Genomic DNA, 72,089 nt, shown 5'->3' on the forward strand with positions numbered 1-72,089 from the left:
GAAGAAAATAAAGTAAATATAAAATGTAAAAATACTCAACTGTAAATAGTTACCGCATATGATTATCTTGGAAGTATAATTACCAATGATGGGAAAATAAACCTCGAAATAACAAACAGTATTAAAAAATCAAACAAACTGTACTACGCACTAGCGCCAGTTCTGAGGAAAAAAAAATTGTCCCACGAAACAAAAATTTAAATGTAAAATACGATTGTGATACCAACAATACTGGACTTTGCAGAAAAAGCATAATAGTAGGATAAATGCAATTGAGATGAGACATCTAGAGCTATAGCCGGAAAGACCAAATAGGATAGACTAAGAAATGAGGCAATAAAAGGTATAACTAAACAGGAACCGATAATGAATAAAATAATAAAGAGACAATTAAACTGGTATGTACATCTAATGAGAATGCAATCTAGTAGACTAACAAGGAAGATTCATGAAACAAGGAATATTACAAAAAAAGGCAGACCGAGGAAAAAATGGATAGAGCAAATAGCAGAAGCAGGAAAAATGAAACAGAAAATGCTAGCAGAAATGAAACTATTAGCACAAGACACAAAAAATGGAAGATATGGCTGAATATGTAGCTAAACTAAAACCAAATCCAACACCAAAAAAGGTATAAGAAAGGGGACAAAGAAATAAAGGATTATTCATTTTTTATTTTTATCTACATAGACTATGTAGAACTGGTCAAGCAGCCAGGGCAGTGCCACTTCAAATGTGCGCCTGTAAAGTTGTTATTTATTATAAAAAGTATCAAATATAATTATTATGATGTGGGAAATTACAAATGTATTTACAGAGAGGGAAGAACATAGGGGAATGCGGGTAGGACAGACGCATACCTATAGACTGCATAATTTGGTGTAGTTTTTTCATAATACACATAATTAAATTTCGTTTAATAAATTAATGAATATATAGACAAGGCGGGTTCGTTGGAAAAAGTATTACCATGACATTTTTGTGCATAATCACATTCGTGAGACACCCCAGAATAAGTTACAAGAAGTCGCCCACGCGAAAAGTAGTTCAATTTTTTTTTAATTTTTTTAGTCAAATTGCAAAAGTCAATATTTTCGGCCCGGACAAATTTTTTTTAGACTTTTCGGACCATTAGGGACAAAAAAGGTTTCTTGTAAATTTTCTTTAAAGTCGATCGTGTTCGAGTTATAAGCAATTTAAAATTTGAAAAACGCGAAAATGGCTATTTTTAAGACTTAATAACTCGGAAAATTATTATTATGAAAGTCAGAATGTGACTGAATCAAATTTAAAGCCTCCCCTACATGATCCTGAAGAAATTTGTGTCATTAATTTATTACTAAGCTGTTGTTTTTATTTATTAATAATGAGCGGTAAGATCGTATTGACGCGGCTGCAAATAATGTGAGTGCGAGTGAGATGCGCTATTGGACTGCCTGAATGGCATCACTTTCGCACTCATCATGAATGGCCGCCTAAAACGTGCGTGGCATTATTATTACTTAAAAATAACAACCTAGTAATCAAATAATTACAAAAATTTCTTCTTTAAAATATGATTTAGTCACTTTCTGACTTTCATAGTAATAACTTTTAACCGAGTTATTAAGCCTTGAAAAATCGCCATTTTTCGTTTTTTTTTCAATTTTAAAATGCTTTTACCTCGAAAACGCTCAACTTTAGAGAAAAATTGTAAGAGACTTTTTATCCAGAATAGTCCAAAAAACCCAAAAAAATTTGTCCAAGCCGAAAACAATGATTTTTGTAATTAAAAAAAAAATTGTTAAAAAAAATTTGGACCACTTTTCGCGTGAGCGACTTCTTGAATCTTATTCTGCAATATCCCACGAATTTGATTATGCAAAAAACTCTCATAGGAATATTTTCTATAAAGAACCCGCCGTTTTCGCCTTGTCTAATAGGAGTCGTCATTTTTTAATTTATCTGTGCCAACTATTTTTAAATATAAAATGATATTTTATAATAGTTATCTAATGAATTTTCCTATCTCGCAGTTCAGTAAATCAGCGCTGTTGATAATAACAAAAATTGTTATAATTATAACACTGAATAAAAAATTTCCGCATAAAAGATATCAAAACCCTAGAAATCTGGTGACAGTGGGTGTTAAATAGATTAGAATGGTAAATTACAATATTCTTTTCCTGTATAATCAAAATTATAAATACCAAATAATACATGATTTTTGTTTAGTTCGTCACAATGATTTCGCCTATGATAGCTCTTCTGTTTTGTGTTTGCTCGAGTGAATATGTTGTGTCAGAAAAAGTAAGTTATTTTTCTTAATAAAATCAATAACCAGGAGGGTTAATAACACTAATATTGAAAAGGTTGGTGTTTTTTTAACACGTTGACGGACAGTGCTTCAAATGTATAAGCAAGTGTTGTGACACAATTATGTATTCTGCAAACAATAATAGGGAAAAATACAACGTCTATAGACGTTGTGTCACATTACATCGATGGAAATTAGACGTCTATATACATTCTGTCCGCCAACGTGTTAAACATATTTTTTATTAGATTTGACATTATTATTTGTTTTTACTCTGTATATAAAATTATTATTTTTTTCTGACCCTCAAACAGCTTTGTATATTCTACATACCAGTATTATATTATTATTGTTACTGTTTTATTCTATTTTTGAAGGAACTGTTACCTACGTTAATAGATTTTTATTAGAACTATTATTAGTATTGTATAACTAGACCCAAACCCAGATATCCAAAATGAAAGTAATCCTTCAACACCAGATTGTTCTATATGGTTCATCATCTGATTTATAGCGCCACGAATAACTAACTAAGTAAATTATTTACAATTAATCTACAAGTAATAAAATAAAAAAGAATATTAAAATAAATAAAATGAGGATAAAATAGTGTGATACAGTTAATCCAAAAAGGCATAACCCAGACATCCAAAGTGAAAGTTAACACCAAATTGTTTTATATGGTCCACATATTGTTCAGTAGAAAGTTACAGCATTTTGAGCTCGGGTTTGGGGGGGGGGGGGAGAAGGGGAAAATCTTCAACGTTTTTCGTCAATGTTTCTAAAACTATGACGTTTAGTGTGAACAATGTTCCATACAAAAATGTTCTACATGTCACTTGAACGAAAACTTTACTGTTGGAAAGATATTCATGCGACTTTGTCCATAGAAAGTTCAGATTAGGTTTCTCCGTAACAGAGATTTGTATGGCATGGGCCTGTAGAAGTCTCTTGGTGAGGTTGGCGGTCATTCAAAATCTTATCAGTAACATACCACGTGCCATTGAAATAGCAGATTATATTTAGAAAACACAATTCTCTTAAAAAATTAATTTCTTCAGTAATTATATTATAATTTGTCCAAAAGAATTTAAAAAAAATATGAAAAACCTCCACTTTACACCCTCCGTAACTCCGGAACCGGTGATTTTAAAACAATTATGCATAGAAACTTTTTCGTTTCAAATTTAATGTAGTACATTTTTATATAGGAGATTGTTCACGCTAGACCCCTTAGGTTTAGAAATATTGACGAAAAACCTAAAAAACTACTAATTTAGCTACTTTTCTCCTCCCCTTCCCCCCTCCCAAACCCGACGCTAAAAATGGTGTAACTTTTTACTGAACTCTATGTGGACCATATAGAACAATTTGTTATTGGAGGAAAATTTTAATTTGGGATGACGTTAGGCCTTTTTTTGGACCAATTATACTATGCGGCCTCCGTAACTTTGGAACCGTTTGTTTTATTATATATAGGACCTTTTTTTGTTTAAAATTTAATGTAGAACATTTTTGTATATAACATCACGTTAAACCGCATAGTTTTAGAAATATCAAAGACAAACTTAAAAAACTCCTAATTTACAGATATTTTAACCACATCCCCCCAAACTCGACGCTTAAAATGGTGCAACTTTTTTACTGAACAATATGTGGACCATATAGGACAATTTGGTGTTAAAGAATAACTTTCACTTTGGATGTCTGGGTTATGCCTTTTTTGGATTAACTGTATCACACTATATTACTATCTATTTCATCCTCATTTTATTTATTGCAATATTTTTTTAAATTCTATTACTTGTAGATTGTTTTTTACTTAGTTAGTTATCCGTGGCTTTATACATCATATTCTGTTGACCGTTTTCCACATCCCAATGGTCATTTACCTTCTTATCCTATATATTTTTAAACGCTTTTATTTAGTTCAATCTTCTTCTTAAGGTGCCGAGACCGCTTGTCGATCGTTGGCTCTCATGTTGTGCAGCATATTAACAATCATTGTCTTATTTACAGCCGCACGAAATAGTTCAGTGCTAGTTTTCCCAAACCATTGGCGTAGGTTTTTAAGCCAAGAAGTTGTACGGCGGCCCACACTTCTTTTTCCCATTATTTTACCTTGCATGACAAGGTGAAGTATGTCATATTTTTCTGGGTGACGCATTATATGACCAAAGTATTCCAATTTGCGCCTTTTAACCGTGTTCACTACTTCGCAACTTTTATTCAAACGTTGCAAAACCCTTTCGTTTGTGACTCTTTCTACCCAACTGATCTTCAGAATACGGCGGTAGACCCACATTTCAAATGCTTCTAGGTTTTTCAAAAGCGATTCTGTCAGTGTCCATGCTTCAACCCCGTAAAGTAGTACTGGGAATATATAACATCGGACCATTCTTATGCGAAGTTCCAAATTTAGATCATGACTGCACAGGATTTTCTTAAATTTCATAAAACTTGTTCTTGCTTTGGCAATTCTACTTTTTATTTCTGTACTAGGGTTCCAGCTTTCATTAATATGAGTACCCAGTTAGTTCAATAGTTTGTGTCAAATCTTTAGACGTTAATTTGAGTGCCTTTTCTCCAATGCAAATGAATGAAAATTTACAGACATATGCATTCGCAGGAACAATACACGAATAATCAATAATTTTTTTTTATGTTTATTAATTGTTTAAATAAAAAAAAACGATTTTAATGGAAAATGCTTAAATTCTCTTGTTTTTTACAAAGAAAAAACTTGAAACTTTTACGGATTGTAGCTAATGATATGAACTATACATAATTTCACTTTTTACGTTAATTCTTTACGTTATGCTTCATAAATAAACAATAAACTTTTTAATTTTTTGCCGATTCCGACTACTTTTCATGTTAGTACATCATATGTTTTATACATATTTTAAGAAACATGACGATATATTTTAATGTTTGAAAAGTGTAAGACTAAAAATAAAAAATATAAAAATGTGAAAAAACAATTTTTAAAAAACGCCTTTCTTTAGTTACCAGTGACTAAAATTGAAAATATAAAAAAATCAACTAAAGAGCAAAAAATAAAAAAAAAAATAAAAAATCTAACACATTCGTCAAAGAAAAGCGTGGCGCGTCTTCATCGAATAAACGGTTTTCGTTCCATGCTTTTCTTTAACGAATGTGTTAGATTTTTTCAATTTTTTTTATTTTCTTTTCTTTTTTTTTCCTAGGTACTGTATTTAAAAATCGATTAATTTGTACTAAATGTATGGTGCTGGTGTAAATAATGTGCTGGTATAGTGATTATGTTAATTAGGAGTATAGTAACTCTCCTACAGCTTTTTTAGGGCAATTTACTGCTCACTGTCTCATTTGCCACCAATAAAAAATGGGGACTATTTAAAATCCCCCCCAACCTTCATGGGGGTCGTGTTTGTTGTCTAGTACAATTTATCTACTTAAAAAATCCATTCTACTTTTTCTAGTTATCTGCTACTGTCCCTGCGGGTGTAAAATTCACAAAACTGTTGGACGTTAAATATGAAAGTAGAACCAGTTCTTTGAGGAATGATTTTGGAAGGTTTCTCTATCCTCAAACTGAAGATGAAGATATCGATAAAGGTAAAGCTTTTGTTTACTTTTAGAAAGAACATAAGGATATATTTTTTTTCATTATAAATTCACAAAATTTTATTGCTACTCATCTTGTCTGATGCAAAATATTATTATATGGTTCACACCTAACATAGTAAAATTTTATAATACAGATATTAACAATCACCTAATGCCATAAAGTAGTTTTCTAATGGCTGGTTGCTCCAACAGATATTAAGCTTAAGACGTACCTTAAGCTTAAATATAAATGTAAATCTTTATGTTGATACTACACTAGCATAAAATTATTAGTTCAGAGAAATAAGGAAAAAAATATCCCGTTGGTGACACAACCCCCTCCAGGCCAAAACCAAATTTTTTGAGTAGTGTGGACATCTATAATAATAACCTATATGTTTCCTGCAGCCGATTTTGATGATATACATAGTTATAAACAAATGAAGATCAAAAACGCCAAATTTTCTCTTTTTTCATCTATTGCCAAAAAATTAAGCATTTTAAACAAATTTAGAAGTAAGAAACTCATAAACCATATAAAAAACTTCAATATGGCGTCCGCTCAATATGTTTATCCTTATTGGTTGCTTAGAAAATTGCAAAATAGTTCATAAATTTTGAGGTTTTATAAATATTCATAACTTATGTAAAAATTAACTTAGAACTTTCTTATTACATGGAATGCTGGGACCTCTAATGCATAAATTATACCCTAAATTTCATAATAATTGGTCAAATAGTTTAAAAGTTATTTAATTTTTTTTTATCCCAAATTAATTTTTTTGCAACACTAGAAGTCAGAAAATGATGAAGTTAGAGTAATACTTTGGATAGTTTATGAAATAAGAAGATTTATACTAATAATATAATTTAAAAAAATGACAAAAAATAATTGTAAGTATCGCAAAATTATTTTGCAAGGACATGTCGATTTTTTGCTTATAAACAATTACAATAACTTTTTAACCATTACCCGTAGAAATATTATTTTTTTCATATTTAGAACGACTGAATTTTTATACAAATTTAAAAAAAGGAAAAATTGTTCTAGGACAATTAGGGACGAAGTTGCTCCCCACTTTTTAATTTACAGCAGCATTCTCTATATGAATTACGAAATCAAATCAGTCACATTTGAAAGAACATACTTCAAAGTTTTAATGTACCATATTATATGAAAAATATATACTTTCAAACAAATCGTCCACAAAGCTTCAAAATGTGACCCATAAAATCGGCCGGCCTTGAAATATGGGAAATCGATGAGAAGGGGGAAGGAACTGTTAGCTGTATCTCTTGTTCTCGCCTATGGATTTCGACGTTTCTTTTTTTAATTTGTATGTACTTTTTGCGTACAGTACGAGTATGCATCATTTAAATAAATTAATTGTTATATACACCATCAAATTTGTTTAAACTTTTTTTTCAACTTTTTTTAATAATGTTTTAAGCAATTTTAATCACAAAAAAAAAATATTTATGAATAATATAATATTACATAGTTTTTCGTTAAACTTAGTAATAATTTAAAGTATGAAAAAACAAATTATCCCATTCAATTGTTTCTAAAAATAGTATTGGTCTATGGAAATCAGAAAATCTCAAATGAACTAGGTTTTATTTTTTTGGTAAACATGCTATTAGATGAATGAAAAACTGAAGTTACAGAACCACTAAACAAGAGATAAACGTAATTCATTGGGGTTGGAAATTAAGCTAAGAACCGTTAGTACCGATCCGATCAACAGATCTTCTTTATACCAGATATTTTAATAAAATAAACTACCTGCTCTTGCAAAACTGATTGCACCGAGTACCTGTTAGAGAAATAGGTATGAGCTTTCGTAACGTTCGGTTGTGTGACAGTTCAGTGTAGAAGTGATAGAGATTCAAAAAAACGCAGGCGGGAAAAACAAAATAGGAACTACATAGTAGAGGTAACTAACAAATTTCCTATCTGTTGAATTCCTAAATTTCCTGTACTTTCTTGGAATAAAATAAATTATACCTTATCTAGTTAGGTAAAAAAGAGACAGCTTTGCATTACACGGTTAATTATGGGGAACACCACGGGGGGGTCTAACCCCCCCGGTGATGAGGAGATGTTAGATAATATAGAAAACACTGAAAATAATATTAGTTTAAATAATACACCCTTACTTGATAGCAATGATAATTCAAATACTATTAATAGCAATGAAATAAAAAAAGGAAAAAAACTTTTCTTTTATCAGTACACGGATACCGGTCCGTTTGAGGTATATATGGAATCAAAAGGCGATAACGTTGGTAATTATAGTTTTTTGAAATTAGCAAAATACATAAATGACAAAAAAATCGAGAATGTACTTAAACTTAGCAAAAAAGGAAAAACCGAATTAGCGTTGGTTTCGAGAAATGGGAGGATGCTAATAAATTTGTTTTAAATGACGTGGTCAGAAATGATGGATATGAATTGTTTATTCCGGCAAATAACGTAACATGTAGGGGAGTCGTTAATAATGTAGATACTAGTATATCGGATGCAGATCTAATCAAATTTTCGGGATTGGCTTCGGTCAACATTAAAGTACTAGAGATAAGACGATTTAAACGGAAGTCTAAATATGACACGGCGAAATATATTGATACAGAAACAGTCGCGTTTACCTTTTCGGGAAAAGCAATCCCGAAGGAAGTGAATATATATGGGATCCCTTTTAGGGTAAAACCATACATGATACCAGTGGTTCAATGTTATCGGTGTTTTTTTTTGGACACACAAAAAATCTTTGTAGAGGGGGAGAAAAATGTAAAAACTGCGCGGAAAAAATACATGAAGGGGAATGTTCGATAAAATGTTTTCATTGTAATAGCAGCTTTCATATAAGTACCTATGAGGAGTGTCCAGAGTATGTGAGACAGCGGAATATTAAAGCTGTCAGGTCTCTGGACAATCTTTCATACTACGAGGCATGCGAGAAATTTCCTTATGTTTCTACTAGAAAATCGCAAGAGAATAATATATTCAGAATGAGCCAGGAGGAATTCCCAACATTATATAAAACTCAAACAAATAATTTAGAGACAATTCCCATTAATATGCGATGGATAGAAAACGTAAAGAGTAACCCTGAACACCTGTTTAGTAGAAAAATCGAGAATAACTCAAACAAAAATAAAAGAAAGGCTAATGAAACAAATAATACATACAATAAAGAAGTACACAATCAATATTTATTATCTCCAAATGGGAGAAACGAAGAGAGAGCTCGTGCAGTTAACAATGAGACTCCTGGATGTTCCCGTACAGAGCAACTATAGAGGGACACAGAAAAAACACTGAATGCGATATTAAAAAAACTAGATTGGAAACATAAGGAACATATAATCAATTACTTGAACCAGCTATTTATACATGAAAGCTCATCGAACCAAAAGTTGCTAGATTTAGATGGATATCAAGAATCCACTTATTATCCAATGGAACATAAAAAGTTTAAGCAGTAACTATAACAGTCTAAAATATTTCATAAGCGAACATAGACCCAAATTAATTCTATTAAATGAAACTTGGCTAAAAAATGATCATCACTTCTATCTAAGAGGATATGAAATACATAGGTTGGATCGAGGGGATGGTTATGGTGGCCTAGCTACTGTGGTTCATAATAGTCTGGATCACAAAATAGTATATAGGTATAATAATAATGTTAGTAAAATTCAAATTTTAGCAACAAAAATAACAGATTGGGACATTACAGTTATTAACATTTATATCCATCCTAGGGCAAAAATAAATTTAAACAGTTGGGTTGGACGCATAAATAAAATCAGGGGAAATAAAACTTTAATGGGGGATATGAATGCACATAATGCACTTTGGGGAAGTCAAGTGTCTGCTAATGTTAATGGAAGAATAATTGCTGAATCCTTAGAGGATTTGGATCTAGTTTGCTGCAATGATGGGAGACCCACGCGGATTACCCTACCTGGACAGAATGCCTCAGCGGTAGACCTAACACTAATTTCCTCGAAAATTGCAAATATATGCCAATGGGATGTGTTAGAGGATTCTGGAGGCAGTGATCATTTTCCAACTTCTTGCAAAATCGCAATTGTAAATGAAAATATAGTAACACAAAAAAGTCATAAAAGAAATACAAAGAATGTCAATTGGGAGAATTATGCTTAAAAAATAGAAGACTTGATGAAGAATGGGTGTGAAGACTATAATTCATTTACACAAATTATGGAAATGGTGAGTGATGAGGAAATACCTCTCTTGAAAACAGAAAAATCTATAAGAAAAAAAGAAAAGCCCTCCCTGGTGGGATAAGGAATGCTCTAATTTAATAAAAACAAGAAAAGAAAAAATTAAAAAATATAAGGAAGAATCAAGCAATGAAAATTATATTGAAATCAAAAAAATATTTGCATACAGTAAAAAAATATTTAAAACAAAAAAAAGAAATAGCTTCAAAAGCTTTTGCAATGGATTGACTAGGGACACTCCTCTATCTGAAATATGGCGAACAGTTAAGTTATTCTCCACATATCAAAATGCTGTAATCCCTGCTAAACTTCCCAACAAACACATAGCTCAGAACATATTAAATAATTTGGCAATTGACATAACAGATCCTGAGTTCACGGTTACCCTAACTAACGAGGATGTGGAGGACATTTCAAGGCAAGAAATAATAAGTGTCATAAATAAAAAGGATAAGGCTACTGGCTTAGATCTCGTAACATATAGCATGATAAACAGACTTCCCCTGGTGGCGCTAGATGCATTGTCAAAAATTTTTAATCAAATAGTTAAAAGAAACACAGGTTTTCCACAAGAATGGAAAAACACCCTTGTCATTCCCTTTTTAAAATCTAATAGAGACCCTCTATGTGAGGATAATTATAGAAACATAGCTCTAGAGTCATGTGTAGGCAAAATTTTTCAAAATATAATTAAATTAAGAATAGAACAAATAACGGAAAAAAATCGATATTAAGCCCTAAGCAGTTAGGTTTCAGAAGAAACAAAGGGTGCAACGATAATTTAGATTTAACAATTAATTATATTAGAACTGGATTTAGTAAAAATTTAAATACAATTGGAATTTTTTTGGATATCAGTAGGGCATATGATACAGTCAATATATATTTGCTATATAAATATTTATTAAAGTATGACATCCCAATAACTTATGCAAACTTGATCTTGCAATTTTTGCTCAACAGAAATATCTACGTTAAAGACAAATCAAGTAATATATTAGGCCCAATGCAAGCATCCACTGGATTGCCTCAAGGGTCTCCACTCAGTCCAATATTATTCAATCTCTATACTAGATCCCTACATGATTTAATAAACCATGAGATGGAGTGTTTTCAATATGCAGATGATTTTGTAATTTTGGTGCAAGGATCTGATATATACAAGTTAATTAATTCCTTAAATACCCATATAATAAATTTACAGGAGTGGTTTGAGAAACACAACTTTAAAATTTCAGCACACAAATCAAAAGCAATAATATTTAGAAAAAGAAGTCAGGCTTATAACTTCCCACATTTCATATATCAAAATATGGAAATTCCATGGAAAAATGAAATAAAGTATCTGGGATTTCATTTACAGTGCAATTTGAATATGACAATTCAAATTAACGACATGATAACTAAAGCAAACAAAGGAATAAATGTCATGAGAGCAATTTGTGGTACAAAATGGGGAGCTGACCCGAACATCCTTTTGAGTTTATACAAAGGAATAGTTAGATCTCATTTAGATTACGCAGCCAATCTTTTAAACCCCTGCAGTAAAAGTTTGATGATGAGGTTGGAACAAGTACAGAATGTTGCCTTGAGAATCGTAACGGGTTGTCTACGTTCTACACCCATCTTAATATTGCAAGCAGAATGTTCAGTAACAACGTTACAAGTTATAAGGGAGATCATCATCATCATCAACCCGTACGCGTCCACTGCTGGACATAGGTCTCCCTCAGCTCTTTCCATCTTTCTCTGTTTTGTGCGGCTTGCATCCAGTTGCCGAGAATACGTTTCAGATCGTCAGCCCATCTGGTTGGTGGTCGTCCTCTGCTCCGTAGTGCTTCTTCTCGTGGCTTCCACTCGACAATACGTTTTGTCCATCGGTTGTCTGACAATCTGGCGACGTGTCCTGCCCAATTCCACTTGAGCGACGCGATTCTTTCGACGGCGTCCGCTGTTTTTGTTCTACGACGTATTTCTTCGTTTGGGATTCGGTCCCTCAGGGAGACACCCAACATCTGGCGCTCCATAGCCCTTTGAGTTATGCGAATCTTGTTCACTACCTTTTTTGTGAGTGTTAATGTTTCCGCTCCATAAGTGAGTACAGGCAATACACACTGGTCAAAGATTTTCCTTTTCAGGCATATGGGTAAGTCCGATTTAAATACATAGCTCAGTTTACCAAACGCTGCCCAGGCTAATCCTATGCGACGTGGGAGCTCGCACGTCTGGTTATCTCTTCCCAATCGAATTTCATGTCCCAAGTACTTATAAGATGCAGTCTGCTCAATATTCATTCCATCAAGAACAATATTACGATTTAGCACCAGATTAGTCATTATTTGCGTCTTGTTGATGTTAATCTTTAGTCCGACCTCTAAGGAAGCGTGATATAACTTGTTCAACATTATTATTGCATCATCCATACGATCGGCTATAAGGACGATGTCATCTGCAAATCTCAAATGACTGAGCTTCTCTCCATTTATGTTGATACCATATTCGTTCAGATCTGCCTTCTTAAAACTGTGTTCTAAAAGGGTTGTGAAAATCAATCGGGATTTGGAATTTACATCCCAAGCATCAATTAAATATTCGTCACGACTCCATAACTACACAGAAATCTGCACAACTGAAATAATAGCGGTATACAAAGCCATCTCGGTATGTATTGAAAAGGATATCATGAAAGCAGTGATCTTTGTAGATTCAAAAAGTGCCTTATCTAAAATATCTAGTCACAAATGGGACCAAATGGATTATTATAATTACGTATTTTTTATGGGAAATAAGCCACAATTTTACTAAGAAATGAATTTATAGATTTAGAAATAGCTTCAGAACAACAAATGGATTATGTAACTATAATGACCAAAAAACTATTGGTAGATGCAAATAATATGGGATTTTCAATAGGATTAGAATGGGTACCGGGACATCAGGGGATTAAAGGCAACGAGGTGGCAGATAGCTTGGCCAATATTGGGAGAGAATTAAGAGTACCATATGATGTAAAAAACATCAGCTCAGATATCTTTTGTGTCACAAAAAAGAACATCTTGACTCAATTTTACAATAACTGGTATTCCCAAATTAAAGGTAAATATCCGGACTATTATGGACTGCAGAATAGTTTCCCTATAAAACCTTGGTATAACAAATATGGATATTTGGGTAGGAACAATAATACTAACCTTAATCGTTTAGGAAGTGGACATTGCAAAACTCCTTGTTATCTCCACAATATAGGCAAAACGGAAACACCGATATGCGAATGCGGTACTATGGGAACATTGGTACACATCATCTTTGAGTGCCCCATAAATAAACATAAAGATATGGATTTAAATCATAATAAAAAGCTGGAATAGACAGTCCAATATCTTTACAGAGCATTTTATATAAACCCTCGAATAAAGTTATTAAGATAATCAATAAATTTATCAAATTTTTTCAAGTAGATCTATAGAATTTTCAAAAAATAATAATATTAATAATAACAATAAATAATCTGTGGGAGTTTTTGTCAGTTATTCTATCAGGCGCGGCCCCCTGCGAATGGGGGATGCTTTCTGGGTATTCGTAGCGCCAATACCCAGAGAGTAGAAGGGATACTTGCCGTGGAACAAAAACTGACACCTGGCAGTAGGTATAAAATGCACACCCATTAATATGGAGAATATTGATTTATGTTTAGGATCGCTGCCTGGGGATCTCCAGGGCACGTCTGGAGCCGGCGCTGGACGTGACAGCATGCGGGACGTCGGTGGCAGGGTGTTGAGGAGGCGGGCCCCTGTCATACAATCAGCTACAGCCCAACAACAACAACAACCACAAGCGAGCCAAACAACAGCAAGAGCTCCACCCGCTGAAGGTGCTGCGCTGGAACATCAGCCGGCGCTCACTCAAGCGGGACGACCGAGGCAGCGCATGAAATGGACTGTGTCCATTAACGAAAGCATTTTGCGCTTCTATTATAAGTTGACAAACCTCGGTCAAGAAACGATCGGCTACAGACAACAGCTGTATGCCGAATTTTGCAGGGAGTAACCAGATATTCAAGTATCGGAGCAAAGAGTATCAGATCAACACCGGGTAATCATAAGAAACAACCTTATCCCAGAGGCTAGACGCAATACGATCAAAAGCGAAGTCGAACGGGAGATTAACAAGCAAGGGCTAGTTTTAGATCAAGTCCTAAATGAAATCCTTGATGAGCAGATTCCTGAGATTCCCATACCAGAAACTCAACCTGACAATACACAGCAGGAAAACAACGAGTTGCGCGATAGTCTAGCAAACGAAATGGCTCGTTCCGTACAAGAGTTTAATGGAACAAATCCACTTAGAAGACCACCGCTACCACGAATAAACTCTTGTAAGAAATTAGGTGCGCTGTTAAAAAATTGTGAACACTGAAGTCCTACCCAATTATGTCGTAGAAGCCCACACATTGGAATATCTGCATATGCTAATCTACTGTACAGCAACAGCAATTGCTAATGTAATGGGCGTTAAGATCAGAACACGACGGAGTACTAATAACGGAAGGACTGGTAACAGAATTGCACCCTGGGAAAAAAGACTTCTCGGAAAAATTGAATTACTGCGTAGGGATATTGGTCAAGTCACAGAATATATAGGAGGTGTAACAAGTAGAAAAGTCATTAAGAGAGCTGAAGAAATAATGCGGAGCACTGCAAGACACTCGAGATACGATCCAGAAAATAACACAGCCAACAGTGTCTGGATACATTAAAACAAAAACTCTCCGCCTATTTAGGACGATTAAGAAGGTATAAAGTTAGTAACAACCGAAAATGTGACAATGCACTTTTTGTGAACTCTGAGAAGACGTTCTACCGAAAACTGAACTCCACCATAGAAACTGTAGACAAGTCTTACCCAAGCCAGGAAGAGATTCAGGAGTTTTGGGGAAATCAACTTTCCACACCAGCTGCTCTTAACAACAATGCTGGCTGGATAGAAGATACTACGCACAACTGTCACCACTACGTCACAGCTAACTACGAACCATTCACTACTGAAGAGGTCTCAAATATCATCAAAGAGCTTCATAACTGGAAATCTCCTGGAGCAGACGGAGTCCAGAACTTCTGGCTTAAGAAATTTTGGAGCATTCATGATTGCTTATCAACATTAATTAATCATGTTATTTCTAACCCGCAGGAAATACCATCATTTCTAACTCAGGGAACCACTTATTTAATACCGAAGGATCAAAATAACACCCAAGATCCAGCCAAGTACCGCCCAATTACTTGTCTTCCAACTTTGTATAAATTGGTCACATCCTGTATAACCCGGCGTATTTACCAACACTGTGCTCTAAACAATATCATAGAGCCTCAACAGAAAGGATGCGCTAAGGGTTCTATGGGTTGTAAAGAACAACTTATCATCGACTCAGTCAATTCTAACCAGGCATTCACCAAAAAATGAACCTCTTTACTGCCTTTATTGACTAGAAAAAGGCCTTTGATTCAGTGCCGCATGAATGGCTTATAGATATATTAAGAATATACAAAGTCGATGATAACATAGTGACTTTTTTAAGGCATATAATGACAAGTTGGAAGACTAAAATTCACCTCCAAATACCTGGTGAAAACAATATCGAAACGGAAAATATCGCAATCAACCGGGGCCTGTTTCAAGGAGACTCGCTGAGTCCATTGTGGTTCTGTTTGGCTATGAACCCTCTATCACAGCTATTAAACTCCACTGACTCAGGTTTTAGCATTAAAAACAACAATAATGTACTAGCGAAGCTTACTCATCTGTTGTATATGGATGATTTGAAATTAATGGCTTCTACTCGAGACAATCTAGAGCAGATGCTAAAAACGGTAGAAACATTCTCTAATGATATTAATATGCAGTTCGGCCTAGACAAGTGCCGTGTTTTGAATATAGTCAGAGGAAAGGTACAGCCCGGTGGATTCGATATGTAAAATGGCCAGAACATCGAGGCCATGGGTGAAAACGATATATACAAAAATCTTAGAGTAAAGCAGGCGCGGAAAATTGACCATAAGCAAATGAAAACTGAAATAACTACTGAGTTTATACGAAGGATAAAACAGCTGCTTCGTTCACAGCTTAACAGTAAAAATTTGTTTAAGGCACTAAACACATACGCTTGTTCCGCACTTAGCTATTCATTTGGTATTGCTAAGTAGACAAAAACAGATACAGAAAATCTTCAGCGAAAAGTACGAACACACCTCACAAAGGCACAAAAACACCATCCTAAAAGTGCAGTAGAAAGAACAACATTACCACGGAATCTGGGAGGAAGAGGACTTATGGATATAGGTGAGCAGTTAGATAAACAAATTGCTAATTTAAGAACTTATTTTCAGATGCAAGCTGAGACATCTAATCTACATCAAGCTATTTGCGCAGTAGATGACACAACACCGATCAAACTGAGGGAACCAGAAATGCGCATAAACTACCTCACCAAAGACGAAAAACTGCGCACCTGGATGGGCAAACCTCTGCACGGGCGACATCCCAATGAGGTCAGCCAAGACTATGTCGACAATACAGCGTCGAACTATTGGTTGACATCAGGAAAGATGTTCCCTGAAACGGAGGGTTCATTACTGGCCATTCAGGATCAGGTTATACCAACCAGAAATTACCTGAAATATATCATCAAAGACCCTCAGGTTCAAAACGACAGATGCCGATATGGATTTCAAGCCCAAGAAACCATCCAACATCTTACAGGGGGCTCCCAGGCATTTGCTGCAACTGAATACAAGGAACGGCATGACGCAGTGGGAAAAATCCTTCATCAAGAGATAGCTATCAAGCTGGGACTTCTCCAAACGGATCATCTCCCGTATTATCAATACGTCCCTGAGAGTATGCTTGAGGATGGCAACTACAAGCTATACTGGGACCGCACTGTGCTCACAGACCAAACAGTGGCACATAATAGACCAGATCTTGTACTAGTTAATAAATTAACAAGACAGACAACACTAATTGATGTGGCGATACCTAACAACAATAATCTACGTAGTAAATTTACTGAAAAGATCGCCAAGTACAGAGATCTGGAAATTCAAATACGAAGGCAATGGAGAATGCAAAGTACCCAGACGATACCAATTATTATCTCTACTACTGGAGTCATTCCGAAGACCCTCCTCGAAAGCATAAAGAAGCTGGGTCTAAATGAACACCTTTATAAGACCATGCAGAAAGCTGTACTACTTGCGACGGCCAGATGCGTACGAAAATTTCTGGGAGAAACTCCAGCATACCAAGTCACCTAGGGCTCGAAAACACGGAAAGAGTCCCACCAGAGCTCAATCCTTTTGATACCGTAGGTATCTGGAATGAGTCAATTTTCCCCTTAGAGGGAGTGTGAGCCGTATCGCTAAATCTGGACAATAAATAAATACTTCAGAAAATACAGGGAATCTCCTAACATGTCAAAAATTATATTTGTATCCTTAAAATCCTTAATCCTAACCGAAGGTAGCCAGCCCTAAACCTATGTGAAAATGTTTGGAAGCTACCCCCAAACGAGAAAAGTCTTAAGTTAACCTTAAATGTTGTAACACTTTTCCCCCTCTATCTACAGGAAAACAAGAAGAAGGACAAGGACCACACAGGACCAAAGATAAAAAAATAGATCTGAAGTTGACAGGACACCTGGTTGTGCATTGCCTTGAGCAAGACGCGCATAACCAATAACATGTACTGGGTAAATGATTAAAAAAAAATCGAAACCCAAAAAAAAAAGGAAGAAGAAGAAGAAGAGTACTTGTTAGTACAGAGATATAAATAGTTCATTTACTTCGATAACCAAAACCTCTACCTTTCTCTTTTATCTATTTTGGAGTTTTTTTTTAATCTGTATGTACTCTTTGCGTACGTTACGGATATGTTGTATATGTGTAAACAATTTTTGGAAATTCTTTTACGATATTTTTAGGATGACTTTGTTGGCAATCATAGGAATGGATCATATGCACTTGACTTTACAATAATTTATAATTTTTTTTTATGTTTATTAGGCAATCTGTTATAACATATAACAATAGGCACATTTTATCTGAGAAATAATGACATGAAGAGATTGTGACCAGCGCCACACATCTCTATAGAGATAATATTAAATTACTGTATTACATATATTAACTTAGCTACTTTAACAATATTAATGTCTGTGCGGTAAATCTAATGGTGTCTGTCTCTTTAACCGTTTTGTTTCCTGACTGTTGTCTAACAAATTAATTGCAAGCACATTCGCGTGGCTTTCAAGACGTACGATGTATTTTGCACTTAACTCCACTATCACTTCACTGACGGTTTTGGTTTCCAGATCATTGTAAATATCCCAGTTAGTAACAAACCACGGAGCATCGATTATTGAACCTAACACCTTGGACTGGAATCTCTCAATTATGGATACATTCGACTTGGATGCTGTTCCCCAGAGCTGCAGACCATATGCCCAGACTGATTTGAATATTGTGTTGTAGACTAGCAGTTTATTTCTTGTCGTGAGCTTAGACTTACGCCCTAGAAGCCAATAATGCTTACTAAATTTTATGCCCAGTTGTTTCCGTTTGTTCCATATATGGGTTCTCCAGGTTAATCCCCTGTCCAAGTGCATGCCCAGATATTTTACAGAGGTAACTGAGGGAATTACCTTATTATTTATTGTTACTGTAGGTGATTCACCGTGACATTTTGTAAAAACAATATGGTTTGATTTTTGTTCATTCAATTTAATTCTCCAATTTTGTGCCCATGTATTTATTTGATTTAATACTCTCTGGAGTTTTGCAGCAGCTTCGACGGGATTTTTGTGTACTGCTAGGATTGCAGTATCGTCTGCAAAGGTGGTGGTCGTTGTATCACGATTTGTGGGTAAGTCGGCTGTGTAAATCAGATACAGTTGAGGTCCCAGAACACTTCCTTGCGGTACCCCTGATCTGATGGGATATAGTTTTGTATAGGCTGACTCAAACTTCACTCGAAAGTATCTTTCTGATAAATACGACTTAAGGAGTGTATATAGTTCCTCTGGTAAGTTCTTTTTCAGTTTATACAACAGTCCTTGATGCCAAACTTTATCAAAAGCCTGGCTAACATCGAGGAATGCTGCTGAACAGTAACTTTTTTCTTCAAATGTTTTATTTATAACGTTGACCACTCTGTGAACTTGTTCAACGGTGCCATGCTCTTTCCTAAAGCCAAATTGGTGGTCGGGTATCATATTTCTGTCGGTTAGTATTTGTAGAAGTCTTTTTTCTATTATTTTTTCCATGATCTTAGACATTACTGGCATTAAACTAATTGGCCGATATGAAGTGGGCTCATTTGGAGGTTTTCCTGATTTTTGTATAAGGATAATTTCCGCAATTTTCCATTGCATTAGGAAGTGTTTTAGCCTTAGTACCGCATTACACAATTGAGTTAGCATTTTAATTGCTTTGGTAGGTAGATTTTTAATTACCTCACCTGTGATTAAGTCATAGCCAGGTGCCTTCTTTTTTATTAGATTATTGTTGATTATGTTTTGAACTTCTTTGGGTGAAGCGTGTAGTGTGTTTTCTCCTGTCGGGGTTTGGTTCTGTAGGAAATTGCAGATTTCTTGATCGTTATTTGTTGCAGCAGCTGGTATAGGTTTGAAAACTTCTTCTAGGTATTCGCCGAAAGTTTCTGCCTTTTCATTGTTTGTTCTGGCCCATGTTCCGTTGGATTTTCTAATTGGTGGGATATGACGATGTTGCTGTTTTAATTTTTTTGTAGCCTTCCATAGCGCATAATCGCTGGCATCTGACGGCGTTAAATTTTCTAGGTATTCTTGAACGCTGTTATGTTTTAGTTGTTTTAGTAGTTCCTTCAATTGTCGTGCTGCTCTATTGAGCCTTAACTTGTCATCTGGATGTCTAGTTTGCTTCCAAGTTCTACTCAGATACCTTTTTCAATTATTTTTTCTCTGACATTTATTGAACAATTAATTTTTTGTTTTGCTTTTGTTGGTGGAGGTGTTGATTTCCATGCAGCTTCCTGAATCGTTGTTGTGTAATTTTGGATTTCTTTTTGTAGTTCTTCTGGTGACTTTAGTCATACGTTTAGTTCAATATTTGCTTCAACCCTTTCTCTGAAAGCTTGCCAGTTGGTTTTGTAATTGTGCAACTTGGGCAGAGGCTCTTTTTCTTTAATTCCTGAATGTACAGTTGCTACTACAGGAGTATGATCAGACTCTATATCAAAATTTGATTCGATACTTAGATACCCCCTTGAGAACCCTTTTGTAACAAAGAAATCTAAACAGTCGGGAACTTTCTGCGGGTCTGATGGCCAGTATGTAGTATACGTAGACAAATGGTCCAAGTGTTGTTCTGATATGATTTGATGTAGTACCCTGCCTCTTCCAGGAGCGCACAGTCTTGAACCCCAACTAGTATGTTTGGCGTTATAGTCTCCACCTGCCAGGAAACGGTTACCAAGTTGGTTAAAGAGATTATTTAAAGAATTTTTGTTAGCTCTATAATTTGGTGGGCAGTATACAGCAGCTATCGAGATTGGTCCGATCCAATCTTCTATTTCAATGGAGACTGCTTGTAGATCTGGTTGTTCAATCTTGTGTAAAATATGGTGTTTTATACCCTTTCTAATGATTATAGCTGCTCCAGCACTGGCTCTTCTTGCTGCGTCTGGATGGGCAGCATTGTACATTAAATAGTTGGGTATTCTAAAACTATTCTCTGATGTTAAGTGAGATTCAGATATTAGAATTATATCTAGATTGTGAAATTTTAAAAATGCCTCAATTTCATTCTTCCGATTTATGACCCCATTGGCGTTCCATAAAGCTATTTTAAATATTTGAGCCATTAATTGTTGGATTTAGTGTTTTGCTGTATTAGATCTCTCAAATGTCTTATTTCCTTGGTTAGTTCAAGGATTGCTTGCTGTTGCTTTTCTATTTGTTGTTGAAGTTGAACGTTTTGTTGCAGGAGATAATTATTTTGCTGTTGAAGGAACGTGGTGAATTGATTGTTTGTTGACTGCGGTAATAACTCTACCCTGTTTATATTTTGAACTTGATTTTGATTTGAAGCTGCTTGTGCATATGTTTTTACCTCTGCTGGAGCGTGTGAGCTGCTTATAGTGTTTTGTGATTCTTTTTCTTGTACTTTTGGTCTTGTCACTTGATTTTGTACAGCCACACCATTACTGGAGGGATATCTTCTATTTAAAATTTCAAGGTATACCTGACAACCTTTATAATTTGCAGGGTGTGCTCCTCCACATAATGCACATTTTGCTGGATTGCCATCCCCTTTTTTCTTTTTGCAGGTACGGTAGTCGTGATACTCAGCACATTTCACGCAGCGAAATTGTTGAGTGCATTGGTTTCTTGTGTGTCCATAACTTTGGCATCGTTTACATTGCACTATAGTTTGCTTTTTGTGGGGTGTTTCGAATCTAACAACTGCATTTAACAGTTTTGAGATTTTAAAGATATCACCGTTATTTCGATTTCTCTCAATGTCAATAAAGAACAAGTTTTTGGGTGATTTTGTTTTTTTGTCATGGACATTCATTATTTGTTTTACCTTATGACCTTCTTCTGCTAATGCTGCTGTTATGTCTTTTGTGTCTGTGCTGTGGTGTATGTTACGTAAAACTACTCTGTACGATTTTTCTTCTGGTAGTTTATAGGTATGCCTGACGATTTTATTGTCGTCCAGCAGCTTTTTGATTGTTTTGTAATTGTCGATAGTAGTTGTCTGGATTTTTATTTTGTTTTCTGATAACAATTTGTAAGCAAAATCTGACGTAGATGAGCGAATTAATGTTAGAAGACCTGGTAAATTTGACACTTCATATAGTATAAAAGGAGGAACTTTATCTATTTCCTTTTTGTTATTATTTCTTTGCTCTGTATCATCTTCATTTGATAGTGAAGAAAAACGATTTTGTGTGCTAATAGAATTTTCAACTTCACTTACCTTTAAGGATTTCTTTTTCATTTGTGGGCTGTTGCTATTTCTTCTCCGCTTCTTGTATTCAATTCTGGAACTCATTTGGTTGAAATACTTCATTATATGAATTTTCTTGCTCCATTTTTTCATTTTCTGACAGTGAGACGTTTCTTATTTGGTTTTTATTACTTGTAGTTGGCTTTACTGCATCATAATAATAATTTGTCTTCTGCTGAACTTTATTTTGGTGGCTTTGATCGGGAATGGCCTATGTTGACATCGTGAATGGTGTACATTGCATTTGTTGTTGAGTGAGAAACATCCCCTGTTCGTAGTTTTTATGAGCCGCATAATTTTGTGGTACCATTGACATGGATTGATTTGCATCAAATGCAGTTGGATACTGAACATTTTGCGTGCCGTAAATGTTTGGGATGGGTTGCATTTGTATATATGGTGTCATTTCCCCTATATTTAATTTATTAAGTTACGCCACTGATTAAAATAGTCATACCGATTATTGTGTTTAACTTTTTCACAGTGTTAGGTATTAATTGTTATTTGTTTGGTTTCTTAATTATGGGTAATTAATAAATAAATAAATACCTTTATACGATCACTGATAACAGCTACCACAAAGCCATAAGACACCTGCACCGGTTTTCGCCGTCAGATGCATGTAACTTCTTTTTATGTAGCGTAAGTTGTTGTTAAGTTTTATTTTTAAAACACAGCACAGTTTAAAACAGATTAAAAACAGTATAAAAACGTTGTTTTGAATATTTGTATTTACATCGATTGGCCATTCGACCTTATCGGTCGACGTCTTAAAAAAGTATTGACTTAAAAATAATTTATAATAAATAGGTAACTGATAATTGTTATGTTTTTCATAAAAATACAAGTATTCCTAGAAATATCTCCTTTAATTTTATTTTAATAGCTTTGTTATCATACCAAAATGTATGAAATATCTTAATTTTTGTTTTTTTGCAATCTTAAAATTATAACTTTCAATGTTTTAAGATACAATTATTACAATATTGTAGAAAATTTCTGAAAATAATTTTGTTCTTTTTATCCTCTCTCTAATTTTGTTACATTTCATTTTTCGTTTATCTAGTAGCATGTTTATCAAGAAATAAAACCTAGTTTATTTGGGATTTTTTATTTTCAATTCAATATTATAAACCAATGTTAGATTTAGGAATAATTGAATAGGATTAGTACATATACACTAATTACATGGTGTAACAAAAATACAGGTCATAAAGTTAATAGCATATTCTGGGACCAAAAATAGTTCAATTAAACCTAACTTACCTTAGTATAAATATGCACATAAAAAAGTTACAGCCCTCTGAAGTTACAAAATGAAAATCGATTTTGTCCAATATATCGAAAATTCCTAGAGATTTTTTGTTGAAAATAGACGTGGTATTTTTATGCCATCTTACAAAAACATAGTAAAATTTTGACACCCCATAAAAATTTTATGGGGGTTTTGTTCCTTTAACGTTACGTGTACGTTCCAATTAAATTATTATTGTGGTACCATTAGTTAAACACAATGTTTTTAAAACTTTTTTGCCTCTCAGTACTTTTTCGAAAAGTCAGTTTTTATTCACATATTTTGAATATTAGTCAAATCCACCACATATTTGTATATGGTTAAGTACGATTATGGAGACTTGGTAATCGTATGAAAATTTATTTATAATTTACATTTTTAGGCATATTTTGAACCACACTAAAAAAGAAGCCACATCTCGATAAAAGGTGCCTTATCGAAAAAATACTAAGAGACAAAAAAGTTTTAGAAACATTATGTTTAACTAATGGTACCGCAGTAATAGTTTAATTGGAACGAACACAAACATTTGGGGGGTGTAAAAAACAAAACCCCCATAACATTTTTATGTAAACATATTAAAAAAGAAGCCGCAACTCGATAAAAACTGCCGTATCGAAAAAATACTAACAGGCAAAAAGTTTTAAAAACAGTAAGTTTAACTAATAGTAGCACAATACTAATTAATTTGGAACGTACACATTAGTTTGGGGGGTTTAAGGGAACAAAACCCCCATAAAATTTTTATGGGATGCCCAAATTTCACTATAATTTTTCTATAAGATGCTCCTGTCATAAGAATGGTACATGTCCATTTTCAATAAAAAATCTGTAATAGTTTTCGATATATTGGGAAAATCAATTTTCATTTTGTAACTTCAAAGGGCTATAACTTTTTTTATGTGCACATTGTATTAAGGTAAGTTAGGTCCAATCGATCTATTTTTGGTCCCAGAATATGTGATTTAATTTATGACCTGTATTTTTGTTACACTTTGTATAATTAATTAATATGTACGTTTTACATTAAGATACATAAAATATTATTTAAAAAATTGAATAAAATTGTTTAAACAAATTTGATGGTGTATATAACAATTAGTTTATTTAAATAAGGCATATTCGTAATGTACGTAAAAAGTACATACAAATTAAAAAAAGAAACAACGAAATAAATAATCGAGAACCAGGGCTGCTTTATCCATTAGGCAAAATATAAGCAGTTGCCTAGAGCGGCAAATTATGAGAGGGCGGCAAAAATACTGTACAAAAAATATTTGTATATAAAAATGAAAATCGAATAACATTTAAGTACCTCAGTACATCCACCATAAGTGGGCATCCATTTCTAAAAAAAATAAAAAAATTGCATTTCTTAACATAGTCCATGTGGTGAGACCGCTCCCGTCTGGAAAAATTTCTGATTCGGTTTCTTTGTGGATTCCTATTCAAAAATGTCCCCTTTAAACAAATCTGAAGGGTGCCGGGCGGAATTTTTGGGCAGAAATTGTTTAAACAATTTTTTTAAACAAATACAAAAGATAACGTTTTTTCGCTCCAAAACATATATTTTTGAATTTAGTGGGTGATTCTGAACAAGAAAGGTATCTTATAAATTTTCTCAGAAATTGATAGTTTTCGAGTTATAGGCGATTTAAAATCTGAAAAATGCGAAAATACGCATTTTCGAGGCTTAAAAACTCATATTCAAATTAATATTTTTGAGGATGCGAGATACTTAAATTGAAGACTAAATATTCAACTTCAAGATTCTGAAGAGTGATCGCGTGTGTCTTTAATTTATACCGTTGTTTTTTAATTGTGAAATATGCGTGTTTATCCGATTTTTTGTCGGTGCGGCACGCTTCGTTTCAAAAATCTCCTATTTTGCTCCGAAAAATATTTTTTCTAAATTCTTTGGGACATTCTAAATAAAATAAGTTTCTTGACATTTTTCTCAAAAGTTAATAGTTTTAAAGTTATAAGCTATTTAACATCCAAAAATGCGTTTTTTGGCATTTTTCGGATTTTAAATCGCTTATAACTTAAAAATTATTAACTTTTAAGAAAAATGGCAAGATACTTATTTTATTTATAATACCACACAGAATCAAGAAAAAATATTTTTCGGAGGAAAATAGGAGATTTTTAAAATGGAGCGCGCCGCACCGGCAAAAAAATCGGATTAACACGCATATATAACAATTAAAAAATAACGGTATAAATTAAAGTTAGACGCGATTACTCTTCAGAATCTTGAAGCGGAATGTTCAGTCTTCAATCTAAATATCTGGCAACCTCAAAAATACTAACTTAAATACGAGTTTTTAAGCCTCAAAAATGCGTATTTTCGCATTTTTCAGATTTTAAATCACCCATAACTACAAAACTATCAATTTCTGAGAAAAATTACAAGCTACCTTTCTTGTTTAGATTGACCCAAAAAATCTAAAAATATACGTCCCAGAGCAAACAAACATGATCCTTTGTATTTGTTTAAAAAAATTGTTTAAACAATTTCTGCCCAAAAATTCCGCCCGGCACCCTTCAGATTTGTTTAAAGGGCACATTTTTGAATAGGAATCCACAAAGAAACCGAATCAGAAATTTTTTTAGACGGGAGCGGTCTCACCACATGGACTAAAAACACTATTCATTCAAAAAGGACAGAAGTAAATTTAGGGATTATTGGGCCGTCGGCAGCACCGCAAAGGCGGCGGGCGCATTGTTCTATAATTTTTTTAACTGAATCCTTTTTGGTTATTCGTGGTTGAAAATTTGGCATTTTCATTTAAAAATGTCGCCTTTTCGGACGGTTTTTGCGAATACTTTAAAAATTATGCATCTAACGAAAAAAACTATATAAAACATTTTTGTAGCTTATGAAAAATCAAACAGATTCGTTCCTTCCTAAGTCTTCTAGTGATAACATAAAAAGAGATATGGTAGGTGATAAGAAATTTTTTTTGTGTGAGTTCAAATGGTGTTCAACTTAATAACAGAGAAATAATTGATTTTAAGGGTACAATGCTATCAATATCTTTTGTAAGTACTGCCTGAAAAGACCTTTAAAACGACCTCACTCTTAAATTTCGATTACATTCATACTAAGCGAGATATGGTGCAACAAAAAAAGGATGACTAATTTATTTTAAGAGAAAATGCGAAATATGTATATTTTAACCCCTCATCCACCAGATTTAAATTCATCGTTTTGCTTCTACAATACCTTTTACTACAGTGATATTTCTATGTTCAACAAGTTGGACGGGCTTAAAATGCATATCTAGTTTTTGAAAAATAACATCAAATTAATTACAGTGAGCATTTTTAAGAGCATAAGATTTTTAAGAGAATTTAAAAATGCGCTCTATAATTTGATCTTATTCTTTTCAAAAACCATACATTTTAAACCCGTCCAACTTTTTGAATATAGAAATAACACTATAGTAGAAGGTATTCTAGAAGAAAAACGATGCATTTAAATTCTGGTGGATGAGGGGTTAAATATACTTCACATTTTTCCTTAAAATGCATTATTCATAAGTTTTTTTGCACCATACCTCGCTTAGTTTGAATGTAACCGACATTTAACAGTTCTCGTTTTAAAGGTCTTTTCAAGCACTACAAAAGGTATTCGTAGCATTATACCCCTAAAATCGACAATTTCTCTGTTATTTTAAGTTGGATACACCGATTTGAGCAAGCACCAAAAAAAATATTTTTTCACCTACCATCTCTTTTTTTATTAAAACTAGAAGATTTATGAGAAAATGAATCTCTCTGATTTTTCATAAACTTCAAAAATGTTTTATAGTCTTTTTCGTTAGATGCACAATTTTTATGGTATTCCCAAAAAAACAGTCTCCGAAAAGTGTCATTTTTCAATGAAAATGGCAAATTTTTAACCACGAATAACTCAAAAATTATTGAGTTTTCAAAAAAAATTATAAAACAGTTATTGCTTAGAATTACATAGGTTCTCTGGCCCCTTCCGGTGTTAGTTTGATAAAAAAAAATCCACCCCCGTGAACGGGTGGGAGTTACCACTAAGTTAATAAAAGCGTCATAGTATATAGCATAGACTTTGTTTCTTGAGCTATTCCCTACCTACAGTGAAAATATCAAGTAAATTGATGCAGTAGGATGGAATTCGGAGCCAAATATCCTCGCACTGACTGCACTAATAGATACCTCTACATCATTCATACATGAATGCATTCACCTAAAGGTTCATTTGGACACCTCAATAAAATCACCAATCACCAATCACCAAAAAGACATATCTAAATATTTAAAGAAGAGTGGATTGATGAAGAAGATCCAGAGTTAGAAATTAGAACCACGAAAAGATGTAATGAATATAAATATCTCGGATCTATAATATCTAAAGAAGGCACTAACAAAAGAGACATCGAAAAGAGAACGCAGCAGGGCAAAAAAGCGGTAAACATTCTGAACTCTCTACTGTGGTCTAAAGATATAAGACAAGAAACGAAATTGGCAATCTATCGTACCTTGGTAGAGCCTATTATGACTTAATATAAGTGGTAGAAATGGATTATTTAAGGAGAGCGTGAGGTATATCTAAAAAAGATCACATCAGGAATGCAGATATTAGAAGGAGGACACATACTGTATATTCTAGTGTAGATAGAATTGAAACTAGACAACTAGTGTGGTATGGTCACGTGAAACGAATGAATGAAGATAGATGGCCAAAGAAAGCTTTAAATTACATACCACACCAAAGAAGAAGAAGGGGAAGACCTTCAGTTACCTGAAAAGAAAATGTACGGCACATCATGAAAGATAGAGCCATCAAAGAAGACGAATGGATGGACAGAAAACGATGGCGGTCGAAATGCGAGAAGCGGCAGAGGCTGTAGGAACCTCGCTTATAGATAGATAGAGTGGATTGAAAGATATTTTTCCTAATTTTGATATTGCTTTGCGCATTTATTGCGCATTTTCGAAAATGTCAAAGAAAAATCAAGAAAGAAATCTGATGTGATCGAACTGGAATGACAATTTTTATGTATTTTTTATTTAAATAAGAAAATCTGCTTGCATTTTTTTTTTCGCAAAAATGGTAGAGGAAAGGATGCAAATATGGGCTACCCATTTTGTTTTTCTTTGTAAAAAAAGAATAAAAATTCTATTTTATTTCCAAAGGTACGTAAGAATACCTACATTTAGTTACTTATAACCTGCCCAAAGTCCAAATTGATTAAAAAATATACAACTGTTTTAAATGTACAAATAATGAAAAATTGTACTTTTGCGCCGTTTGAATAATGATCCTAAATATGGGCTACCCCGAAAAGTGTGTCTTAAATTTGTGTGAAGTGAGATAAATGTGTGACAAATATATTTTAATATCTAAAATAAAAAAAGTCCATTAAATAACTCATAGGCTAAAACTATTTGCAAAAGTCACACACATAGGTATTCTTCTTTTTCGGCCCCAGCGCACTCGTTATGTGCCCAAAAATGACACATGAAGCACTTGACCGATATTTCACCAAGATTATCCTCTGAAAAAAGTGCTTCGCAAAACATACACGTTACGTCAGCTGCGTCTTGTGGAGGCTGTGTAGAAGGAAACTCATTGTAATCGCTCTCATCATCTGCAGGCACATATTCCTCCTCATCCTCGCTACTAGAACCCGATTTCTTTTTTTGGTCCTTTGTGACTTTGGTAACCTGCTTACGTTTTCCTTTTTTTATTTCTTTTCTTTTCCTTTTTTCTTTGCCTTTTCCTACTTCGTTTTGCCTACATTGCTACATTGTTCTAAATATGGGCCACTAGCCCATATTGTAAACACGCTTGCTTTGCACAACAGAAGAAGTTATGTCTAAAAGCAGACAATTTGAAGAAAACTCATTAGCATAATATCAAAGACTAATAATAGAGCTTCAACGTGACACAGATGTTTTTTTAAAATTCGTGTTTATTTTTAAATACTGGAATTTATCAACTTACCCGAAAAAGTTTTGACACTCACACCAACCGACAAACAATTATTATAAACTGGGAAATATCTACCACAGTGGCGCCATCGCTACGGTGATAGTTTAACTTCGTCAAATACCGTTTGCAATAGTCAAAATGTAGAGATCTGCAACGAATAGCTGTGAAACCCACCTAGCCCATATTACAAGACCAGCCCATATTTGCAGCCTTTCCTCTACCTACATGCTTGAAGGGCGGCTACTAGAGAATTGCCTAGGGTGTTAATTGATCTAAACGCGGCCCTGTCGAGAACCAGAGATACAGTTAACAGCTCCTTCCCCTCTCATCGCTAAACCAAGTTCCAACGCCGGCGCCGGCCGATTTTAATGGCCATATTTTTAAGCTTTGTGGACGATTTCCTTGAAAGGAAATCTTTTGTATACCTGGCACGTTAAAACTTTGAAGTATGTTCTTTCAAATGCGGCTAATTTTATGTCTTAATTGTTATAAACAAAGCTGCTGCGAATTAAAAAATAAGGGGGCTAACTTCGTCCCTAATTGTCCTCGGAAAATTGTTTTTTTTTTTCAAAATGTGTATAAAAATTCAGTCTTTGTAAATATGGAAAAATAGTTTTTTTGTGGCTAATAGTTAAAAAGTTATTCTAATTCTTGTTCTATGTTCTTGCAAAATAATTTTACACTATTTAAAATTATTTTTTGTCATTTTTTTTAATTAAATTAATAGCATAAATCTTGTTCTTTCATAAACTGTCCGAAGTATTACAGTAACCTCATCGTTTTCTGATTTACAGCGTTGCAAAAATAATTAATTTGGGATAAACAAATTAAATAACTTTTAAACTATTCAACCAATTGCTTCGAAATTTGAAATATAATTTAAGCACCAAAAGTCTCAGCACTCCGTGTAATAAGAAGGTAATAAGAAGAAACTTAATTTTTACATAAGTTATGAACATTTATAAAATCTCAAAATGTATGACTTATTTTGCAATTTTCTAAGCAACAAATAAGGATAGACATATGCAGCGAACGCCGTATTGAAGTTTTCTATATGATTTATCGGTTTACTACTCTTAAATTTGTTTAACACTTTTTAGTAATAGACGAAAAAAGCGATAAGTTACCGTTTTTTGATATTCATTTGTTTATGCTATGTATATCATCCAAATCGGCTGCAGAAAACATATAGGTTATTATTATAGATGTCCATCCTACTCAAAAAATTTGGTTTCGGCCTGTAGAGGGATGTGTCACAAGAAAAATCTTATTTCTCTGGACTATATCGCATTATTTGACATACAATGATGAGCGCGCTAATAACTGGCAAATAGCGCAAAAGATGGAAAACATAATATATTGCGAAACAAAAAGAGATGAAACTAGAGGAGATGGAAATGATCGTTATAAAAGTATTAATTAACATTAATATAATTAATAATTAATTAACATTACATTACATAGTTTCCCACCTTTAGACGTATCATATCAGTATGATAACTGTCACTGTGACAGTAGAATTTTATAAAAGAGTGCTGTCAGAGACGTCTAAAGGTTGGAAGCTATGTAATGTAATGTTAATTTATACATTTATAACGATCATTTCCACCTCCACTAGTTTTATCTCTTTTTGTTTCGCAATGTGTTATGTTTTCCATCTTTTGCGCTATTTTGCCGGTTATTAGCGCGCTCATCACTGTATTTCTAATGCAAATAATGCGCTAATTAACGGTATTAGATGCAAGTGTGGACTCGGTATTAAAGTATAAGCAGACCTTAGCTAAGCTGGAGCTTAATATCTGTTGGTGTAACAGGGCATTAATTGTTTAAACCATTTTAGCTTTTTCGATAACGTCCTTTTATGTTTTTATAACTTGTTTATAATAACTCGAGAACGGCTGAATTGATTTGGCTAATTTTTAATCATTCACAAGATACTTTTCACAAAAATAGTCATGACACTGTTTTAGGAACCAAAGATGAATACTTACAAGTTCCCTTAAAGTTGTCATTTGGAATAGATAGGCAAAATGGAATTCAAGAAAACGAAAACACTATTTCAAGTATGTTTGACCAATGTAAATATTTGGTAGGTAGAAGTCAAACACCATTTTGTCGTTTGAATCTAGTTGCGAAAAATTCAGAAAATAATCATCCAAGAAGTTGTAGAGAAATCCTAGAAGCAGGTGAACCAATATTTTTCCATTATTTAATTTATTTATCCTGTAAAAAAGATAATTTTAACGGTTTCTATCTAAATATTATTATTTGCTTCGTAATTGTTAGAATTTAATATTGTATATTTTGTATAATTATAAATTTGTATATTTAGGAAACAATAGATCTGGTGTATACCAAATTAAACCACGTACCAGCAGCAAACCATTCGCTGTACTGTGTGATATGGAAACTAAGGGTGGCGGCTGGACTCATATTCAAAAGAGATTTGACGGATCACAGGACTTTTATCTACCTTGGAGAGATTACAAATTCGGTTTTGGTGATCTATTGGGAGAGTTTTGGATTGGACTTGAAAATATTCATCACATGAGTGGTAGGTAATATATTTTTTCTACGACCGTTTAATAACATGCTCATTATTCGCCATTTTTTCATAGATAATAGCACCCATTACTGTACCAGTGAGTAATAATTCATTACTCACGGGCTGAAGTTACTGACGTGTCATTACTCACGGGCTGAAGTTAGCTTGAAGTGGCGTATGCCACTTTTAATATTAATCGTATATAAGCTGCAAATAAAATTACTTAAACTTGTTTATTTAATATTATTGTAATTTATACCAATAATTAACTTATAATAAAAATTTTTAAAGGAATTTTAACTGTAACAGTGTCAGTATATTTTTTACGTTTATATCTTGTTTACTAAAACTTTTTACGTTTATCATTTAATTTAGTGACAGTGACATTAGCGCATTTTGTTTATGTTAATTGGAAATTATAACTAATATTGTGTTTTTTCAAGTTATATTGTGTTAAATATATGTTATACCATATTATGTATAGTTATATTATTATTATATTATATATAGTTAAATGTAAATATACATTATAACTTAACTATATATATGAAATACGTCCACCGACAACAGCCATTTTCTATTTATTAGATTCACTGACAGTAGGTACAAATTTAAGCTTATAATTTTTCGGAAACGAATAGAACTTATATTGACTATTTCTAGTTGTATTTTTACAATAAATAAGAATTTAGTAATAGTAGACAACCAATTATTCAGCCACTTACTAGGGGTAAATAGCATTTAAGTATTTTTGTAAATTATTATAATTTAAATCTCGAGTAGCTGATAATTAAATTTTTTACTAATTACAATAAAAGAAAAGGTTGTAGAAAAAGTATAGTATTCTACGCGCATGTAATGGCTATTACTCACTCTGATGAATTACGACACTCGCCTACGGCTCGTGTCGCAAACTTCATCATCGTGAGTAATAGCCATCATTACATGCTCGTTGAATAATATACAATTATTTATGGATTTATAGGAAAACACACTAATTAAAATAATATAATCTGAACAGAGTTAACAGTTACTTACCAATAATAAATGTTTGTCTATTCTATATTATCCACACGTGTTATTACATTTTTTTTTCACTCTTTATCATCTCTTCCCGAATTGTTTCGGGTTATTGCTACTACTTATAGAAGAATAATATTTTGTCGTGGGCAATAAAATCAAGCAACAACTCCTACAGATTTTTAATTTTTTTTATCTAAAAGCAATAATAAAATAATGTGGTGCACCGCAATCACTTAGTTTGAAAAATATTTAATGATAGAGCTTTCATGTTATCCTGTGTCTTGTCTTGTTCATGATTATCTATTCAAACTTTAAATCAGATCAGATCTCTGAGATTATTATTATCTGGTGATATTGACGTAATGTCGTGTTTTCTTTCTACGGTGTGTATCAATTCCGGATGTTGACAATCCGCATGGCTGTTCTAATTTTTGCTTATAGTTATTCGGAATAGTCTGGTTGTAGACGTAGATATTAATTATGTCTCATATTTCACTGTTCCTCTCTTTACAAATACTTTGCCCTGAACGGTGAGTTACAAAAAGTCATATCTCTGTTTATTTATGAACAACATGGTCAACATATTCTAATTTCAGCTCCTTTGGTTTGTTGATAACCTTGTATTCGTTATCCATTCTACATAGGGCCTCAACACTGATCTTTCTTTCCTTATACGTTATTTTACTTCAGTAGATTGGTCCCATTGGCTATTTGTGTTGGGAGCAAGGTATGTAAGGCTATCTATTCTCTCAATTCGTTGTTGGTTAACCAAAAGCAGTGTATTTAAAATGTTGCGCTTATTGACTACCATGTACTACGGAGATCTTTTACATATAGACGGAGAGGCAGCGCTGAAAAATCTATTTGAATTTACTAAAGCTAGATTTTTCACAGTTGATTACTGTGAATGTGTAGAGAAACATACTGCGGTCGGTCAAGCGAAACGTAGAACAGGGGTTACTGAGAGGGTATCAAAGTTGCTTTCCTACGAAGGTAATTATATCCATTTGCTAAGGCTGAAAATCAGTATACACATTCTAAATTAAATATAAATAAAAGTTATTATAGTCGGTCAGCTGTATGACGGGACAGAGCCGGTCGGTCGGCCCCAGTAGTCGATTGAGGAAATGAAGCATTTTGGCTCGCAATTTTTTCTTCCAGCATGGATTTATTTGAAATTTTCACAGAACTTAGGGAATAGTCCAATGATTATTTTCTATATCATGCCGCTATCATACGCTAAAACCTTGTGGGTGGTTGCCACCCCATCTCGGGGGTGGGAATTTTTTATTACATTCTAACCACGTAATTCGATGGAAAAACTACGAAAAAACTATGTTTTACATTTTCTTTTTTAGAGTGTTTTTTGAGAATACCTCGAAACTATTCTATATATTTTTGTCGATAAAAAGTTTCTTCAAAGAAGGTTTTGTAGGATTTTTAAAGAGTTATAAGACTGTGTAAATTAAATTCTGTAAGATTAAGGGGGTATTTGCTGGTAAATACAGGTTCTAAACAGCTATATCTGGCTAACTGTTCACTGTAATGAAAATCTATGCACAGGGTAATCTTAGTCATTAAAGAAGCTAAAATTTAGTAGTTTATAATTTTTTTCGTATCTTCAGTATTTTCGGAGATATTTTGAAGTAAAAGGTGAAAAATACCAAATTGCAAATTATCAATTTTTTTTAAACTCCAATTTTTCCAAAATTATGGATTTTAAATAGGTCAAACTCCTTAATTGTATTTATAATATAAATATAAAGGAACTACAGAAAGGTGAAGACCAATTTTAAATTAGAAAGGTAGTTAGGGGGTTGTTTTCACTGATTTTTTCGTAGAGAAAAGCAGGTACCGACATTTTTTTGATTATATGTCGCTTAATTTTCATGCTAGAAACTTTTTATTATTTTTTTGAAAGGTGCAATTGTATACTTAAAAAAATACTATTTAAGTTTTCCCCGAAAAATTCAAATTTTTCCCATTATTTGGCTTTGAATATTTCAAATTATGCATTTGACGAAAAAAGCTAAATATTAACATGCCGTTTCTCGGTTTGTATTGGTTTTAAAGATATTGTTGGAAAAGAATTTGGTTTATGTTCCTAAAATATACAATTTCGATATCTACAGTTTTTTTGATTAAATGCATATTTTTCGAGGTATTCTCAAAAAACCCTCTAAAAAAGCCGATATTTTCGTCGAAAAACTGTTATTTTCAAGCGCGAATAACTCTAAAAATATTAGTTTTACTAAGAAAATGTATAAAACATTTTTTTCTTAGAACCACATTTTCCATCGAACTAAATCTTTAAAATGAAAGAAAAAATTCCCACGCCCGAGATGGGGTGGCAATCACCCCCAAGGTTTTAGCGTATGATAGCGGCATGATATATAAAATGATCCTTGGACTCTTCTTTACCTTCTGTGAAAATTTCAAGTAAATCCATGCTGGACGAAAAAATTGCGAGCCAAAATGCTTCATTTCCTCAATCGACTATTGGGGCCGACCGACCGGCTCTGTCCCGTCATATAGCTGACCGACTATAATAACTTTTATTTATATTTAATTTAGAATGTGTTTACTGCTTTTCAGCCTTAGTAAATGGAAATAATTACCTTCGTAGGAAAGCAACTTTAATACCCTCTCAGTAATCAACTGTGAATAATCTAGCTTTAGTAAATTCAAATAGATTTTTTAGCACTGCCTCTTGGTCTAGTAGTCTCTATTTATATTTAATATGTGCGCATTATTGTTTGTGAAGTATCCAAGCTATTACAGCAAAAAGTGCTGAGTCGCCGTCGTTGGCATATCTAATATTGTTTATTTACTCTATCTCGTATTATGTATAAGTTTTTAGTTTGTGAAAACTGTCATTATTGGCATACAATGCGTGAAGGATTTATAGTGTGCGTGTAGTAACAATGTATTTTAAATGGGATTTACTTTTTCGCACTGTTTTTGACACACTGTCATATAATCCAATATTCTTAACATTCGCGTTGTCATGGTGATGACACGTGAGCAATAAATTACAACAAAAGTTTTGACAGTTTTGCGGTTTGAAGGAAGTTGAAATTTTTAAATGTCAAAGTTCTAAAAATTGTAGAATCGAAATGAATTCCAATGACGAAGATTTACAGTTATTTGTGTGTTTAGCGTAGATAAGATATTGTATGAAACTGTGCGTGAAGTACTTTTTGCTAACTTACGCGATGTATAGCACTCGCCCCGCTGTCGCTCGTGCTCTAAACATCGCGTGCGTTCGCAGAAAGCATACTTCACTAACTGTTTCATAAATAACTATTAGACGCACTCCTTTAGATAGTCTCTCTTACTCCGACTTCCTGTAGTTTTCCCAGTGCTCTATCGAAAATAAATCTTGGAAGTACATGTTAAATAACACCAAGAACATAATGCAACTTTGTTCCAATCCTCTATCTACGGAAATTGTCTGTGTCAAGTGGCCATTTTTGAAGTGAAAACTTCTTTAGGGACGTTGTGCGATTTTTGGATAGGGGAAAAAGCATTGAATTCGCGACCGTCATCGCGACCCCTCATCGCGACCGTCATTGCGACCGTCATCGCTTATGCTATATATGTATTATGTGTATGTATATTATATAAATTGTGTAGAGGTATAATTTAAACTAAATGTAAAACTATTTTAGGATGGGGAAAATGGATTGATTTCGAAACCATCATAGCGACCGTCATCTCATCGGCGAAATAAATTCTGTACATAATACATAGGTATATTATGTGGATGTATATATAAATTGTATAGAAGTATTTAAATTTAAAATAAATGTAAAACCTATTTTAGGATGGGGAAAAGGGATTTATTTCGCGACCGTCATCTCTTGCGCGAAATAAATTTTGTACGTATCTGTATTATTTGTATGCATATATAAATTGTGTAGAAGTATTTAAATTTAAAATAAATGTAAAATCTATTTTGGGATGGGAAAAAGGATTGACTTCGCGACCGTCATCGCTTCCACGAAATAAGCGGGGAAGCGACCGTTTGTACGTATATTATTATAATGTACATATAATAATAGTAATATTATTAAAGTGAAAACTTCTTTAGGGACGTTGTGAATTTTTTATATGAGGAAAAAGTATTGAAGTAGCGACCGTCATCGCGACCGTCATTGCTTCGAAGAAATAAAGTTTTGCAGTGAACACTTTTTTAAGGATGTTGTGCACTTTTTAGATGGGGAAAAAGTATTGAATTAGCGACCGTCGTCGCCTTGGCGAAATAAATTTTTGAAGTGAAAAGTTTTTTTAGGGACGTTGTGCACTTTTTAGATGGGGAAGAAGTATTAAATTAGCGACCGTCATTGCTTCGACAAAATAAATTTTTGAAGTGAATACTTCTTTAGGGACGTTGTGCACTTTTTAGATGGGGAGAAGTTGTTGAATTAGCGACTGATATCGCTTCGGCGAAATAAATTTTTGAAGTGAAAAGTTCTGCAGAAACGTTGTGCCCTTTGTAGATGGGGAAAAAGTATTGAATTAGCGACCGTCATCCCGAACGTCATTGCTTCGACGAAATAATCTTTTAAAGTGAAAACTTCTCTAGGGACGTTTTGCCGTTTTTAGATGGGAAAGATATTGAATTAGCGATCGTCATCGCGACCGCCATTGCTTTGACGAACATTTTTCAAGTGAATACTTCTTTAGGGACGTTGTGCCCTTTTTAGATGGGGAAAAAGTATTAAATTAGCGACTAACAATGCTTCGACGAAATAAATTGTTGAAGTGAAAATTTCTTTAGGGACGTTGTGCCCTTTTTAGATGAGGAAAAAGTATTGAATTAGCGACCGTCATCGCTTCGGCAAAATAAATTTTTGAAGTGAAAACTTCTTTAGGGACGCTTTGCACTTTTTCGATGGGGACAAAGTGTTAACTTAGAGACCGTTATTGCTTCAACGAAATACATTTTTGAAGTGAAAAATTCTTTAGGGGCGTTGTGCCCTTTTTAGATGGGGAAAAAGTATTAAATTAGCGACTGTCAATGCTTCGACGAAATAAATTGTTGAAGTGAAAAGTTCTTTAGGGACGTTGTGCCCTTTTTAGATGAGGAAAAAGTATTGAATTAGCGACCGTCGTCGCTTCGACAAAATAAATTTTTGAAGTGAAAACTTCTTTAGGCATGCTCTGCACTTTTTTGATGGGGAAAAAGTATTAACTTAGAGACCGTCATTACTTCAACGAAATACATTTTTGAAGTGAAAAATTGTTTAGGGACGTTGTGCCCTTTTTAGATGGAGAAAAAGTATTGCATTAGCGAACGTCATCGCGACCGTCATTGCTTCGACGGAATAAATTTTTAAAGCGAAAACTTTTTTAGGGACGGTATACACTTTTTAGATGGGGAAAAAGTGTCGAATTAGCGACCGTCATCGCTTCGACGAAATAAATTTTTGAAATGAAAACTTCTTTAGGGACGTTGCGCCCTTTTTAGATAGGGAAAAAGTATTAAATTAGCGATCGTCATTGCTTCGACGAAATAAATTGTTGAAGGGAAAACTTCGTTAGGGACGTTGTGTCATTTTTAGATGAGGAAAAAGTATTGAATTAGCGACCGTCATCGCTTCAGCAAAATACATTTCTGAAGTTAAAACTTCTTTAGGGACGTTTTGCACTTTTTTGATGGGAAAAAAGTATTAAATTAGTGACCGTCATTGCTTCAACGAAATAAATTTTTGAAGTGAAATCTTCCTTAGGGACGTTGTGCCCTTTTTAGATGGAGAAAAATTATTGAATTAGCGACCGTCACCGCGATCGTCATTGCTTCAACGAAATAAATTTTTGAAGGGAAAACTTTTTTAGGGACGTTATACACTTTTTAGATGGGGAAAAAGTGTGGAATTAGCGACCATCATCGCTTCGGCGAAATAAATTTTTGAAATGAAAACTTCTTTAGGGACGTTGTGCACTTTTTAGATGGGGAAAAAGTATTGGGTTTGCGACCGTCATCACTTTGCCGAACTAAATTTCGTACGTATATAAATTATTATACTAACATAAGTAGCACAGAACGTACGCAACGCGTATATAATATAGCTATAGCACTTCTTTTTGGCTCGAGAAAAGCAGTGAGCTCGTAGTTTATATACTATAAGAAGTTTTCACTTCTGTCGGTACTCACATGAGTGCTTTAATTTTTCTTAATGTTGTCAGTTTGGTTGTTTTTTAAATTATATACGAATCTCAAGTATCTATCATCCAATCAATCTTTTTTTAATGCTTATAAGCTTGTCATGTTTTACCCTATTAAATGCCTTCTTGTAGTCGATAAAACAAATATATATGTTCACATCTCTGAAACTCTGCATAAGTACTTGTAATATAATGTAATTGACTATAATTATTTAATATACATAACATTTTAATAATTTGTAGCATTCGATAGAAACGAACTTCTGATAGAGTTGACAGACACGGACAAAAATATTAATTATGCACAATATTCAACGTTCTCAATTGGCTGCGAGAAGGACGGCTACCCGCTCAAGGAACTTACTGGATTCTCAGGCAATGCAGGGGATGGCTTAAAAGCCCATATTAATGCAAAGTTTACAACACTGGATGTGGATCAGGATAAGCATTCTGGAAATTGTGCACAAATGTTTGGTAAATGCGTTTTTGTTTTAATTAAAGAGAAATATCCGAAATTATTAGTAATTCTGATAAGCTGTGGAAAAATTTATGTTAGTTTAATAGTATAAGTTTGTTTACCAAATAAATTTAGAAGTTAAGAAAACTAAAAAATATCACAAGGAAAAATTCCTGTACTGGTTGTATACCATAAATCACAAAAAATAAAAACCTTATCTTGTAAAAGGTATATTTAAAATCCCTCAAAAGGGCTGTATCACAACAAAACGTTTTTGGAATCAATATTCCATCATCAGTGTCATCACAGGTTTACATGCTTTAAGCCACCAAAATGTACGGGTAAAAACCCTTAAATTGATTTTAAACAGTTGGGCTTACATTACATTATCCGATTTTAAAGGATGTTAAAAATATTTCCAGATTAACCCCTGGCATCAGGTTCTACCTACAATTTCCCAACCAATATGGTTGATGTTATGTGATGCCAGGTTTTAATCTGGAAATATTTTTAACATCCTTTAAAATCGGATAATATAATGTAACCCCAACTGTTTAAAATCAATTTAAGGGTTTTTACCCGTACATTTTGGTGGCTTAAAGCATGAAGCGTGATAACACTGATGATGGAATATTGATTCCGAAAACGTTTTGTTGTGATACAGCCCTTTTCGGGGATTTTAAATATACCTTTTACAAAATAAGTTTTTTTAACTAAAATGTTTAGTGAAAATGATATTCAATAATACACCAGGGAAATAAGGCAAAAATATACCATGTTCGGGACACTTGAGCAGTCAGGTTGCAAATGAGTTTTTTGGGTACTATATACGTAATACATTATAAATACAAAAATGCCCGTCACAGTTTGGACGAGAAATTTAGTTATTAACAAAAAAGGGTTAAAAATGAGAGTTTTTTCGTTTAAATCGCTACAGGTAAAAATAGGGTAACTAAATGTCTTATTTATAATATTTTCCTTTTAGTAGATGAGCCAAGGTTTAAAATAGCGTTTTTTGAATTTTCGTCCGATTATTTGTTGCTTCGGATATTGCAAAATAAAACTAAAATTTCGAAAATAAAAAATTTGCTATAACTTTTGCGAAAATGAGTTTAGGACTTTCGTATTGCATGAAAAGTTGAGTCAAATAGTCCATACAATGCACAAAAAATTTTAAGACGATGCGTCAATTAGTTTAAATTTTATTCAATTTGTTTATCCTAAAGAGCTTTTTTTTCGCAATGTCATTGTTCAGAAAATAATAATGATACAGCAATTCTGTGAAAACAACATAAAAGAAGAATAGTCATGTTTTCAACACATTTAAAAAAAATCATTAAAAAGTAATTTTTATCACTCAGAAAACATTTTACTAGAATAGAGTCATTTTTGACTTATAAACAATTTGAATAACTTTGTTAATATTGACTGTAGGCTAAAACTACAATAGAATTTGAAAAAGTGCTATTTTATACGAGTTTTTAAAGAAAAACTTTTCGCCTAGGATAATTACGGTCAAAGTTAGCCACTTTTTTTATTTAATTGACGGCTACTTTATTTATAACAATTAAGCAACCTAACTAGAGCCATTTTCAAGTTGAAGATATATAAGTTATGTGTAAAAGTTTGAGTAAACTTTGAACCTCAACCGAGTGGTTAATAAAGCTTTAAAATTGGCGTCCGAACGAAATTAATTCGTGGTCGGTGGAGCGGAATTACTAAAATATGTGCACTCAAAAAATGAAACTGATTCTGCAAACATATGCTGCGATTAATATCGCTGGAACTTGTTGATGGATTTTGATCATAATTTTTTTAATTTGTATGTACTCGTAGTCTTATAAAGTACGTTATGTACACACAACCCCACCTAACATTACAAAATGTTAGGGGGAACTCCCCTTATCACTCAGGGATATGAAAAATAGATTACGACCGATTCTAAGACCTACCGAATATACATATATAATTTCATAAAAATTGGTCAAGCAATCTCGGAGGAGTATGGAAACTAACACTGTGACAGGAGAATTTTATAGATGTAAATATATAGATAGCTATTAACAAATAGGGGTTGGTGACAGAAGTTTGAAAATTAAGGGTTGTATGTATTTTTTAATTCTACATCATATAAAATAAGGTAGATAATTTTGTCCAAAAAAATAAAAAATAAATGTCAGGGGGGCAACCCCCCTTATAACTAATGGGTATAAAAATAGATTAAAACCTCTTCAACGTTCTACAGGATAAATGTGTAAAATTTTATAAAAATCGGCCAAGCCGTTTCGGAGTAGTATGGTAACTAACACTGTTACAGGAGAATTTGATGTATATAGAAGTAACTGCGAAGTAAATAATAAAAGTGGCTAACTTTGAACCTAATTAACCTAGGCAAAAAGTTTTTCTCCGAAAATTCGTATAAAAATACCAGCTTTTGAAATCCTAAAGTAGATTTACTCTATAGTCAATATTAACAAAGTTATTCAAATTGTTTAGAAGCCAAAAATGACTCTATTTTACTAAACTTTTTTCGGAGTGATAAAAACGACTTTTTAATGATTTTTTTCAATACTTTAAAAACATAACTATTATTCTTGCATGTGGTTTCCACAGAATTGCTATGTCATTATTATTTTCTGAACAATAACATTGCTAAAAGAAATGTTTTTGCGATAAACAAATTGAATAAAATTTAAACTAATTGACGAATCGTCTTAAAAATTTTTATACATTATACGGAATGTTTGACTCAACTTTTCGTGCAATATGAAAGTCTTAAGGCCATTTTCGCAAAAGTTATAGCACATTTTTTATTTTTGAATGGGGTGTAATGCTAGTTCGCCTCCATGTGGTGCACCCTGGGTAACGCTAAATGAACTAGCAAAAATTTGGCGGCAGACGAACGAAAAACAAAAACAATATCCTGCCAACATCACAGATCACAAACAGAAATCTTATCTATACGTAAACATACGATGGGAACAAATAAAGGTTCTTCTCAGAACCAACTGACTAGAGATCTCGGACCGTGTATCCGAGTCTGTCACCTTAACATCGAGGGCATAAGCCAGGCAAAATGCCAAGTGTTGCAAAAAATCCTACACGATAACGACATTGACCTGGTTGCCATACAAGAGACCCATACTGAAGACAAAGTCCAGCTTGATTTAAGGGGAAAGATACCTGGCTACGATTTACTGGGAGCCACCTATGATAAACATTACGGCGTCGCAACCTACATTCGCTGCAATATAGAAAATGGTTTCCTACTTTCTGCTTCCAATGAAAATAATATACATCAAGTAGTCACCAAGATTGGAGATATTACCGTAGTTAACATATACAAACCTCCAGCCACTACATGGAACCCAGAAGTGCTAAAGACTCATCCACATCCTACTATATACATCGGCGACTTCAACAGCCACCACGAAATGTGGAAGTACACCACGAATGATGAAAATGGGGAGGCACTAGTAGAATGGTCCGAAGAGCAAAACACATACCTAGTTTTTGATGCCAAAGACAGAGGAACATTTAAATCAGCTGCATGGAGAAAAGAATATAACCCAGACCTATGTTTTGTCTCAAAAGATACCAATGACAGACCACTAACAACTGCGAGAAGTGTCCTTGCAGACTTCCCACATACTCAACATCGTCCGGTGCTTATCACCATCGGAATATCAATTCCAATAATTAGATCATATCCTCGACCCAGGTGGAATCTTAGAAAAGCAAACTGGAAGAAATTCTCTGAACAACTAGACCGGACCTTGAGCTGGATCCCTCCAACCAGCAAACATTATGAGAGGTTTGTGGGCGCAGTAATAAGCACTGCCAAGAAAACCATCCCTAGGGGGTATCGCAAAGAATATGTGCCTGGATGGACTGAAACATGTGAAGACTTATACACGAAGTTTCTCGAAAGTGGTGACCGAGAAATAGCCGATGAGCTTTTACACAACATCGATACAGCTAGACGCCAAAAATGGATAAAGACTGTCGAAAACCTTGACTTCAAAAAATCAAGCCGGCAGGCATGGTCCTTGTTGCGGAAAATTGGAGGAGCTAACCAGCTGGAATCCAGAGAGTCTAAAATGTCTCCTAACAAGGTTGCCTCCCATATAGTATCTCTATCCAGAGCTCCACGAGATCGAACACATACTACCAACGTGAAAAGAGACTTAAGGGCATTAAAACAAATGAACAGAACGAACTCCGAATATTCAGCAAGAATACTTATTTCTGAAATCACACATGCGCTGAAAGAAATGAAATCAGGTAAAGCACCTGGGTTTGATGGTATCCATCCAGAGTTCTTGATACACAGTGGTGCATACACGAAACAGTGGCTTGCAATGTTCTTTAATGATATACTTCAGTCAGGTAACATTCCTTTCTCACTTAAGCGAACAAAGATAATTGCAATTCCGAAACCGGGCAAATCAAACGATAAGCCAGAAAACTACCGCCCCATAGCTCTACTCAGCATGGTATATAAACTATTAGAAAAGCTTCTCCTCAACAGAATTAGTCACAGGATACTAGAAAATGTCCCCATTGAACAAGCTGGCTTCCGCCCTCATCGAAGCTGTACGGACCAAGTGCTGTCATTAACAACTTTTATAGAAGCTAGTTTTCAAAAGAAACAAAAGACAGCAACAGTATTTATAGATCTAACAGCAGCATATGATACTGTTTGGAGACAGGGATTAATATATAAACTGGCCCGCATTATCCCCTGCAGAAAGATAATTAACCTCATTGACAACATGCTGACCAACAGAGCCTTCCAGGTTATAATGGGAAAGGAGACGAGTAGACAGATGAAACTTAACAATGGTCTTCCACAGGGTTCTGTCCTTGCCCCTTTACTTTTCAGCCTCTATATTGCTGACATGCCTGAAACCGAATCTCGGAAGTTTGGATATGCTGACGACTGGACCCTTGCAACAAGCCACCAATCTTTAGAAACTACAGAAATCACTCTCACGAATGACTTATCCATCCTCAGCGAATACCTTAAGAAATGGAGACTACAGCCAAGTACTACAAAAACTGAAGTATCAGCTTTTCATCTAAACAACAAGTTGGCAAACAGAGAATTGCGAGTGTATTTTAATAACAAGCTGTTAAAACACAATAAATACCCGAAATACCTTGGGGTTACTCTAGACAGAACGCTCACATTCAGAGAACACCTGACGAAAACAGCAGCAAAATTGAAAACACGCAACAATATAATACAGAAACTCTGCGGCACTACATGGGGGTCCACAGCATCAACATTAATATCCTCTGCTCTTGGCCTGATATATCCGGTGGCAGAATACTCTGCTCCAGTGTGGCTAAATAGCAGGCATACCCACCTGGTCGACACCCAACTAAACCGTACTATGCGTATGATAACAGGCACAATTAAGCCCACCCCTACAATGTGGCTACCTACCCTTAGTAATATAGCACCACCCAACCTACGCCGCGAACATGCATTGGTTAAAGAATATAACAAAATAATGGACAGTCGCCAGCTTCTAGTCCACAACGACATCCCCGATATTCTTGGAAACCGTCTCCGATCCAGGTTACCCCCTCTACAATCTGCTCAAGCGCTGCAGCAATCCAACTTTGACTTAAATACCCGATGGAGAGAAGATTGGGAAAGTAGGACAGATCCGCATTACCATAGTCTACCGGACATCATAGGGAAACCTGGCGAATTTGAACGTCCCCGTAAGATTTGGGCAGCCCTAAATCGAATTCGAACAAACTGTGGAAGATGCGCCGACTCCCTCCACAGATGGGGTAAACTCCCCTCGCCTTCTTGTGACTGCGGCGCTGCAAGACAGACGATCAGTCACGTTGTTCAGGACTGCCCACGCAGAGCATACACAGGCGACCCTATAGACTTTGTAATGGCAACCGAAGGGTCAATCGAATATATAAAAAAATTGGACATCTGTTTGTGATGCATTGTATAATGCATAAATCTAACTATATTCTGTGATATACTTAAGCCATACGCTAAATAAAAATAAATAAATATTTTTGAAATTTTAGTATTATTTTGCACTTTCCTAAACAAAAAAGGATCGGACCAAAATTAAAAAAGTGCCATTTTAAACATTGGCTCATCTACAAAAAGAAGAATATTTTAAATAAGATTTTTAATTACCCTATTTTTATTTGTAGCGATTTAAACGAAGAAACTGCCATTTTTGACACTTATTTGTTAATAACTAAGTTTCTCGTCCGAACTGTGACGGGCATTTTTGTATTTATAATGTATTAGGTATTAAGTACCCAAAAAATCCATTTGCAACCTGGCTGCTCAAGTGTCTCGACAAAAACCTTATTTCTCTGGACTATAAACCAGAAAACAAAAAAATCTTGCATGTATATCACTTCTTCTTATTAGTGGTAGTCACGGCAAACATTTCTGTGTCTTTATTTCTATGTAGATTCTTCACAGTCTAGTCCTGTCCAGTTTGTAATATTATGTAGCCAGGATAGTTCTATTTCTCAGACAAACTGAGAAATATTATAGACCTGGATCCCGTGTACCAAAAAAAAATTAATTAATAGCGAGCTGAGAATTTGTTAATAGCTTAACGGTGTCTAGTCGGACAAACGTTGATGTACGGGAATGCTGGGACAGAATAAGTTTTAATTGTGGAACAGGTTAAAAATTTGGAACGTCAGATTACGAAAACGTCCTACGTATTTTGTCGGGCACAACATCCAATTGATTTGTTTTGTTACCCTTTCATTAAACTCTCATGCAAAAACCAGACAGCTGTTACTAACCAACATAATTCCTCTCATTTGACATGTTCTTCGTGTTCCACTCATTAAAATGCCCAGTTGGTAATAAACACAAGTCTGATTTTTGCATGAGAGTTTAATGAAATGGTAACAAATCAATTGGAAGTTCTGTCCGACAAAATACATGAAACGTTTGCGTATTCTGACGTTTCCAAATTTAACCTGTTCCACAATAAGATTTCTCCTGTTCCAGTCTTTCCATATATCAAACTTTGTCCGACTAGACACCGTTAAACTAATAAAGAAATTTCAGCTTGCTATTAATCAACTTTTTTTGGTAAGCGGGATCAAGGTCTAATAGTATTACAGTCGAACTCGCTTATTAAAATGCCGGTTATAGAAATATCCCGGTTTAACACAGTCGGGATAGCATTTGACCTTGCATTACGAGGTGCCCCAAATTTTATTTTTCTAATCTTTAAGGGGGTCAATAGTAGTATAAATTTAAAATCTCGACTGAATTTGACCGTTCCGTTAGCCGCCATTTTGATTTTAAACAAGAACCGTTTTTGCTTAATATCTCCGCCATTTTCAACTTTTCGACAAAAAGTGTGGAAACTGAAATTGTTGAAAATACGATTTTCTATAATGTCGTCTATTATAATTTTTTTCGTGCGCTCGATATTTTCCGAGTTATGGGGGAAAAATAGTGACCTGATTGATTTTATAGCAAATGTTTTTGTTCAATATCTCCACCATATTCAACTTTTCGACAAAAAAATGCAGGGACTGAAATTATTGCAATTACGATTTACTACAATTTTTCGAGAGAACCAGTGGCGTATCTACGGGGGGAAGGGGGCATGGGAAAATTCCCCCAACAGAGTCCAAAATTAAAAAAACAATTGTTAAGCTAAAATATGTTAGCTGACATGAAACTTAGTTATCGATAGACAAATTGAACCAATAAGACGCGCTAATTAATAAACTTAAGTGAACTTAATGCATTTAAGTTATTATTTATGTCTTTTATGCACTTGCATAGGTTGGTTGGTGTTTAATTGGAAGTTTCAAAAATTATATAAAATATAATTCTTTTTATCTTTGTTTATGTACAATTATGTCGTAAAGTTAATAATATATGAAACAATTCAATAATTATGCTTCTCCTCCGCTTCCGCTATTTCCCCCTTAACTCGGAGAATATTGATCGCATAAAAAAATTGTGGAAAAGAAGTTATAGGAAATTGCATTTCCAACAATTTTAGTTCCTACCGTTTTTGTCGAAAAGTTGAAAATGGCGGAGATATTACGGAACAACGGTTCAACAACGCAATAACGGTATTATTTATGTAGGGGAGAGTTTCCTTGAAACGGACAATAATTTTAATTATTTATCTGTAAAACATTTCTGGGAATAAAAAACTTAAAAATGTTTTCACTAGATTATTGGCAGTGGGTTTGTTCATTTATTTTTTCATAAAAAACGGAAAATAGAAATCTTTTGGTATCAGAAAATATCTCAACTTTATTTTATAAAATGTCCAATTCATGGAGAGTTGCCCTTGTTATGGACAGCTATGCCTATGAAGTGGACACATATATAATATATAAAGACAGGTCGATATAAGTCCACATTCTGTTTAAAAATATTTTAAAATCACTTCCGACAAAAAAAGTTCAAAGGACCCCGCACAAACCTTATGGAAAATAGGTCTCAGTGGATTTCGTTCATACTTTGGGAAAATACACTTTGAAGCATTCTGATAAAAAGTTCTCATTATCACAACTCAATCGTATGAAGGATTTTCAAGATATAGAGGCCCAAACTCGGAAAATTATAAGATTTACGGGGTACTCCAATTGCGTGAGTTACTGGTTATTTGGCAACATGTAGAAGTTTGGATCAAGGAAAAGTACTAGTAGTCTATGATTTTTTCCTGGCTATCCAATGACGACCTTTACTTTGACCTTGACCTTCAACGAACGTCATCTTCTAGAGTTTCGAGGGTTTTCGGCATTCAATTGATATAAACAGATTACTCATGGGTTTTTTGGGATCGCTAAACACGAATATGCCATCAGAATTGCCCTCCGGATGACGTGGCGCCCAAGACCTCTGCAAGGGACGTCATCTTTTAGAGTTTCGATGTTTTTCGGCATTTAATTGATGCAAATGAAATACTGGAGGGTTTTTTGAGGTCGCTATACAAAAATATGCCACCAGAACCGACTCCCGGAGCACCTGATTTCCAAGGCCAATGAAAGGGGCTCCTGCAGTTTCGAGGGTCTTTGGTACTACATTAATGCAAACGGATTAGTTATAGGTTTTTGGGGTTGCTGAACACGAATACCAGCAAAGACACAGGAGCACCTGGTGCCTAAGACAGGTTATCTTCTGGAGTTTCGGAGGAATCAAATGGATTACTCTTAGGTTTTTGGGGTTGCTGAAGATGCATACACTATCAGATCCGAAGCACGAATCACATTGTGCCTACGGCACAATGTGATCACGTATTCGTGTTTAGCTATCCCAAAAACCTATAATTAATACGTTTGCATCAATGTAGTACCAAAGACCCTCGATACTCCAGGAGTCCCTTTCATTTACCTTGGAAACTAGGTGCTCCGGGAGCCGGTTCCGGTGGCATATTCGTGTTTAGCGACCTCAAAAAACCCTCCAGTAATTCATTTGCATCAATTAAATGCCGAAAACCATCGAAACTCTAGAAGATGACGTCCCTTGCAGTGACCCTGGCCACCACGTCATCCGGAGGGCAATTCTGATGGCAGATTCGTGTTTTGCGATTACAAAAACCCATAAGTAATCTGTTTATATCAATTTAATGCCTAAAACCCTTGAAACTCTAGAAGATGACGTCCGTTGAAGGTCAAGGTCAAAGTAAAGGTCGCCATTGGATAGCCAGGAAAAAATCCTAGACTACTAGTACTTTTCCTTTATCCAAACTTCTACATGTTGCCAAATAACCAGTAACTCACGGAATTGGAATACCCCGTAAATCTTATAGTTTTACAAGTTTGGACCTCTATATCTTGAAAATCCTTCATACGATTGAGTTGTGCCCATAAGAACTTTTTATCAGGATGCTTCAAAGGGTATTTTCACAAAGTATGAACGAAATCCACTGCAACCTATTTTCCATAAGGTTTGGGCGGGGTCCTTTCCATTTATTCCACATGATTGGTGGGCCCACTGATTACAGAAGAGACATTGAAAAAATTCTTCCTTACTCAAACGGTATTCTTCCTTACAAACTACACAAGTAGAATTATTATCATCTTCCTTACCATGTTATCTATCTTATCTCCTTCTTATCTCGTGGAGGTGGAGATTCATCGCGGAGAGAGATTTCATTGTCAGTTTCTGAATCACTATTGCATTGTTGTTGACCCTCGTAAGGCGGTGCTTAGATTCTTAGGGCCTCATTCATGATCTGATTTGTAGTATTACTAGTGGTACGACAAGAGAAAGAAACTGATATGTTGGATCTAAAATCAGATCGTGAATGGGTTGTAGTACTACTAGTAATACCACTAGTGGTACAACTAGCGGTATTACAAAGAAAGTTGGAGCGTGAATGCCGAGGCTGGATGTTGGATTAAAAATTTCCACTACGCTGAGAGTCATAAGTTAAGGATATAGAAAATGTATGCTCATTTTTATAGTTTATTTTTTCGTGAACCGATTAACGGATTTCGCTAATTTTTGTTTTTATTATCTTAGATATTTCTTTAGTATTTACACAGTTGTGCAAAAATTTAATTAAAATTCTTTTTTGTACTTATACCGGGTGGAAGAAAAGTAATGATTTTCTTATGTTAAGTTTGAAACACCCGGTAAAGAGAACGAGGTACAAATATGTGTATAGATGGTGTTTTCATTAATCTAAGGTATAGATCGGAATCGTATTGTAGTCTTATGTTTTGTGAACATTTTGTTTTTTGAATCTCCCTGATATCTTTAGCTTTCTAAAGATAAAGAAAATAACAAAGAAAATAGGTGGTTTTACTCCTTACCATGTATTTTTACTGAAACAAAACTAAATTAACACTAACAAATAACAGTTAACAAAACTTTAAAAACAGACAGGCACATAACGTAAACGATTGTCGATCAGGTAAGTGGTATGCACAGCACAACTTAAGAGAGACGAGATTGTTTAATAGAGGCTCTATGATGTTTTGGGGTGGAATTTCCCTGAAAGTAATACGGATTCGATGTCTACCTGGAGGCTCTTTAAATATCGAGAGTTACATTACACATATTCTTTTTCTTTGAACACTCTTTCTTTCGCACTATATATAGGAAATAATGTCGTCTTAGTGGTATGATAAGGCGTGACCTCCTCACGTATCGCAGTCGTCAGTTAAAACACATATTAAATAGTAAAACGGTCTAGTTTCTTTGTTATTAAAGATATCATAAAAATTTAAAAAATAAATGATTCACAAAAGATGAGACTACAACATAGTATCGATGCATAACCACCATTTTACCTCTTCCTCCCTAAAGGGTGTCTCAAACTTTAGTTTCGGTTAAAACACAAGTTAAAATACAAAACCGTCTATTTTCTTTGTTTCTAAAGATATCAGGCACATTCAAAAAAAAATTCACCAAACATAAGACTATAATACGATTCCGATGCATTATTGTACCTCGTCCTCTCTACAGGGTGTTTCAAACTTAACATAAGAAAAACATTTCTTTTCCTCCACCCAGTATAAGTACAAAAAAGAAGTTTGAGTAAATCTTTGCACAACTGTGATAATATTGTTCGTCCGCTATAACTTTTCCCATGCGTCACGATTCTTTTTCAAACAAATAAGGCAAAACATAACGTCGGTGTGTATATACATTTTGTATACTGTATACTATGTATATTATACTACACACATCGGCGTACGTTTCACTTTACGTTTTGACTTAATTTGTTTTAAAATGAATCGTGACGCATGGGAAAAGTTATAGCGAAACAATACTAAAGAAATATCTAAAATAGTAAAAAAAATTAGCGGGATCCGTTAATCCGTTCACGAAAAAATCAACTATGAAAATGAGCATAAATTTTCTATATCCCAAACTTATGCCTCGCAGTTAGGGCTTACAATACCGAGCCAAAATCTCAATACCGGTATTTGGTATTTAAAATTTCAAATACCGGGATCCCGGTTTTAAAACCGGCATTATAAATAAAAAATATACACGTTATATTTATACTATCCTCAGTTCTTATATCGACTTGCTATTATAGTGATTAAGGTACCAAGGGCATTATAAGGATAATAACGCTTGAGGTCAATGGTGTATAGACCGAGGGCCTTTGGCCCGAGGTATATACGTTGACCGAAAGCGTTATTATTATAATACCCGTGGTGCCTTCAACGTTTAATGTCTGACTAAATTATTCTTTATACGCAAAATATTTGAATGAATTTTGAATTAATTAGTTTTCAAATAAGTACATTTACCAGAAATAGTCGTAACGTAATTGTAGTAACCATAGTTTTACTTAGAGTTTTATTTGTCAACTTGACAGTATTTTACTCGTTATTTAAATTTAATAGGCCCTAGGACGTTATTTTTCAATAACACGCCCTTGGGCGTTATATCGTACTTAATAGACTTGGAAATAATGTCATTATTTGTCAAATAATAGACCAGTCGGACATTAAATAATAATATTTATGAAACCTATTAAATTTTGTTTTGAAATGAGTAGATGTTGTTTATAATATTACACAGAGAGGAGAATAGATGTGCAAATAGAAAAACTATATATTTGATTCTGGGATGAATTTAGCATATAATAGGATAGTACTTTTAGTTATAAAATTTGCTATTTGTAAATTAATTTAACTTTAAAATATATTAATATAGTCGGTTCGCTAAACTTAGACACAACTGGCTAGTGATTTTAGTAAGTAATTTTACCAACTTGGTAAAATTGTCAAAAAATAATTACTAAATAGTTAATAATTACTAAATAGTTAACAATTACTAAATTGTTAGTAATTTTGCCAATTTTGGCAAAATTGGTAAAAAACAAAAAAATTACCTACTAAAATCACTAGCCAGTTGTGTGAGTTTAACGAATCGACTATACAAAGAATAACTTACTGTGACATATATTTAATAATATATTACTATGGATTTAGACCGCTATATATTTTCAATTATTATAAATATTTCAGAAAATAAGTGAGCCTAATTTATACACCATAATACATAAAAAAAAAGAAATATAGATCTGGAAATGTAAAAACAATTCTGATTAATAAATCTTACGGCTTATTTATAAAATAAAGTAGTCTAATTTTAAATATTTAAGAATTTTTATATAACTCATTTTATGTATTTGTATCGAGGAGATTTAATAATTTGGTGGTAAAACTGATGTAACCCTTCGCCTTAAATTAACGACATTCACGCTTTTAGAAAGCGCTATACTTGACTTGTATGTGTAATAAACGTGTTTAATAAATATTTTTTACAAAGATATTGTTTGTTAATCTTCAAAAATAATTTCTTGTAATAGCAAAAAATATTTTAGAAGAAAAGTTTATTGTGCATCAATTCACTTTTTATAAATTAAGCTAATACCGAAATACCAGTATTTTTATTTTAAATACCGGTATCGAATACCGGAAAAAATCGTCCGAGATTCCGGTATTCGGGATCCCGGAATCCCGGAATTGTAAGCCCTACTCGCAGTATATTACGTATGGGATGTCTATAAGTTTCTTTACGCAAACATTCCTAGTTTGCAAATATTTAATAGAAAATAAACTGTCACAAAAATTACCCTTATTAAAAACACGATTATATTATCTACTTTTTGTTGGGACCAATCATTTTCCTTTCTATAAATAAAGACCAGTTTCTTATTAATCTACAACTATTTTCTTTTGACATCTTATGCAAATTTATTATTCATTTTTAAATGCAAATCCCAGCTCCAGTTTAGTTTACTAAAATAGAATATATGTAACTACCCTACGTCTTAAAAAGTCGTAAAAATTACAAGAGACGTAAAAATTAATTATACTTTGGGCTAATTAGCAAAATTCATGGAAAAGTAATTTACCAGCAATTTTATTGCTTTAATCGAATTACAAGATCCTATATATTAATAATATAGGTATGCAAAGTCCGCAGATAGTGTGCTACTTTTTTTATAAACAAAATGGCGCCGACAAATCTTATTTTTTTCAATTAATGCTCTATAACTCCGATGATTTTAACTTTACAACAAAAACACCCAAATAAAAATTCACCGCAATTAAATTCTGCTTAGAGATATGTTTTCACGATTTGCTCCGACGAAAATTTTCCTCGGAAAATGCGGGTTTTCCTAACAAAAACTCGAATTTTCAAATAAAGTTTTAGGTAAGTAATTTTAATCAATAATTAAATAAATTAGTGACATCAAAGATTTCTTGATATAGATTGTAATTCCAGAAGCCGGTGAAAATTAAACGAATATTTTAGCAACGATTCAATTGTTAATTAACAATTTACGATCGTAATAATAACCAAAATAATCATGATACGTTGATCAAACTTATAAAGATTATAAATATGAGATGCTTATTTAATACTTTATCGACAAAATATAAATTTTTCTTTTTTTTTGCATAATCTTTAAATTTTGAAAAAAAAATAGTTATAATACGTTGGTCTAATTAGTAAAGTACAAAGAAAGGTTATTTACCAGCAATTTTATTGCTGGAATCGAATTATAAGATCCTATGTATTATTAATAAAGGTATGCAAAGTCCGCAGATAGTGTGCTACTTTTTTTATAAACAAAATGGCGCCGGCAAATCGTATTTTTTCAATTATTGCTCTGTAACTCCGAAGATTTTAACTTTACACCAAAAACACTCAAATAAAAATTTACCCCAATTTAATTCTACACAGAAGCATGTTTTTCCGATTTTCTACGATGAAAATTTTCCTCGAAAAATGTGGGTTTTCCCAACAAAATCTCGAATTTTCCAATAAATTTTTTGGGCCAGTAATTATTTATAAATAATTATATAGGTAGCTTGGTGAAATAAAAGCTTTCTTGGTATAGATTATAAATTCAAAAGCTGGTGAAAATAAAACGAATATTTTAGCAACAATTCAGTTGTTAATTAACAATTTACAGTCGCAATAACAACCAAAATAATCATGAGACATTGATCAAACTTAGAAAGATTATAAAGGTGTGATGCCTATTTAATATTTTGTCGACAAAATATAAATTTTTCATTTTTTTGCATAATCTTTAAATGTTTAAAAAAATTGTTATAAAAAAATTTCTCAGAAATTGTTTATTATATTCTAATTTTATAAAATACTTAAAATGCGTATTTCATAGGTCTTGAAAATGAATGCTTTAAAAAAAATTTCCAACCATTTGCAAAAAAGTTATGAAAGAGCAAAATAAATATACGAATTTTCCGATGTTTATAATTTGTTTTAATTGTTTCAAAGCTTAAAAGTGAGTCTATGGTACAATCTAATTACTCACAATGTATGTCAAAAATTAGTGCAATGGTTATATTTTAATCAAAGATTAAAAATACTTTCTTTGTAATTTTTAGCGTAAAAGTAGGCCTGATACAGAGTCGGAGCTAAAATGTTCACTCGAAGCGACTGACACGCAGCATACATTATTTATAAACGTGTACGTCTCGCGCGGCCGGTCGTCGCTCCGAGTGAAAATTTTAGCTACAGTACTGTATTATTCTACTTTCGCGCGTGTAAATTGCAAAAAAATATATTTATAATCTTTAATTAAAATATAACCATTAAACTGATAATCGATATTATTTTGTAAATAATTAGCTTGTACTTTAAAATGACTTCTACGCTTTGAAATAATTAAAAAAAATTATAAACACCGTAGTAATCGTCAGTTAATTTTGCCGTTTCATAACTTTTTTGCAAATGGTTGCAAAAAAAAAGTTTAAAAGCATTCATTTTCAAGATATTTGAAATGTGCATTTTAGCTATTTTTTAAAATTACAATATAATAAAAACTTTCTGAGAAACGTTAATTTGTTTATAACTATTTTTTTAACATTTAAAGATTATGCAAAATACAAAAAAATTATATTTTGTCGACAAAATGTTAAATAGACATCTCATCTTTATAAAATTTCAAAGTTTGATCGGTGTATCATAATTATTTTGGTTATCATTGCGAACGTAAATTATTAATTAACAATTGAATTGTTGCTAAAATATTCGTTTAATTTTCATCAGCTTCTGGAACTATGATCTAAACCAAGAAGGCCTTTAAGTCACCAAATTATGTAATTATGTATTGGTAAATAATTACTTATCTAAAACTGTATTTGAAAATTAAAGATATTGTTAAGAAAACCCGCATTTTCCGAGGAAAATTTTCATCCGATCAGATTTGGAAAAACACGTCTCTATGCAGAATTTAATTACGGTCAATTTTTATTTGAGTGTTTTTGTTGTAATATTAAAATCTTCGGAGTTATAGAGCAATAATTGAAAAAAACACGATTTTCGGGCGCCATTTCGTTTATAAAAAAAGTAGCACGCTATCTGAGGACTTTGCATACCTATATTATTAATATATAGGATCTTATAATTCGATTCCAGCAATAAAATTGCTGGTAAATAACTTTTCTCAAAATGGCCTATTCTCCGATAATCAGCCCACACTATTAGTTCATATCAGCCCTAGACAAATGATAGAGAAACGAAACTTATGGCATGCTTAATAATTATGAAACCTCAACTTATGTACCCAAATCCTCCGAATTATATTTTGCATAGACTTTACTGGATACATTTTTTAGTGTACAACCACCGTGAAAACAGATGGCTGAAAGGTAAGACCTTTTTTGGCGGCTAGAAAGATAAAATGTTGGGTGGTGAATGGTGTTTTATTACGACTAGAGGGACCACAAAGTAGTATCACTCTCTCTCTCTCTTGTCGTACCACTAGTGGTACTACAAATCAGAGCGTGAATGCCCCGTATTAAGTAAACAACGGTGCAGGGTGCATTTGCACCCCATCTCTATATCCATTTTTTTTAATGTAAACGTCGGGAAAATTGATTTAAAACATAATTAGGACTTGTTTGTTATCCTATGAAACATAATTTTACAAAAAAGTACTCATTTCTTCTTTAAAAAAATTATTATCTTTACAAGAAAAACACATGAAATTTTTTACACACAATACAGTTAAGCCGGGACTTTCGTTCTTTTTTCTCTGACATAAGTAACACCGACCTTGTCCCTTAAGCTCTCTTAGCTCCAGGTGGAACATGTCATCAGAAACGTCCAATTCAGGATATGAAATTTTCATCATTGGTACCCTACAGTCATTTTTTCAAAGAAGCACTTAAACGCTAAGAGTTTTAAAAGGTGTAATGGGTGGAATGAATGCGTTTAGAATTGAATTTAATTCGAACAAAAAAATGGACAAAAATCAAAATAAATTATTAAAAAAGATAGGTGAGAAAAACGACGTCTGGGGTGCAATTGCACCGCCTTACGAGGGTTAAGCACTTTTTTGTTATTGACGGCCTTTTTCAGGCGTATCTGTTATAGTAGAGCATTTGTCTTTTTTTTTCGACCACCGGTCAATATTTTTTCGTTTGGGTAGTTTTGGCTATTATATGGTCCGGATATTTCCAGAGAAACCATCCCTATCTCTTCTCGTCCTTCTTTTGTAACATTACTACTATCACCACCGCTTTATTACTTAATATATTCTCGATTATTCTGAAAACAATTTGTCCAAATTAAATGCCTAAATAAATAGGATGAGGTGGATCAAACTGCTAAAGAAAATATAAAAAGAGGAATAGTGTGAAATGAAAATGTAGTATGTTTTGAGTTTCCATTCATGATCTTATATATTTAATTTTTGTATGTTGTAGAGGGTGCTTGGTGGTATCAGGCTTGTTTTGAGAGCAACCTTAATGGAAAATATATGACAGTCGTTCTTCCTGATGCATACAAAGCACATGGTCTTGATTGGCATCCTCTGAAAAACGCACACGATAATTTGGCTGGTTCCAGAATGATGATCAGGCCAGTTGGTGAATAAGCAGTTAGTAGTAAAAGAATATATCGACGCTTGAAAGGTAAAACTGCTAATACGTCAATTATGAATTTTACAGGAGAACCGTTTAAAAATTTAAATTTTATAAAAAAAAATTATAACTTTTGTTGTAAGCTTACTATCTTGACAAATCTTAGGAATATAAATGTTTTATAGTAGAATGCTTTCATGGTATAAATTTCTAAAATAAATATTATCTAGTTTTAAATTTAATGGCGCATTATACAAAGTGATTCTTGAATTCAACCAGGAGAAATTTATTATAAACCTAATGCGTTATATAACCAGGTAACTGAAAACGGCTAATTTACCAAATATGAGTAATTTTATGAGAAGGTGAAATGTTTTATAATATATTTATCTTATGAGTGGCTATTAGAAGTGTCTTTTGGGAAAATTACTAGAATATAGGTCATTCTCGGTTCTAAATTCTAATATTATTTTATTATATTATTTATTGAATCATTATTAGATATTATATAGATAATTTACATACAAAAAAAAACAAAAAGAAATAGTTTAAGTTACTGTAAAATACTTTATTTCTACGAAAAAAATAAGTGAGGTTCATGACAAAAACGATAAAAAACACATCAGCAATATTAAAGTTGAACTCAATCTTCTTCGTCAGTCTCTGAAAGGACATAATATACACTATTACCTCTAGGTAGATTTGAATATTCATTATAATATTTTTACAATACAAAACAAAACTTTTACTAAAATAAAAAATTTCAGCGAAAACAGCATATTTCTATCTTGAGCCGTTTAAAAGTTATAGGCAGTAAATGTGGGGGAAAATATAAGTGGGCACCTGGTACATCAATTACTATTTTACTACCTGTATCATAATGAACTTCATTATCATACAGATTTTCATTACGATACAGATTTGTAACCAACAGAATCGCGATATGGTATTCGCGATGAAGGTGGCACTCGCGCAGTGACCAATGGCGAGTCAAATACATACTTTGATGGCTTTGACAGTTCTCAATATGTAAACAAACTGACAAATTACTTAATTTGTTTGCGTTACAAAATTAATAAATTTCAATATGTTTTTTGTTGTGAATGATCATAGAAAAAATCGTGTCTACATCTTGCATTTAATTATCATTATGAAACTCGTACTCTATACAAAACTCGCCGCTAGTCGGCTCGTTTCGTATCCCCCATACTCGCTTCATAATGACCATCATTAAATGCTCGTTGCATAATATACTATTATGACTCTCTAATTTTTGTGTTGTAAATCTTTCGAGATTTTAAACTATGAGTTTATTATGAGAATACTATGTGTATAAAAATTAAATGTTTTATTGCCAAAACTGCAATTCACTTAAGCACCAACTTTTATCGGGAAGAAATATTTCTAAGAGATTTATAATATAACATTTCTCATTTGCCGCGAACATTTTGGCTCACAATGTACATGTATATATACCTACCATAAAATCGAGTTTCTGTAGGTAAAGTCAGAATTAAAAAAAAATGTTATTTACTTAACAGACATAACTAATTTATATATTTATAAGTGTTTTTCGCAAAATATTAATAAACCATGTTTTTACTTCTGTGTTGATGTTATGTTTGAAATTTTGTTTGGAAATAGTTTCTATCTTTGGAAAGACCGTCTTCGAAGTGGATAATGTAGCACGCTTGATATTATTTTAAACAGATAAAATTTACAATACGTCACCTGTACCCGTAACTGATGTAAACAAAACTGTTAAGCACCACTATGCAAAAATATTCTGCCATATGAAATAACTAACACGGTTTTAAGGCTCCAATACCTGAAAGTAAAATTGAGTTATTTACTAGAATCAAACGTGGTGGGTGTATTATACGGCTGATAACATATTTTTGTATAAAAATTTGGCGCATAAAACATAGCTGCCTTCAAAACCATCCCAAAAATAAAATGTTTATTAGGCCAAAAAAGTATATAGTTCAAACAGCATAAATACCCTTTATACATACGTAGAAAAATTCACTGAATCTAATGGTATATAAAGTCTATTTTACAAAAAGTGGCGTATTATACCGTGGCGTACATTTTACCTTTCAAGCGTCGATATGCAATATTAAATTTGTGCCTCTATATATATTTTAAATAAATATAAATATTTTAATATAGTTTTTATGTATGTTTGTTATATTTTATTTTCCTTAATCGTTATTTATGAAACAAGAATTTTATTAACCTTCCAAAGAACGCGCGCGGACTCGCGCTCTACAGTTTTAAAAGTTTGGCCATAACTCCCTAACGGCCAGTCAACTACGTGCGTGCTAGAACTCTCCTATTTATATTGTGTTGATTTGCATCGTCTATTCATGGAGCACGTCCTGAACTTATGGTAGGGGAGCAAAGTATGCTAAATGTGCAGTCACTCGAGCGTTATGGGGACCTATTGGGTTGTGAAGAGTAGGTCCTAAGACCATAAAAAGTTTAGTAAAGTTTTCCATTTTAGTGGGCGCTTGCCATTTTTTAATTCAATTTTCCATTTCCAACAATCGTTTTTTCCGATTATAACGCCATCTATCCATAATTCGAAAAAATGTTTCGAATAAAAGTTACTTATTTTTACGTAAGGAATCCAAATCTATAATAAAAAATAAGGGCTCCTATTTAAGATTTTAAAGTAACCCCCCACCCCACCTCCGTGGGGGTCGTGTTTGGTATCATTCGATAGATTTTTTAAAAATATTGAATAAGTGTATTTTACAGTTTTTCGATCTGATGTTCATTTCGCGAAATATCGCAGGATTCGTATTTGAAATAATAAATTTGCCCCCCACCCCTCTCCGTGGGAAGTCATTTTTGGTATCATTCGATAGATTTTTAAAAAATATTGAGCACATATTTTTTAGTTTTTCGATCAGTCATTCGCTTCGCGAAATATTCGCTTTTTTCTTGTGAAACTTTGGGACTCGCCCATTTCCTTACGCCCGGCTCAAATCGTCAGATTTTTGAAATATACACTCTTTTGCATGTACTTAACTTACCTTATCTTAATCTGACAATTTCGAGTTATTTTAAGGATATATTTTTATTTTCGGGCCCCCTTAACGAACTCCCCTGTGTTAAGAGCCAATATATGGTAGAGGTACATCTGCAGGGTACCAGGTTTCTCCCCATATGATAATCTGACGCGCTCGAGTAACTGCAAAAATCCCCGCTTGGGCTCCCCTACCATTACCCAGTGGGAGAACGCCTGCGCATTAGAAAGTTGAGCGTTATATATGGTCGAATTTTTCTCTCTGAACACCTAATGCACAGAATACACTATAAACTGCAAGGATCTCTGCTGTGATTGGTCGTCAAAGATTTGCTCTGATTGGTCATCATCGTCAGCTGATTTGACATAGCCTAATTTAAAATTTGGCGTTTAGTATAAGCACAGAACATTCGCACTTTAGTATTAAGCTGACTATTATTATTACAATTTTATTTATTTTATTATTATAATTTTATTATAAGAATTATAATTATTTACAGTTTTTTTATTTTATTTTTATACATGTACAATTTATAACTTTAGAAATATAATTATTTTTCCTTTTGCCATATATGTAGGTAAACATAACCTATTATGTGAATTTGTAACTTTAAATTCAAAATTAATATGTGTTTGCTTTTGTTAGTGATGCTTTTTTTATTAAATATGTAGGCTATTTTTTTATTAGGTAATGTTTTGTTTAGAGGTTTGTTCCTCGTATTATTTTTATTTTTAGAACACTCATTATTATTCTTTTTGCCTTTCCTTTCTTTTGTAGAGTTGGCTTTCTATTTATTTGCCTCCAAATTGTTTGTGTCATATCAAGAATACCTTTTACAACCATATCCTGATTAACTGTCGCCCACCACGTCCTTTTCGAGGTCCATGTCACCAGGCCCCACTTTTTCAATTTGAGGGTCAAATAAAAGCTCATTCGTTTGTATTGCGTTAGTACTGGATTGTATCACCCTTCATTCGTTTGTACTGCCCCCACCCTTTTAAATCTGCCTGGAGGGGCTGGTGACATGCCATCCCCCCTTTTTCGATCTGAAGGTCCTGGATGGGTATGTTCGTTTGTACTGCGTTAGTATCGGATTGTATCGTCCTTATTTTGTTTGTACTGCCCTCACCCGTCTAGATTGGCCTGGGGGGGCCAGTGACATGCTACCCTCTACTCTGCACTTTTTGCCTTCTGAATGTCGAAAATAGGCTATTTCGTTTGTACTGCGTTAGTACTGGATTGTATCACCCTTCATTCTTTTGTACTGTGTCGTGTCCATATTAACAATGTTATATCGAACCTATCTCCAAAGTCAACATTGGACCAAGAAACAAATTCGACATAACATCACCAACACCAACACGGCGAGCATGAGACTTTGTGGGTCCTTATATCCTACTCCTCTGCATTCTCCAGGCATACGGTACACTATCAGTAAAAAGGAATAAATTTCGGTATAAATGCTTTATTTTCTCACTTCTTTTTTTATAATTTAGGATCTACATCATTGTGAAGTTATTATGAAGTTAATTTATATAAATAAAACTGTCTCTGCTGACAGGCAAATATAAGATTCTAAAGAAGACTTAACTTGTGGTGTGAAGGCTTCTTCCGGTGCTGTCCTAGGTTATCCACACCTCATGATCTTCTTCGGGAGGCGTCAGGTTTTGATGTACTGGTCTGATGTACTGGTGGATCGGTTGTTGCCTCCGGAGTTGCCTAAATGTTCGTCGAACCCATGGGTCTTGAGGAGCTGCTATTTACCATTTACTTGTACTTTCTGGGGGGGGCATTATATATCCTCTGGGCCAAAACAGATGGTGTGAAAACTAGGGCCACGCCCTTCTCCTGGGTGCCTAGAAGAGAAAACAAGATGTAGACAACCCGCAGCATAAATTTATCAAGGGCCCTCACCACCCAAGTCAACAAAACCCCAATATTCCCCACCAGCAGCACAGAAAATCTTGGAAGTGACTTTTAAACCAAACAGTAGACCCCAAATGTTTTAATGTGAACACCCCAATTAAAAAATACAATACAATAAATGAACAAAAATAAATTAATTTAATCCCACATATTTCTATAAAATTAACGTAATAAATTAAACTTGCAAATAATTGATATTTAACACCACTGCTGATGCTAATGAATTCCCAAGTAGCAATTTTTCGACGCATTGGTTGTCAGTACAAACAAATGCACTGTATATAACGTTGCCCGAGAGCATTTTAAGTTGTTTCGGCCAACGTCCCCTATCCCGACTGACATTGCGATGTTACAACTTTAAGTAATACCTTTAGTTACACGGGCAACTAATTTATTACCATTGTGACAACTACATATCACAGTTCAGTTTTTTAACCATCGCAACGAATTAAAAACGTTATAATGCTAAACTAATTTACGCCCTGGCCGACTCTGAAGTTGTCTGTCACGACCCTAGGTGTTGTTCTAGGTGTGTGACACCTTTGCGGCAACTTCAGAAGGAGAAAAAGAATTTACTTTATAACCGTATTTTTTTCTTATTATTATATGTTTTATTTTGCTGGAAATTTTCGATTTATTTAACAACCTGTTTGTTTGTTTTTTTAATAGCTGGTTTCCATTCCATTGTCCACTGTTTTATCAGTAGATTTGATAACCTTAATCTTTCAATCTTTGTATCAGCTTTGCTAGACGGGGTTGCCTGCTAGACGGGGTTGCCAGGTCAGTTTTTACTCTTTCAGTAGTTTTGCTTTCACAAAATCAGTAGATTCTTTTTAGGCCATGTAAATACAGTATACTTATACAGTAATCTGCATATCCGTCTTAACTGTCCCAAGAGGAATTCCAAGAAATTGGAAACCTAATTATTCCAAAACAACAACTGGTAATTACCATTTTTTAGCTAAAATCTACTAAATCAAAAACTAAAATATACTTAAGGATTTTTGGGATATATTTGGGATTTTTGATAATAAAAACAACAGCTAACTTAAGGGGATAGGCGCAAAATGTCGCCCGTTAAAATGTTCAATGTATTTTAAATGTTTTCATTTTTTGCGAATCCTGAGAAAACTAATAAGTATTTTGAAAAATTTAAACGCAGAAAGAAAGATTACGTTATTACCGAGGACCGAAAGTCCCTAAAAACTTCTATAATGTTTATTTTAATAAGTTACAGGGCTGAAAAAAAGACAAAATGTAGTGTCATTTTAATTCCAAATATCTCATTCAAAAGAAACGTTTTGGTTTTTCTAAATAATGCAGTCTTTCATTCTGCGTTTAAATTTTTCAAAAATACTTATTATAGTTTCCTCATGATTCGAAAAAAAAATGAATAGGTACATTTAACAACTAGAATATTTTGTCATCCACTAATTTTAACAGCTGCATGTCTGGATCAAATTCTTCAAACAATTGTTTCGCATTTAACATTAGAAACACGTGAACACAACATTTTGTGTTTTGCAAAGTTACATATGTTTATATATTTTAGTTTTCCATCGTTAGCTTCTAATAGGCTCACCGAATGCCAAAACTCTTCAATAACACCTGAAATACTGCTTGCACTGTTACTTGAAATCTGCAAGTTTGTTACACAAGAAACCAGTTTCCAGTTTCATTTCTCTGTAATATTCATCATCTACGTCCTGAATCTTATTTTCGGTAATGACCTAATTATTCTGAATCTTATTTTCGGTCTTATTTTCGGATTGGGAAATTGTAACCAAATGTGTGAAAATTAATTTAGAAATGGGGTAAATACTATTAAAAAGCAAATTTTATTTTAGTCATAACAAAACGTTGAAACATAACAAAAATCTACTAAACAATATTACCTACTAGAATATTTTAAAAAATATCAAAAATCTACCAAAAAAGTAGAAATCTCCAAAATGTGGCAACGCTGTTAAGGAGAATGCTACACTTTTGACACTGGTCACATGACCTCTCTGTCACCCAATAAGAGGGTGCGTTCTAAAATGGTTGGGATAGTCAGCGCGGCCGGGCTTGGTTGGCGATTGGACTTCTAAGTTGTCTTATCGGTCTAGGGTTGGTAATAAGGTATTTTTTTAGTAATAAGGTAATATTGTTTAATGCACCATTTTGGTTTTACTTTGAGATTTTTGGGATGTAAAGAAAATGAAAATACAGAATATAAAAAATGATACCTTTTTCTGATACCTTTAAAAGCACCATCAATACATTAAATTTATACAGAACATCTTTAACATAAATTTTAACTTTTAAATTAAAATTTTATTTTTTTAAATTTGCATATTTTTTGTCAAAAATGTCGTAAAAAAGTAGCGCGTGTGTTTTTTAAAGATGAAATATCCATATTTGACGGTAATCTGAGATGCGTTTATAAATTTTCAGATCAGGTAATTTTGTTTAAATCCTTTATGTATTTATATAAATTTAAATACCTAATACGATGTCAAAATAGTTACCATTTTGGTTTTCGCATTCACCATACAGGTGTTAAAAATATAGGTAAAAAAACATAACTAGTCTGACTCCTTGAGCAACCATTGCACGCGCAGGTTCTTTTTATAGTCGCTTCAGTTGTCTTATGCAACGCTTACGAAACGATGTTGCTTCATAGGAGGTTGCCTAGGCAACGTCAAGACAACTCAAAAATCGTCCACCAAATTAGTGCAGAATAGGGTCGTCTTCTAGGCAATAACAACGTTGTAACAAAACGTTGCCATGCGGTAGACAACGTTGTCGCGTCGACAAATTGCTACTTGGGTTAGCATTCACGGAAAATAAGTAAATATATACCCCAAAATTATTTTCTTATTGGATGAATCAAATTTACAATACAAATACGTAAAAATATAAATATATCCTGCAAATTCGAGTTAGTCAATTAACAAAAAAAATATTATCGGAAAAGTAAATGATAAAACCCAAAAACAACTTACCAATTAGGTCTGTAGCGCTCGCTGCTACCTACTTGGCGAAGAATATAAAAATCAGCCGGAAAGGCACCAGCATGGTATTTATAAAGGTAAGAGAAATTAATTGAAGGTCAGGATTAGCTGATAACGAAAAAGACATTCTCATTGAAATTGACAAAGTTGAACGTTTTAAAATTACAAAAAATTAATGGCTTGATAAATAATTTTGCTTCGAAATAAAATATTTAGAAAGAACGAAAACTGGAAATAATTAAACTGTTTAAAATGAAAATGGCAATAATATTTTCTCAATAAATATTATTCGAGATGATGGAAATAACTTTTCTAATTTAAATCAGGCATCACTAATTTCATTATTGAATTGAAAATGGATATACAGGGTGCACGAAAAGAATATAAATGGACCGACTAATAAATATTTGCTACAAATGAAAATCAACAGCTACCTGAGAGGACCTCTAAATGCAGAGTGGGTCTTATTAAAATAAATTCTACAAAGTAGCGGGTTTGCACGCTACACACCCCACATCTCGGAAAAAAATTTTCAAGTGTTGGAAATTTTTTAATATAACAAATAAAAAGACGGAAGAAAATAAGGAAAGAAGAAAGCAAAGTAAGTGAAAACAACATCAATGGAGGAAGAAAGAAAACAAAAAAAAATGAAGTAATATATTAGAAGAAGATTCAAAATTCTTATATAATCATATAAAATTAACAAAAAGAAGAAAAAAATCACGACTAACTCTGTCTTTCAAATACACTACTTATTTGCAGCAATATCAAGTTATGTAAAAAAAATGTAACATGATTCACCAATAAGCAAATACAAGAGAACATATAATATAGTATAAATTGCAATAGTAAACCCAAAAAAAATCAAAATTTTTAACTAATATTCACTACATAAGTATATGTATCTATCGCTAACCTAACGCGATGTAGAATTACCATACAATTATTAAAAAAAATATATATATATTTTCACCATGCACTAAAGCAACACGACTCTAAAAAAGAAATTTGACCATCATTACTATATAATGGCAAATTTCCAAATAATATTCAAATGAGTAAGTAACATAATTTAAATAGGTAAGTTCTCTATCTTACTCTATTTAAAGAACAGGCCTATTTAGTCCATAGACTAAAGCCTCAGGAAAACATAAATGATACATATAGTATCTAATTATGCTATAGGGTAGCATTTTAGTCCACCCTCAAGGGTAAATTAATGTTCCTAACAAGGATACATCAAATAAAAGTGTCCAACGACCACTTTTTATAATATAAACTGTCACAACCGTCAAAAATCTAAGGATTCTCTACAGAAATCCTAAAATTTATTCTTTTGATCAATATTTACATCAAAAGATATTATCATACACAGTAGGTAAGCTTAAAATTCAAAACTAACTGAACTGGTAAAGGTAAGCATATATAAATATAAATAAACTGGTACCCATTATAATACCAGTACAGAATATTGTATTAAATTTATAAGTTTAGAACTTATTTCTAATCATGTCAAAAATTGGAATATCTAACACTAAACACGTGAGAGAACAAAAACAATAATGAAATCAACAAATTACCGATTTAGCAAACCTCGCTCTGAAATATATGTCTTGATGAGTACGTTTTGTTATTTAAAAATATTTAAAAAAATATTTTAGTTTTGGTGTCCAGATGGAAAGCAAACAAAGTGGATAAAGCTCATAAATTCTAGAGACAAAACTAGTATCAACAAGAAGCCAGGCGCCAGCATTTAGATGAAAATGAAAAAGTAGTAAGCAAGATTACAAGTATACAAAAATTCGCAAAAAAATTTAAAGCATATTAATTCCTCTAAGGAGTAAACGTGATTACGCAAGAAGAAAACTATAGCATAATGCACTGAAAATCCAAAAGAATAATACGCAAGAGGGTGTATAGTTTTAGCAAAAACCAACAAAAGTAACTCCAAAACGCCATGAAATTACACTCAGAGTTCTCAATCGAGTATAGCATGATAACATTTGAGTTTCAGAAAGAAAGAGAAAAAAAAATTTTACGCAACAACACATCACTGGCCTAAGCACAGCGAAAAAAATTATATAGTGGAAAAAACAACCACTAAAAATACCGCGAGTTAAACATAACCGCCAACAAAAGCGTAAAATATATATTAAACTAAAATGGCCATAATTAAAAAAAAAAACTAAAGCATAATAGCATGTAAGCTATGCTTATATGGGTACTAATCAAAACTATCCAAGTGTATACTGAATGTGTATACTGAATATCAAAGTACCTACTAGGCGAAAACTACAAGAAAATGCAACTACGAGAACAAATCAAACTAAATACAAATTTATAATTTCAAGCAAGATTGATGAAATCAAAGAAACACAGAGTAATTGGCAAAATGTTAATTCACACAAAAAGTTAAGTTACCGAACTATCATCATCAGAGTTGGTAACATCTAACTTGATATCTCTCACATGAAAGTTTCCAAGATCTACACCATTAACATCTTTAAGGTTGTAGACTAATGGAGAAATCACTTTATTTATAATACAAGGTACAAATTTAGGAGCTAACTTAGCTGAGAAATTGTCAATAGCTTTAGACTGAACAAAATTCTTTTTCCAAACTCTATCACCTACATGAAATTGTACATCTCTTTTCCGGAGATTGTAACGCTTAGAATTTTCGACATGAGCCTGACGTAACCTTTTCTGAACCTCCGAAAAGAGAGGAGACAACTCGTCGGCAGGCCTAGGAGTAAATAACTCGTTGTTAATTTTTAAAGTATTATCCGCTCTTTCCTCAATGATACCAAAAAAGGATCCGTCAGTAGGGATGTTTCTGGCGAAGGTCAGAAAAGATGGAGAAAACTTCGTAACTTCATGTTTGGCAAGACGGATTGCCTGGGCTATTTTGAATATTTCTTTATCCCATTCTTTGTGATCATCATGGATAAAAGAACGAATAGCTGTAACAATGGTTTTATTTACCCTTTCAGTAGGATTTATCTCAGGAAAATACCTAGCGTTATACCAGATCTTTTGAACATTATATTTGGACATAAGGTCTTTAAAGTCTTTGGAAATAAATTGTGGACCATTGTCAACTGCAAAAATTTGAGGGACGCCAAAAATGAGAAAAACTTGGTTTTCTATGAACTTGACAATACCCTTAGATGTTGCTGAAGACATGGGATGTACAAATACAAACTTGGTAAACCAATCTACAACCACTAAAAGGTATCGGTTACCATTTTTCGACCTTGGATACGGTCCTAACAAGTCAGCAGACAAAAATTGAAACGGGAAATTAATGTCTCGATATTTTCCAATTTTCCCAGCAGGCGAAAGATTAGAAGACTTCGACTGGCAACAAGTTTTGCATTTAGAAATATACCTGATGACATAAGCTCTCATTTTAGGCCAGTAGTACAGTTCAGAAACTCTAGCTAAGGTTTTAGAAATGCCTAAGTGTGCAGCTGTAGGCTCATCATGATACATTCTGAGAATATCTTTCCTGTGAGATGTGGGAACAAAAATTTTCCATTCCGGAGAAGAATCTGAGAACTTAGAGTTTGAAAAAACATGTTTGTAAATAATATTATCTTGCACTTTAAACGAAGGATACAAGTCGGGATTACTAATAATTTTATTTAATAATGAACTATACCAAGCATCTGCCTTTAAGCTATTTAAATTAAGAATTGCAATATTTGAAGACGTTTCAGGAATCCGTGATAAGGAATCAGCCACTGTATTTAATGATCCACTACGATGAACCACATCAAATTTATGTGACGACAATTTCATAACCCATCTAGCCAAACGTGGGGAGGGATTTTTCATTGTAAAAAGCCATTGGAGAGAACTGTGGTCTGAAATCACCGTAAATTCAGCACCCTCAATATAACCTCTGAACTTTTCAATAGATAGAAGAATTGCAAGGAGTTCTTTTTCTGTAGTGCTATACTTACGTTGACACTTATTCAATGTTTTGCTAAAATAAGCAATTGGATGTTCAAAACCATCTTCTTTTTGAAAAAGTACACCTCCAACACCTAGATCGCTAGCATCACAGGCTAGAAAAAATTTCTTGCTAAAATCTGGGCTTGCAAGAATCGGAGCAGTGGTTAGAAGATTTTTAACCTTGGCAAAGGCTTCATCAGCATGACAATTCCACGAAATGGGTTGACCTTTCTTTTTACCCTTTAAAAGATCTGAAATCGGAGCACAAACTGTACTAAAGTTGGGAAGAAAACGACGATAATAACCTATCAAACCAATGAGACGACGGATTTGAGTAGAAGTTTTAGGAACGGGATACTCAAGAATGGATTGGATTTTTTCGGGATCAGTTCGAAGACCATTTTCATCAACTATAAAACCAAGAAACTTTAAAGAAGACCTACAGAACTGGGATTTTTCAAAATTAATAGTCAAATTGGCAGATTTGAGTTGCCTAAAAAGGGACGAAAGAACCTCCATGTGGGTTTTGAAATCTGGAGTAACCACTATAATGTCATCAATGTAATAGAATACATATGGATCCAATTTGGGACCTATTACATTGTCCATTAACCTACACATGGCTTGAGCACTATTGTTTAGACCAAAAGGAAGTACATTAAAACAAAATACACCGCGATTTGGAATAGCAAAAGCTGTCTTAATTTTAGACGATTCATCTAAAGGGATTTGGTAAAAAGCATGACGTAAATCAATCGAAGAAATTTACTTTGCATCTCTAACTTTAGAAATGATAGAGTCAATGAGAGGCATTGGATAACTATCTGGAACTGTCACCGAATTTAACTTTCTACCATCGAAACAAATTCTATGCGTGTTGTCCTTCTTTTTAACAAGGCACAAAGGATTTAGCCAAGGAGTGGGAATATTTAAAGGTTGAACGACTTTAAGTTGTATCAGCTCGTCGATACCAGCATTAAGGATTTTCATCATTGCCGGAGACAATGGGTACTGCCGTTGTTTTATCGGTTTCGCATCACCTGTGTCAATATGATGAGTATAGAGACTGGTGCGACCAATTGCATCCGTAGGGGCTATTTCTTTATAAAGCTGTACCATGGAATCGAGTTGTGCTGACTGTGAAGAAGAAAGACTCAGCCTATCTATTATCGTATTTACTACACAAGTGGAAAGTTCAGCAGAATTAAATGAAAATTTTGCAAAATCAATCTTAAGGTCAAATTTTGAAATAAAATCCATGCCTAAAATTAGCTTATGGGAAATAGAAGGAACAACTAAAAATTTCAAAGTGTGGACAGTACCTAACAAATTCACTGGTAATTCCACAAAACCAATTGTATTTTGAATACTACCATCAGCAGTAGTCAACTGAATGCAAACGTCATAATTTAATTGTAAGTTAAATTTTTTTAGTAAGTACAAACAAGGAGAACCAATAATAGAAGCATTGCTACCACTGTCTATCAGTGCTGAAACATTCTCATTAGTGTTGCCCAAATGCAAGACCAAGACGAGACTTGGACAGTCTTGGTCTTGGTCTTGCACCAGTACACCTGGTCTTGGTCTTGGTCTTGGTATTGCACTCCCAGTCTTGGTCTTGGTCTTGGTCTTGCAGCAAGAGTCTTGCAAGTCTCGCGGTTACCCACTAGCATATTGGTATTAATTAATGAGCAACTCACATTAGGTGGGTTTGTACCCACGATCTAAACTACCCCTGCCTATACTCTAACTAACTGGGCTATCTACCATGTCCCACGGGAGTCAGTCTGTACATCTTCTTTTTTGGTTGACCATATCGGCCTTCGACCGTAATCCATACAAATTATATTATACTAATACGTCGCTAAAGGGTCCCAAAAACAACTAAGTACTGTTTTTTATATAAAAGTAGACTAAAAATCTAAAAATTAAAAATAGCACAGAAAACACAAAAATCGCCGATATAACTTAATTAACCTATGAAATGCCAGTAGTGTCAAAATTTCATAACAGGGGAGTAAACTTGGCGGATGTTGGACCAATTTTTGCGTTCCAATTTATTTTTACGTAAGGAATCCAAATCTGCAATAAAAAATGGGGGATACTATTTAAAATTTAAAGTACCCCCCACCCCACCTCCGCAGGGACCGCGTTTGGTGTCATTTGTCATTCGATAGATTTTTCAAAAATATTGAATACGTGTAATTTACAGTTTTTCGATATGATATTCATTTCGCGAAATATCGCGAGGTTGTTCGCATTTACAATTTAAAATTTACTCCCCACCCCTCTCCGTGGGTGGTCGTGTTTAATCATTCGATAGATTTTTGAAAAATATTGAACGGATTTTTAAATTTTTCGATCTGACATTCATTTCGCGAAATATTCGCTTTTTTGTCAAACTTTGTGACTCGTTCATTTCCTTACGCCCCGCACAAATCGTCAGATTTTTTAAATATACACTGTTTTGCATGTACATACTTAACTTACCTTATCTTAATCTGACGATTTTGAGTTTTTCTAAGAATATGTATTTTTTTCGGGCCTCCCTTAACGAATTCCCCTGTATTAAAAGCCAATTTATGGTAGAGGTACATTTACAGGGTACAAGGTTTCTCCCCATGTGATAATCTGACGCGCTCCAGTAACTGCAAAAACCTC

At 33.5% G+C, this 72,089-nt stretch overlaps 1 protein-coding gene across 1 annotated transcript; it reads left to right on the plus strand.

Moving 5' to 3' along the window:
* Window positions 1-2,204: 2,204 nt before the first annotated feature.
* Window positions 2,205-59,695, plus strand: LOC114335133 (microfibril-associated glycoprotein 4-like). Its single transcript, XM_028285303.2, has 6 exons — window positions 2,205-2,289; window positions 5,761-5,896; window positions 31,424-31,639; window positions 31,786-32,007; window positions 39,436-39,666; window positions 57,356-59,695. The coding sequence occupies exons 1-6, from the start codon at window positions 2,224-2,226 to the stop codon at window positions 57,523-57,525; spliced, it is 1,041 nt and encodes a 346-aa protein (XP_028141104.2). The 5' UTR covers window positions 2,205-2,223; the 3' UTR covers window positions 57,526-59,695.
* The last annotated feature ends 12,394 nt before the right edge of the window (window positions 59,696-72,089 follow it).

The sequence above is a fragment of the Diabrotica virgifera genome, chromosome 7 (genome assembly GCF_917563875.1).
Source record: "Diabrotica virgifera virgifera chromosome 7, PGI_DIABVI_V3a".
NCBI lineage: Eukaryota > Metazoa > Arthropoda > Insecta > Coleoptera > Chrysomelidae > Diabrotica > Diabrotica virgifera.

Bases quoted from the DNA above. Each gene is read 5' to 3' on its own strand.
- LOC114335133 (XM_028285303.2), top strand. From the start codon at position 2,224: ATGATTTCGCCTATGATAGCTCTTCTGTTTTGTGTTTGCTCGAGTGAA. The intron at 5,897-31,423 runs GTAAAGCTTTTG...ACACTGTTTTAG, and splicing joins AGATGAAGATATCGATAAAG to GAACCAAAGATGAATACTTA. The intron at 31,640-31,785 runs GTGAACCAATAT...TTGTATATTTAG, and splicing joins TAGAGAAATCCTAGAAGCAG to GAAACAATAGATCTGGTGTA.